This window comes from Bubalus kerabau, chromosome 3 (genome assembly GCF_029407905.1).
Source record: "Bubalus kerabau isolate K-KA32 ecotype Philippines breed swamp buffalo chromosome 3, PCC_UOA_SB_1v2, whole genome shotgun sequence".
Classification (NCBI taxonomy): Eukaryota; Metazoa; Chordata; class Mammalia; order Artiodactyla; family Bovidae; genus Bubalus; species Bubalus kerabau.
In genome coordinates, this window is record NC_073626.1 from 22,881,889 (window position 1) to 22,953,977 (window position 72,089).

At 38.0% G+C, this 72,089-nt stretch overlaps 5 protein-coding genes and 1 pseudogene across 5 annotated transcripts; 2 read left to right on the plus strand and 4 right to left on the minus strand.

Annotated features, from left to right (window-relative positions):
• The first annotated feature begins 18,189 nt into the window (after window positions 1-18,189).
• LOC129647486 (olfactory receptor 2H2-like) lies at window positions 18,190-19,134 on the plus strand. The gene has a single exon (XM_055574567.1). The coding sequence runs from the start codon at window positions 18,190-18,192 to the stop codon at window positions 19,132-19,134; it is 945 nt and encodes a 314-aa protein (XP_055430542.1).
• Window positions 19,135-25,258: 6,124 nt separating this feature from the next.
• Window positions 25,259-28,538, minus strand: LOC129647173 (olfactory receptor 2W1-like; annotated as a pseudogene).
• A 1,551-nt stretch (window positions 28,539-30,089) lies between these two features.
• On the minus strand, window positions 30,090-30,907 carry LOC129647487 (non-histone chromosomal protein HMG-14-like). Its single transcript, XM_055574569.1, has 2 exons — window positions 30,792-30,907; window positions 30,090-30,279 (listed from the first exon to the last, which is right to left on the minus strand). Exons 1-2 carry the CDS (start codon window positions 30,905-30,907, stop codon window positions 30,090-30,092), a joined length of 306 nt encoding a protein of 101 aa, XP_055430544.1.
• Window positions 30,908-38,822: 7,915 nt separating this feature from the next.
• On the minus strand, window positions 38,823-43,920 carry LOC129647174 (olfactory receptor 2W1-like). Its single transcript, XM_055574376.1, has 2 exons — window positions 43,828-43,920; window positions 38,823-39,788 (listed from the first exon to the last, which is right to left on the minus strand). Exons 1-2 carry the CDS (start codon window positions 43,918-43,920, stop codon window positions 38,823-38,825), a joined length of 1,059 nt encoding a protein of 352 aa, XP_055430351.1.
• Window positions 43,921-45,165: 1,245 nt separating this feature from the next.
• On the minus strand, window positions 45,166-46,107 carry LOC129647488 (putative olfactory receptor 2B3). The gene has a single exon (XM_055574570.1). It carries the CDS (start codon window positions 46,105-46,107, stop codon window positions 45,166-45,168), a length of 942 nt encoding a protein of 313 aa, XP_055430545.1.
• A 16,656-nt stretch (window positions 46,108-62,763) lies between these two features.
• LOC129647175 (olfactory receptor 2H2-like) lies at window positions 62,764-63,708 on the plus strand. The gene has a single exon (XM_055574377.1). It carries the CDS (start codon window positions 62,764-62,766, stop codon window positions 63,706-63,708), a length of 945 nt encoding a protein of 314 aa, XP_055430352.1.
• The last annotated feature ends 8,381 nt before the right edge of the window (window positions 63,709-72,089 follow it).

The window sequence follows — 72,089 nt, forward strand, 5'->3', positions numbered from 1 at the left end:
TTTCACTTTCATCAAGAGACTCTTTAGTTCCTCTTCACTTTCTGCCATAAGGGTGGTGTCATCTGCATGTATGAGGTTATTGATATTTCCTGGAAATCTTGATTCATGCTTGTGCTTCATCCTGTCTGCATTTCTGATGATGTACTCTGCATATAAGTTAAATAAGCAGGGTAACAATATACAGCCTTTATGTACTCCTTTCCCGATTTGAAACCAGCCTGTTGTTCCATGTCCAGTTCTAACTGTTGCTTCTTGACCTGCATACAAATTTCTCAGGAGGCAGGTCAGGTGGTCTGGTATTCTCATCTTTTCGAGCATTTTCCACAGTTTGTTATGATCCACAGTCAAAGTCTTTGGTATAGTCAATAAAACAGAAGCTTTTCTGGAACTCTCTTGCTTTTTCGATGATCCAGTGGATATTGGCAGCTTGACTCTGGTTCCTCTGCCTTTTCTAAATCCAGCTTGAACATCTGGAAGTTCATGGTTCACGTACTGTTGAAGCCTGGCTTGGAGAATTTTGAGCATTACTCTGCTAGCATGTGAGATGAGCACCATTGTGCGGTAGTTTGAACATTCTTTGGCATTGCCTTGGACTAGTTCATGGACCACAGCCTTGTATAACTCAATGAAACTATGAGCCATGTCGTGTAGGGCCACCCAAGATGTACAGGTCATGGTGGAGTGTTCTAACAACACAAGGTCTACTGGAGAGGGCAATGGCCAACCACTTCAGTATTCTTGCCTTGAGAACCCCATGAACAGTATGAAAGGGTAAAAAGATAGGACACTGAAAAATGAACTCCCTGAATTGGTAGGTCAGCTCAATATGCTACTGGAGAACAGTGGAGAGATAACTAAAGAAAGAATGAAGAGATGGAGCCAAAGCAAAAGCAACACCCAGTTGTGGATGTGACTGGTGATGAAAGTAAAGTCCGATGCTGTAAAGAACAATATTGCATAGGAACCTGGAATGTTAGGTCCATTAATCAAGGTAAATTAGAAGTGGTCAAACAGGAGATAGCAAGAGTGAACATCAACATTTTAGGAATCAGTGAACTCAAATGGACTGGAATGGGTGAATTTAACTCAGATGACCATCATATCTACTACTTTGGGCAAGAATGGCTTCCCTTGTGGCTCAACTGGTAAAGAATCCACCAGCAACGAGGGAGGGTTTGATCCCTGGGTTGGGAAGATCCCCTGGAGTAGGGAAAGGCTTACCCACTCCCGTATTCTGGAGTGGAGAATCCCATGAACTGTTTAGTCTGTGGGTTTGCAAAGAGTCAGACATGACTGAGCAACTTTCACTTCACTTGGACAAGAATCCCTTAGAAAAAATGGAGTAGCCCTGATAGTCAACAAGAGATCTGAAATGCAGTACTTGGGTGTAATCTCAAAAACAACAGAATGATCTCTGTTCACTTCCAAGGCAAACCATTCAATATCACAGTAATCCAAGTCTGTGCCCCAACCAGAAGTGCTGAAGAAGCTGAATTTGAATGATTCTACAAAGACCTACTAGACCTTCTAGAACTAACACCCCAGAAAGATGTACTTTTCATTATAGGGGACTGGAATGCAAAAGTAGGAAGTAAGTCAAGAGATTCCTGGAGTAACAGGCAAATTAGGCCTTAGTATAAAATGAAGCAGGGCAAAGGCTAATAGGGTTTTTCCAAGGGAATGCACTGGTCCATAGCAAACACCCTCTTCCAATAACACAAGAGAAGACTCTACACATGGACATCACCAGATGGTCAATACCAAAATCAGATTGATTATATTCTTTGCAGCCAAAGATGGAGAAGTTCTATACAGTCAGCAAAAACAAGACCAGGAGCTGACTGTGGCTCAGATCATGAACTCCTTATTGAAAAATTCAGACTTAAATTGAAGAAAGTAGAGAAAATCACTGGACTATTCAGGTATGTCCTAAATCAAGTCCCTTGCAATTATACAGTGGTAGTTACAAACAGATTCAAGGGATTAGATCTGAGAGACAGAGTTCCTGAAGATCTATGGATGGAGAAGTTCATGACATTGTACAGGAGGCAATGATCAAGACCATTCCCAAAAAAAGAAATGCAAAAAGGCAAAATGGTTGTCCGAGGAGGTGTTACAAATAGCTGAGAATAGAAGAAACACTAAAGGCAAAGGAAAAAAGGAAAGATAAACCCATTTGAATGCAGAGTTCCAAAGAAAAGCAAGGGGAGATAAGAAAGCTTTCCTAAGTGATCAATGCAAAGGAATAGAGGAAAACAGTAGAATGGGAAAGACTAGAGATCACTTATGTGGAGGGCCCTAAATCTTTGTAAGTTTTATCTTCCACCCTCTGACATGCATGCCATAGAATATTCAGACTTCTTGAAATTCTTGCTCTTTAGATATGATTTAGGGCTTCCCTGATAGCTCAGTTGGTAAAGAATCCACCTTCAATGCAGGAGACCCTGTTTCGATTCCTGGGTTGGGAAGATCGCTGGAAAAGGGATAGGCTACCCACCCCAGTATTCTGGTCTGAAGAATGTCCATGAGGTCGCAAAAAGTCAGACATGATTGATTGACATTCACTTTCACTTAGATCTGATTAGGATGCTGCCATCAGTATTGTGAAATAGTTATATTCTGTGAAATATCAAGACAGTCAAGATTTTTGCAGACAGACTATTTTGTCAGAAAAGGTACAGTTGATTTAGATCCAAGGTGGGACACTGAGTATGTCCTATTGTCCTCACATAAATGTGAATTGCTTTTAATTCTCTGTACTGATGGGAATTGAAAATGATACCCTTAATAGATCAACCATATGCTACAGTCTATATTAATCTTCTCTTGTTAAGATTCTACAACAGATACACAGCTGAAAATGGGGCAATAATTTGTTAGGTTTAAGGTTATGCACTTTCATGTGCTTTAGTAGCCCTGGTACTAAGAAGATGGGAGCCATTATCAACTTATTCTCCATCTTTTGGTGTAAAGTCTGAATTAATCCATACATTTTATTCAGGACACAGTATTGCTTCTGATCTTGGCTAATGAAGGGCTGGTCTATGGATTTTCCCTTGGCTATTAAAAAAATTAATTAATTTTTTTATTTTTATTTTTATTTTTAATTTTATTTTATTTTTAAACTTTACATAATTGTATTAGTTTTGCCAAACATCAAAATGAATCCGCCACAGGTATACATGTGTTCCCCATCCTGAACCCTCCTCCCTCCTCCCTCCCCACACCATCCCTCTGGGTCGTCCCAGTGCACCAGCCCCAAGCATCCAGTATCCTGCATCGAACCTAATTGAGGGCTAATTACTTTACTGTATTGTGGTGACTTTTGCCATGCATTGACATGAATCAGCATGGATGTACATGTGTCCCCCACCAGAAACCCACTCCCACCTCCCTCCCCATCCCATCCCTCTGAGTTGTCTCAGTGCACTGGCTTTGAGTGCTCTGTTTCATGCATCAAACTTGATCTGGTGATCTATTTCACATATGGTAATAAGCAAGAGAGTTCCAGAAAAACATCTATTTCTGCTTTATTGACTATGCCAAAGCCTTTGACTGTGTGAATCACAATAAACTGTGGAAAATTCTGAAAGAGATGGGAATACCAGACCACCTGACCTGCCTCTTGAGAAACCTATATGCAGGTTAGGAAGCAACAGTTAGAACTGGACATGGAACAACAGACTGGTTCCAAATAGGAAAAGGACTACGTCAAGGCTGTATATTGTCACCCTGCTTATTTAACTTATATGCAGAGTATCATGAGAAACGCTGTACTGGAAGAAGCACAAGCAGGAATCAAGACGGCCGGGAGAAATATCAATAACCTCAGATATGCAGATGACACCACCCTTATGGCAGAGAGTGAAGAGGAACTCAAAAGCCTCTTGATGAAAGTGAAAGTGGAGAGTGAAAAAGTTGGCTTAGGCTCAACATTCAGAAAATGAAGATCATGGCATCTGGTCCCATCACTTCATGGGAACTAGATGGGGAAACAGAGGAAACAGTGTCAGACTTTATTTTGGGGGGTTCCAAAATCACTGCAGATGGTGACTGCAGCCATGAAATTAAAAGACGCTTACTCCTTGGAAGGAAAGTTATGACCAACCTAGATAGAATATTGAAAAGCAGAGACATTACTTTGCCAACAAAGGTTCGTCTAGTCAAGGCTATGGTTTTTCCAGTGGTCATGTATGGATGTGAGAGTTGGACTGTGAAGAAAGCTGAGCACTGAAGAATTGATGCTTTTGAACTGTGGTGTTGGAGAAGACTCTTGAGAGTCCCTTGGACTGCAAGGAGATCCAACCAGTCCATTCTGAAGGAGATCAGCCCTGGGATTTCTTTGGAAGGAATGATGCTAAAGCTGAAACTCCAGTACTTTGGTCACCTCATGCAAAGCGTTGACTCATTGGAAAAAACTCTGATGCTGGGAGGGATTGGGGGCAGGAGGAGAAGGGGACGACAGAGGATGAGATGGCTGGATGGCATCACTGACTCGATGGACGTGAGTCTGAGTGAACTCCGGGAGTTGGTGATGGACAGGGAGGCCTGGCGTGCTGTGATTCATGGGGTCACAGAGTCTGACACGACTAAGTGACTGAACTGAACTGAACTGAATATACATGTTTCAATGGTATTCTCTGAAGTCATCCCACCCTCACCTTCTCCCACAGAGTTCAAATGTCTGTTCTTTATATCTGTGTCTCTTTTGCTGTCTCTCATATAAGGCCATCATTACCATTTTTCTAAATACCATATATATGCATTAATATACTGTATTGGTGTTTTTCTTTCTGACTTATTTCACTCTGTATAATAGGCTCCAGTTTCATCCATGTTATTATAACTGACTCAAATGCATTCTTTATAATAGCTTAGTAATATTCCATTGTGTATATATACCACAGTTTTCTTATCCATTCATCTGCCAATGGACATCTAGGTTGCTTCCAGGTCCTAGCTATTGTAAACAGTGCTGTGATGAACATTGGGGTACACGTGTCTCTTTCAATTCTGGTTTCCTTGGTGTGTATGCCCAGCAGTGGGATTGCTGGGTCGTATGACAGTTCTCTTTCCAGTTTTTTAAGGAATCTCCACACTGTTCTCCAGAGTGGCTATACTAGTTTGCATTTTCATCGACAGTGTAGGAGGGTTCCCTTTTCTCCACACCCTCTCCAGCATTCATTTTTTGTAGACTATTTGAGAGAAGCCATTCTGACTGGCATGAGATGGCAAATCAAAACTCATTGTGGTTTTGATTTGCATTTCTCTGATAATGAGGGATGTTGAGCATCTTTTCATGTGTTTGTTAGCCATCTATATGTCTTCTTTGGAGAAATGTCTGTTTAGTTCTTTGGCCCAGTTTTTGATTGGCTCATTTATTTTTCTGTTATTGAGTTGCATGAGCTGTTTGTATATTTTAGAGTAATTCTTTGTCAGTTGCTTTGGTTGCTATTATTTTCTCCCACTCTGAAGGCTGTCTTTTTACCCTGCTTATAGTTTCCTTCATTGTGCAAAAGCTATAATTTCCTTCACTGAGCAAAACTTTTAAGTTTAATTAGGTCCCATTTGTTTATTTTTGCTTTTATTTCCATTACTCTGGGAAGTGGGTCACAGAGGATCCTGCTGTGATTTATGTCAGAGAGTGTTTTGCCTATGTTTTCCTCTAGGAGTTTTATAGTTTCTGGTCTTACACTTAGATCTTTAATCCATTTTGAATTTATTTTTGTGTATGGCTTTGGAAAATATTCTAGTTTCATTCTTTTACAGGTGGTTGACTAGTTTCCCCAGCTCCACTTGTTAAAGAGATTATCTTCTCCATTGTATATTCTTGCCTCCTTTGTCAAAGATAAGGTATCCATAGGTGTGTGGATTTATCTCTGGGATTTCTATTTTGTTCCATTGTTCTATATTTTTGTCTTTGTGCTGGTACCATACTGTCTTGATGACTGTAGCTTGTAGTATAGTCTGAAGTCAGGCAGGTTGATTCCTCCAGTTCCATTCTTCTTTCTCAAGATTGCTTTGGCTATTCAAAGTTTTTTGTATTTCCATACAAATTGTGAAATTATTTGTTCTAGTTCTGTGAAAAATACCGTTGGTAGCTTGATTGGGATTGCATTGAATCTATAGATTGTTTTGGCTAGTATAACACTTTCACTATATTGATTCTTCCGATCCATGAACGTGGTATATTTCTCCATCTATTTGTGTTTTCTTTGATTTCTTTGATCATTGTTTTATAGTTTTCTATATATAGGTCTTTTGTTTCTTCAGGTAGATTTATTACTAAGTATTTTATTCTTTTCATTGCAGTGTTGAGTGGGATTGTTTCCTTAATTTCTCTTTGTTTTCTAATTGTTAGTGTATAGGAATGCAAGGGATTTCTGTGTATTAATTTTATATCCTGCAACTTTACTATATTCATTGATTAGCTCTAATAATTTTCTGGTGGTGTCTTTAGGGTTTTCTATGTAGAGACTCATGTCATCTGCAAACAGTGAGAGCTTTACTTCTTCTTTTCCAATCTGGATTCCTTTTATTTCCTTTTCTTCTCTGATTACTGTGGCTAAAATTTCCAAAACTATGTTGAATAGTAGTGGTGAGAGTGGGCACCCTTGTCTTGTTCCTGACTTTAGGGGAAACGCTTTCAATTTTTCACCATTGAGGATAATATTTGCTGTTGCTTTATCATATATGGCTTTTATTATGTTGATGTATGTTCCTTCTATTCCTGCTTTCTGGAGAGTTTTTATCATAGATGGATGTTGAATTTTGTCACAGGCTTTCTCTGCATCTATTGAGATAATCATATGGTTTTTATCCTTCAATTTGTTAATGTGGCATATTACATTGATTGATTTGTGAATACTGAAGAATCCTTGCATCCCTGGGATAAAGCCCACTTCGTCATGATGTATGATCTTTTTAATATGTTTTTGGATTCTGTTTGCTAGAATTTTGTTAAGGATTTTTGCATCTATGTTCATCAGTGATATTGGCCTGTAGTTTTCTTTTTTTGTGTCATCTTTGTCAGGTTTTGGTATTAGGGTGATGGTGGCCTCATAGAACGAGATTGGGAGTTTACCCTCCTCTGCAATTTTCTGGAAGAGTTGGAGTAGGATAGGTGTTAGCTCTTCTCTAAATTTTTGGTAGAATTCAGCTGTGAAGCCATCTGGTCCTGGGCTTTTGTTTGCTGGAAGATTTTTGATTACAGTTTCAATTTCCATGCTTGTGATGGGTGTGTTAAGATTTTCTATTTCTTCCTGGTTCAGTTTTGGAAGATTATACTTTTCTAAGAATTCATCCATTTCTTCCAAGTTGTCCATTTTACTGGCATATAGTTGCTGATAGTAGTCTCTTGTGATTCTTTGTATTTCTGTGTTTTCTGTTGTGATTTCTCCATTTTCATTTCTAATTTTATTGATTTGATTCTTCTCCCTTTTTTTCTTGATGAGTCTGGCTAATGGTTTGTCTATTTTATTTATCTTCTCAAAGAACCAGCTTTTAGTTTTGTTGATTTTTGCTATAGTCTCCTTTGGTTCTTTTTCATTTATTTCTGCCCTAATTTTTATGATTTCTTTCCTTCTACTAACCCAGGTGTTCTTCATTTCTTGTTTTTCTAGTTGCTTTAGGTGTAACGTTAGGTTATTTATTTTATTTTTCTCTAGTTTTTTGAGGTAAGCTTGTATTGCTATGAACCTTCCCCTTAGCACTGCTTTTACTTTTTTTAGGTTTTGGGTTGTTGTGTTTTGATTTTCATGTGTTTCTATGCATATTTTGATTTCCTTTTTTACTTCTTCCGTGATTTGTTGTTTTTTCAGAAGCTTTTTATTTAGCCTCCATATGTTTGCATTTTTGATAGTTTCTTTCCTGTAGTTGACATCTAGTCTTAATGCATTGTGATCAGAAAAGATGCTTGAAATAATTTCCGTTTTTAAAAATTTACTAAGGCTAGAGTTATGGCCTAGGATATGATCTATCCTGGAGAATGTTCCATGTGCTCTTGAGAAAAATGTGAAATTCATTATTTTGAGGTGAAACATGGAGTAAGTCCATAAGCCTTCTGGACTAATTGTGAATTCCCCAGGTCAGAATACTGGGCAGGGTAGCCTTTCCCTTCTCCAGTGTCTTCCCAACCCAGTGATTGAACCCACATCTCTCACATTGCAGGAGGATTCTTTACCATCTGAGCCACAAGGGAAGCCCTAGGGTGCATTGGGGAAATGCTAAGTAGAATATTTATTGTGTATTCTTGAAATGGCATATCAAAGTTCTTTCTTAAGGGACCTGCCATTCCCTTTAAGTGATAGAATCTAGGTTTGAGCACAGACTTAGATATGAGACCTGGGTGAAGGATCATTATTTTATTGCAGTTCCCATTTCCACTTCACCAACATAATATTTTTGGAAAATCAACACCACCAACTTTGTAATTGTCTCTATGTATGTCTCAAACCTAGGAAATTATAATCTAATAGCCATCACCATAGATATTTGTGGATTAAGACACTATTAGTGCTGAGCCAGCCCTGCTATCCATTATGTTAATTGTAGCTGGGTGCAGGTATTGAAGAGCTGCCATGTCACCTCTGCTCATTTGAAATTTTATCATTCACATTCTCAGTAGGGATCTCAGTTTCTTGAAAACATCTTCTATTGTTAGCCTTGGCCTGCAGAGGACATTAAGCTTCCCAAAGATACTTTGTCCCTTTACCGGTACATTCTCTACTCACTTAATACAGTGTGTCCTCTGGGACATCACAGAAAGTGTGGTTAGATGATTGATTCTCTGTTAGTACATCATAAATCCATTCTAACATTCCTAACTCTGAGCCCTGTTACACTTTATTATTCTTTACACTTTGTTATTTATTATTTATCACATTCACTGCACATATAAATCTATGAAAGTTTTATACTACATCCCTGTAGTACTAATATATTAGAACTGAATCCAGCATTCCTTTCAAGAAATTGAATTCCTAAGCACTGCAAAAGTGGTCCAATGTCTATAAACTTTTCCATACCCAGATTTGTATTCTGTTTCTCCTCTAAGAGAGGTTACTGATGGTATGTGTTAGCCAGGTACAACAGATTTTAGAATAATCTACTTTCTCTTATAGTAGGGATCATAGTTATTGCTCTGAAATTGTTGAGTAAGGACAATGAAACACTGTGAGAAGGTCTGAAGCATCTTGCAAGGAACATGTTTACATGATCTCTGGCAAGTAGAGTTTTCTTTCCTCTAACAAGAGGGAGAAGACTGCTTTTGTCAGTTTTAATGATTCAGAGAAATCTGAAAGGAAGTTCACATTTTTGAGGTGCAATCGTACATATAGTCACCATCTTAGGTGGCAAGGTCTGGCTTCATCCCTCTTAGAGTCCTGACTTTAATATAAACAGTCTGTTGAGATGTACATTTTTTCTTCTTTTCAGTCCTGTCAGTCTTATAACCAAGTCCTGGGTCTGATTTTCAACCCTTTTTCCTATGTAGGATATGAGAATCTCTTTAAGTGCTTCCATGGAAGTTTACTTGCTTTTGTAGCATTCCCTAGTTATTGGTTCTCAAAGTTGCTCCCTGGACTTGCTTAATTATCATCAACTAGGACTTTATTAGAAATGCCAATTCTTGGGCCTTACCCCAAACCTAGGGAATCATAAACTCTGGATGTGTGGCCCACAAATCTGCATTTTAACCAACAGTTTGAGAACCATACCCTTAGGCTAGTAATTGGCTGACTGACTGGAGCATACTACTCTCTTTTTTTCCCAAGGCTTCCAAGATAGTCAATGAAAGCCAGCAATGTTGACAATTATCTAAGTATCATTACCCTCATATCTTTCAAGGGCTAGATGTACTTCAATGCTTCTCCTTCTACCTGTATGGTATGCCAAACCACAACATGTAAGACTATTAGTAGTAGTGATGTTAGCACATGTTGAGTTACCGCTATTCCACTTATCCCTACCTGTGAAAGGTTTGCCACAATTTGACTGGTGAGTGAATTATTTCCTGAATACTCTTCTAAGAGTCTGCTTTCAAATCCTGCTTCCAGACTAATTACATTTAGGTCCTCTAGAAAGCAGAGCTTGAGAATAGAAATTAGATTCAAATAATTGGTTTCAAGAATAATGAGTGAAGGACAGGAAAAATGAGACAGGTAAGAAAAACAGAGAATATAAGGGCGTATTAGTCAGGTTGTGTGTAATGGGCGATCAGTTCTCCCGGGACTTCCTGGAAAACACATAAGATTTTTTCACATGAAGGAAAGTTTGCTGGAACACTTATCCACTTGCTACCATTCTCCCTTGTTTGAAAGTTTCCTCTAGGGTCATTAAATCTCTTGCGTTTTGGGGCAGCATTTGTCTTTGTGCCAGTTAAACTCCCACAGTGTTATACAAGGCCTTGGGGCCAACCAGGAAAGCATATGCAGCACGCTTGAGCTAAGACACTGTCAGGGTAGATGAGATGAATCTGAGTTCACACAAAACTGTCCCCTAAAGTTCTGCTGAAATCAGAGGTGGGCTGTGTATTGAGATATACTTCACCAAAGGTATCTGTTTTAGAAGGTGAGATGTAAATATTGTATTCCACATTTGTAACCACATTAATTGGGATGCATTGGCTCTCCACAGGATCTCCTGTAGATGCTATTTTGAGAAGAGAAAATGAGCTAAAGGAAAAGTACAGACAAAATTGATATTTGTGAGAAGAGGACAGTCTCAACAGAAGTAGAAAATTCTTGTAATATTTTGCATAGTGAATATGAGCTAAACCAAGACTCTCTCCTCTTATCCAAGAATAAGGATTGGTCAGGGGATATACCTCTTCCAATGATCTGTAATTAAACAGGAGCTTAGAGAAAAAAGGTTGATTCATGGAGATACCAATATGTAGATACAAATATAGGTAGATATATACATATAGTGAAACAATCTAGCTTTATACAAAGAACACAAACCGAAAGTTACTGGAAGTGGATAATAGTCACAGATTGGAATAAGAGGTATCTTGATTTTGGAGATGGGAAAACCTGTAAGACTCTGAGATTCTTTAAAACTTCAACTAATTTCTTCTACTAAGCATTGAGCTCAGAATCATAATCAAAGTGCTAACATTTCAACTCTAATTTGCAAAATTTTACATAAAATAAAGGAACAATGGCACAGAAAATAGAACAGAGGATCAGAGAGTATATGCGGATTTTCTAAAATACATGTCATTGTAAAAATAGAAAAAAAAAGAAGAAAATCTAAGAAAAATAAAAATATGAGACATGAGAGATCCTTTTGAATCTTAAGCCCCTTCAAAATAGTTGTGCTTATGAGTTTCTTGTAGATTAATATACTGTAAGCATGAGAACTACTGATTGTGAGAACTTTAAATAAAACTACTTTTAGTGTTTAGATAAAATATGATCATGATAGGTTGGTAAGAGTAGGGTGGATAGATAAAAATCAATAGGACTAAAATATTCAGGATATATCTTCCAGCAAGCTGTGTAAAAGCAAAAATATGTGCTGGTGGTTCATTTGCTAAGTCATGTCCGACTCTTGTGACCCCATGGGCTGTAGCCTGCCAGGTTCCTCTGTCCATGAGATTTTCCAGGCATGAATACTGGAGTGGGTTGCTATTTCCTTCTTCAGGGGATCTTCCTGACACAGGGATTGAGCCCAGGTCTTCTGCACTGCAGTCAAATTCTTTACTGACTGAGCTACCAGGTAATCCCTAAACATATACTGATGTAAAATGTTGCATGATATCATTACATTGTTGAAACTGCATTAGACTGAGATTAAGAATTCATCCCTGTGACTATATAATAGATTGTAGATATCAGATAATGTCATATTTTTTCTTAGAATTCTAGCTTGAGTGTTCCATGTCATGCAATGTATTATTTTTATATGAATTTAAATGTTTCAATGATATTCCCAAGCTTTTGATTTTCTCTAGTTCACATTATCATTTTTAGAATTATTTAAAATGATAAAAAACAAAACATGACTGCTGATAAAATATAGGAAGATAACCCAGGAATATTTAACCATCTGATAATTTTTTGGTGAGGATTAAATAAGCTAATTGATTTAGCAAATTGGTAGTTACCTGATAAGAACTCAGTCAAGCAGAGATATGCTGCTGCTCCTGATTTTCAATGTCAGTTTCATCTATGGATCTCTTATTAAAATTTATTTTAATCCATTGATTATATGTACATTTCCTTAAATTTGTATTTGTAGAATGACTTGGTAAATAAGGAATAAATTATGAATAAACTGATGGAAGCATCTGGAATTTCCCATCAGAGTTTTGATAATTTAGTTTAGTTCTCTGCTGCTGCTGCTGCTAAGTCGCTTCAGTTGTGTCCAACTCTGTGCGACCCCATAGATGGCAGCCCACTAGGCTCCCCTGTCCCTGGGATTCTCCAGGCAAGAATACTGGAGTGGGTTGCCATTTCCTTCTTCAATGCATGAAGGTGAAAAGTGAAAGTGAAGTCGCTCAGTCCTGTCCGACTCTAAGGGACCCCACGGACTGCAGCCTATCGGGCTCCTCCGTCCATGTGATTTTCCAGGCAGAGTACTGGAGTGGGGTGCCATCGCCTTCTCCGTGTTTAGTTCTCTAGTGTTTGGTAAACCGAAAACTGTTCTGGGAAAGGAATATTTTTATTTAAATGTTGGCATAAGTAAGGTTTTATGAAACATATTGATTTGGGTGAGAGAAGGAAGCCCAAGAGTTTACATTTCTTGGAAGGATAGCAGTTCAAGGAGTCACTGAAGGTCATAAATTTGTAAAATCCTTTTCAAATCATTAACATCGATTATTTTCCTTCAAGGAGTCTTGCTGGGAGACTCCCTTGGCAAAAACTTATTGTAAATAAAAATGCTTGGAATTGTAAAAAATGCTATATAAAAGTTGAAGAACTGACAGATTTTGTTATGATATATCAATAGGAAAATTGGTAGGAAACAGAGAAACAGGAAAGTGAAGGAAGAGAATACAGAAGTAAAAAATATTAACAACAGAAAAATGGAGAAGGAAGAAGGAAAAGGAACTATGGATGCCATCTTTCTTTTGGATGTTAAGAAAATACTGCCAGTGATTGAGTGGAAAGAATATTTCCTCAAATCATTTTAAATCTACTGGACAGATAAATAATAGTACATATTTTAAACTTGTTTTGTAATCTCAGGTTTTATAGGAAGAAAAGCATGTTAAAAATAGATATGTCTATACTGCAATATAAAGATTGATAATTTAAAGTGGTGAGAAGTGGGTACAATTACTTTTCAGTTCTTTGCAAGGAAGAAATGTAGATATATGACATTTCTTTTTTCTAAGTGATATAACTTATGTGTGTGTGTGCTGTGTGCAAAGTTGCTTCAGTCACGTCCAACTCTGTGAGACCCTATGGACTGTAGCCTACCAGGCTCCTCTGCCCGTGGTGTTCTCCAGGCAAGAATACTGGAGTGGATCGCCATGCCCTCCTCTAGGGGATTTTCCCAACTTAGGGGTCAAAACAGTGTCTCTTATGTCTCCTGCATTGGTAGGTTGATACTTTACCACTAGTGCCACCTGGGAAGTCTGATATAACTAATACTGTCTATAAAATTTGCTCCTATATTTTGATGTTTTGTCCCTGGAAAAATCAATTGAACAGTATCTTCATCAGGCTCATGATAAGTAACAAACATTGAGGAGTTACTATGGGCCAGGAACTTCTTTACATTTAGTTTCTCAACAAGCATAGATAGGTTCTATGATTTCCCCACCTCCCCTCATTTTTCAAACATATAATCTAAGAAAAAACTAAGATAAGAATGTAAGTTTAAACAACCTCCTTACGTCACCAACCATTAAGTATTCTTTTTAAAAAAATTTATTTATTTATTTATTTATTTTACTTTATAATATTGTATTGGTTTTCCCATACATTGACTTGAATATGCCATGGGTGTACATGTGTTCCCCATCCTGAACCCCCTTCCCATCTCCCTCCCCATCCCATCCCTCTGGGTCATCCCAGTGCACCAGCCCCGAGCATCCTGTATCATGCATTGAACCTGGACTGGTGATTCATTTCACATATGATAATTTACATGTTTCAATGTCATTCCCCCATATCATCCCACCCTCGCCCTCTCCCACAGAGTCCAAAAGACTGTTCAATACATCTGTCTCTTTTGCTGTCTCACATACAGAGCTATCATTACCATCTTTCTAAATTCCATATATATATGTTAGTACACTGTACTGGTAGTTTGAGCATTCTTTGGTATTGTCTTTCTTTGGGATTGGAATGAAAACTGATCATTTCCAGTCCTGTGGCCACTGCTGAGTTTCCAAATTTGCTGGCATATTGAGTGCAGCACTTTCACAGCATCATCTTACAGGATTTGAAATAGCTCAACTGGAATTCCATCACCTCCACTAGCTTTGTTCATAGTGATGCTTTCTAAGGCCCACTTGACTTCACATTCCAGGATGTCTGGCTCTAGGTCAGTGATCACACCACCATGATTATCTGGGTCATGAAGATCTTTTTTGTACAGTTCTTCTGTGTATTCTTGCCACCTCTTATTACTATCTTCTGCTTCTGTTAGGTCCATACCATTTCTGTCCTTTATCGAGCCCATCTTTGCATGAAATATTCCCTTGGTATGTTTAATTTTCTTGAAGAAATCGCTAGTCTTTCCAATTCTGTTGTTTTCCTCTATTTCTTTGCATTGATCACTGAAGAAGGCTTTCTTATCTCTCCTTGCTGTTGCACTCATCTCACACGCTAGTAAAGTAATGCTCAAAATTCTCCAAGCCAGGCTTCAGCAATACGTAAACCGTGAATTCCTGATGTTCAAGCTGGTTTTAGAAAAGGCAGAGGAACCAAAGACCAAATTGCCAACATCTGCTGGATCATGGAAAAAGCAAGAGAGTGACAGAAAAGCATCTATTTCTGCTTTATTGACTATGCCAAAGCCTTTGACTGTGTGGATCACAAGAGGCTGTGGAAAATTCTGAAAGAGATGGGAATACCAGACCACCTGATCTGCCTCTTGAGAAATCTGTATGCAGGTCAGGAAGCAACAGTTAGAACTGGACATGGGACAACAGACTGGTTCCAAATAGGAAAAGGAGTACGTCAAGGCTGTATCTTGTCACCCTGCTTATTTAACTTATATGCAGAGTACATCATGAGAAACGCTGGGCTGGAAGAAACACAAGCTGGAATCAAGATTGCCAGGAGAAATATCAATAACCTCAGATATGCAGATGACACCACCCTTATGGCAGAAAGTGAAGAGGAACTCAAAAGCCTCTTGATGAAAGTGAAAGAGGAGAGTGAAAAAGTTGACTTAAAGTTCAGCATTCAGAAAACGAAGATCATGGCATCTGGTCCCATCACTTCATGTGAAATAGATGGGGGAAACAGTGGAAACAGTGTCAGACTTTATTTTTCTGGGCTCCAAAATCACTACAGATGGTGACTGCAGCCATGAAATTAAAAGACGCTTACTCTTTGGAAGGAAAGTTATGACCAACCTAGATAGCATATTCAAAAGCAGAGGCAATACTTTGCCAACAAAGGTCTGTCTAGTCAAGGCTATGGTTTTTCCTGTGGTCATGTATGGATGTGAGAGTTGGACTGTGAAGAAAGCTGAGCGCCAAAGAATTGTTGGTTTTGAACTGTGGTTAGGAGAAGACTCTTGAGAGTCCCTTGGACTGCAAGGAGATCCAACCAGTCCATTTTAAAGAAAATCAGTCCTGGGTTTTCATTGGAAGGACTGATGCTAAAGCTGAAACTCCAATACTCTGGCCACCTCATGTGAAGAGTTGACTCATTGAAAAAGTCTCTGATGCTGGGAGGGATTGGGGGCAAGAAGATAAGGGGTCGACAGAGGATGAGATGGCTGGATGGCATCACCAACTTGATGGACACGAGTTTGAATGAACTCCAGGTGTTGATGATGGACAGGGAGGCCTGGCATGCTGCGATTCATGGGGTTGCAAAGAGTCGGACACGACTGAGCAACTGATCTGAACTGAACTGATACTGTATTGTTGTTTTTCTTTCTGGCTTATTTCACTCTGTATAATAGGCTCCAGTTTCATCCACCTCATTAGAACTGATTCAAATATTCCATTTAATGGCTGAGTAATACTCCATTGTGTATATTTACCACAGCTTTCTTACCATTCATCTGCTGATGGATATCTAGGTGCTTCCATGTCCTGGCTATTATAAACAGTGCTGCGATGAACACTGGGGTACACATGTCTCTTTCAATTCTTGTTTCCTCGGTGTGTATGCCCAGCAGTGGGATTGCTGGGTCATATGGCAGTTCTGTTTCCAGGTTTTTAAGGAATCTCCACACTGTTCTCCATAGTGGCTGTACTAGTTTGCATTCCCACCAACAGTGTAAGAGGGTTTCCTTTTCTTCACACCCTCTCCAGCATTTATTGCTTGTAGACTTTTGGATAGCAGCCATTTTGACTGGTGTGAAATCGTACCTCATAGTGGTTTTGATTTGCATTTCTCTGATAATGAGTGATGTTGATCATCTTTTCATGTGTTTGTTAGCCATCTGTATGTCTTCATTGGAGAAATGTCTGTTTAGTTCTTTGGCCCACTTTTTGTTTTGGTCTTTTATTTTTCTGGAATTGAGCTGCAGGAATTATTTGTATATTTTTGAGATTAATTCTTTGTCAGTTGCTTTATTTGTTATTATTTTCTCCCATTCTGAAGGCTGTCTTTTCACCTTGCTTATAATTTCCTTTGTTGTGCAGAAGCTTTTAATTTTAATTAGGTCCCATTTGTTTATTTTTGCTTTTATTTCTAATATTCTAGGAAGGATCCTCCTGTGGTCTATGTTGGAGAGTGTTTTGCCTATGTTTTCCTCTAGGAGTTTTATAGTTTCTGGTCATACACTTAGATCTTTAATCCATTTTGAGTTTGTTTTGTGTATGGTGTTAGAAAGTGTTCTAGTTTTATTCTTTTACAAGTGGTTGACCAGTTTTCCCAGCACCACTTGTTAAAGCGATTGTCTTTAATCCATTGTATATTCTTGCCTCTGTCAAAGATAAGGTGTCCATAGGTGTGTGGATTTATCTCTGGGATTTCTGTTTTGTTTCATTGATCTATGTTTCTGTCTTTGTGCCAGTACCATACTTTCTTAATGACTGTGGCTTTGTAATAGAGCCTGAAGTCAGGCAGGTTGATTCCTCCAGTTCCATTCTTCTCAAGATTGCTTTGGCTTTCGAGGTTCTTTGTAGTTTCATACAAATTGTGAAATTATTTGTTCTAGTTCTCTGAAAAATACCATTGGTAGCTTGATAGGGATTGCATTGAATCTATAGATTGCTTTGGGTAGTATACTCATTTTCACTATATTTATTCTTCTGATCATGAACACAGTATATTTCTCCATCTATTTGTGTCCTCTTTGATTTCTTTCACCAGTATTTTATAGTTTTCTACATATAGGTCTTTTGTTTCTTTAGGTAGATATATTCCTAAGTATTTTATTCTTTTCGTTGCAATGGTGAATGGGATTGTTTCCTTAATTTCTCTTTCTGTTTTCTCATTGTTAGTGTATAGGAATGCAAGGGATTTGAGGAAGAATTCAAGCTCAGAAATCAGGAGAGTGGTAGGAAGGCTGAATGAGGAAGAGAAAGGGAAAAGGAAGAATGAAGATTGAGGTATGGGAGCAAGGTATTTACACAAATTACAATACAAAGACACAGAAATAAGAGCACAAAGTGAATAAAGAAGTTGAAAGAGAATACGATTGAACTTTAAGGTGTATCAAAACTTTATGATAAATGTTATAAATGTATGATCTTTGAGAGCAAAGATGAAATGATATTATAATATGTAATAAAGTTAATTTTACTAATACATATGTTTAATATTTATTTTACATATTGTTTCTAATGCAGAGTTCTAAAAATGCAACATATGAAGAAGATGTAAAGGAGGAAGAAAAACATAGAGTGATGAGTATCAAAGATTAAAACAGATCACTAAATCTTGTATAGTTTTCCCAAAATAAGGATGCAAAAATCTCATTCTTGAGTAAAAAGGAATTAAATAATTCATACTGCCCCTCCTCCTGTTTCTGTACTGGAACCTCACAGAGCTTTAAGCAACTTCTTTTGAAACATTCCCTGAAGAGACGATTGCTCTAGAAGCTATGTTCACAATCTGCAATGACAGCCACAGTGATTTCATCCTTCTAGGCTTCTCTGACAAGCCATATTTGGAGAGGATGCTCTTTTCAGTAATTCTGATCTCTTATTGCTTAACTATTACAGGAAATGTGGTCATAATTCTTGTCTCCTTGAAGGATCGAAAACTCCACAGCCCGATGTATTACTTTCTTTCTAACCTATCTCTGCTAGATCTCTGTTTCACCAGCAGCTGTGTTCCACAAATGTTGGTTAATTTCTGGGGTCTGGAGAAGACCATCAGCTACACTGGCTGTGCCATTCAACTCTGTGTCTTCTTGTGGCTTGGGACCACTGAATGTGTCCTGCTTGTGGTCATGGCTGTGGACCGCTATGTGGCAGTGTGTTATCCACTGCAATATACCACTCTTATGCACCCAAAACTTTGTCTACATCTGGCCATCCTAGCATGGGGGACTGGCCTAATTCAGTCTCTAATTCAGTCTCCTGCTACCCTCCGGTTACCTTTCTGCTTCCACCAGAGGGTGGATGACATAGTGTGTGAAGTTCCAGCCCTCATTCAGGTCTCTAGTGCAGACACCACCGACATTGAAATCCAGATACTCATAGCTGGTATTATACTCCTGGTGGTGCCCTTGATTATTATCCTTTCCTCTTACATTGCTATTGCTAAAGCTGTGCTGAGAATAAAGTCAACTGCAGGGAAGAAGAAAGCATTTGGTACCTGCACTTCTCATCTTCTTGTAGTGTCCCTCTTCTATGGCACTGTCACAGCTGTTTATCTTCAACCTAAGAGTCGCTATGCTCATGAACAGGGAAAGTTTCTCACTGTTTTCTACACTGTTGTAACCCCGACTCTTAACCCACTCATCTATACTCTAAGGAACAAGGAGGTAAAGGGGGCACTAATAAGGCTGGGGAGGAGGACCTGGAATATTCAGAAGAACTAAAGATGTTGACATATGTTGGATGTTTGCTTAACCTGAGGAAGAAAATAACTTTATCATAAAAAGCTGAAGATATACCTCTCAACCTCAGAGTAGTAGAAAAGGAGCTGCAGTTTGCTCAAGCTGAGATTTCAGTCCTATTCATCAATCACTGATTAAGCCTTATTTGCTTCATGGTGCTGGTTTAGGCACAGTATATGGTAGAAATGAATATATTTATTAGTCATATTAAATAGCACATAATATAGTTGAATTGGGGCAACAAAAGAAACACAAACTTGCAAAATAAAAGACTAAGTATAACATTTCGTGCCTTTCCATGATTTCTCTTTCCTTTGTTCTATTTTCCTCCACTATAGTGTTTCTATTTCCCAACTATTACTTCCATCTAAACATCTAGTCCCAACAAGGCTCCTAACATTTTTAGAGAGTGTTCAAGAAGTACTTAGGTAATCTAATCAGAGGTTCTAGTTTTGAGTTACTTCTGCCTTCTCGCCTCAGTCTGTCCTTTGTTGATGTGTGATGCACCTAGAAATCCCCGGTGCACCAGTGTTTGCCAAGCAGAGGTCAGTACTTACTGCTGTCTGGTGCTGCTGCTCTACAAACCTGCATCCAAGTTTCTTAGTTTGAGCCCCAATATTCTGGGCCTCCAATTATAGGAATTGACTTCATTTTTCCTCATTCTGAGTCTCTGTCATAATGAAATGGCTTTCTTTTTATCAAATCCAATTCTTATTCATTCATTTTTTTTTTTTTACTAGTCATCTATTTTGCACTAGATTCTGGGTATATAATGGTAGATAAGTCCCTTGTGTCTCAGTTGGTAAAAAATCTGCCTACAATGTGGGAGACCTGGGTTTGATCCCTGGATTGGGAATACCCTTGGAGAAAGGAAAGGCTACCCACTCCAGTATTCTGGCCTGGAGAATTTCATGGACTGTATAGTCCATAGTCATTGGAAAAGACTCTGATGCTGGGAGGAATTGGGGGCAGGAGGAGAAGGGGACGACAGAGGATGAGATGGCTGGATGGCATCACTGACTCGATGGACGTGAGTCTGGGTGAACTCCGGGAGTTGGTGATGGACACGGAGGCCTGGTGTGCTGCAATTCATGGGGTCGCAAAGAGTTGGACACGACTGAGCAACTGAGCTGAACTGATAGTCCATAGGGTTGCAAAGAGTCAGACATGACTGAGCAACTTTCACTTTTCAAGATACAAAAAATCATTAACATCATGGAGTTTATTGTCCAAAGCTATATAGAGATACTAACCAAAATATTTTAAATTTATCATCTTAATGGGGAGAGACTTGCTCTTCAACTCTTGCTTTGGTCTGATTACCATGCCTCATGCCTTTTGACTTTTGCATATTATTCACCAAAATTTATTTATTGATTTTTTTATCTACCACTTGTAAGTGTTCACTACTCTAGTTTGTTTCACTGAAATCAAGGGTATAAACTTGATTCTCCTGTAAGATTGTCTAATCAACTATACCTCCCATCTGCTGATGCCTATTGCATGTGGAGATGGAATTAGTATGAGGCCCTATTCCATCCCATTTTCCTATAGTAATGAACTGTACCACTTGTTTCTGATCTGGAGATTTCATATCAAATTTTTAAAATGAATTCTAGTGCACTGGGATGACCCAGAGGGATGGTATGGGGAGGGAGGAGGGAGGAGGGTTCAGGATGGGGAACACATGTATACCTGTGGCGGATTCATTATGATATTTGGCAAAACTAATACAATTATGTAAAGTTTAAAAATAAAATAAAATTAAATATTAAAAAAAATAAAATGAATTATTATTTGTGATCTTTTTTAAATATAAATTTATTTATTTTAATTGGAAGATAATTACTTTACAATATTGTATTGGTTTTGCCATACATCAACATGAATCCGCCACGGGTGTACACGTGTTCCTCATCCTGAACACCTCTCCCACCTCCCTCCTTAAAAAAAATTAAGTTACTCAAACCGACACTAAACTTGTAAGAAATAGCAATACAATTCTCACTGTTGATAAGAGAACAATGGTTGTATAAGCATTTGTTATCTTTCCACTCTATTCTAAGATTAAAGGAAGTAAATGGGAAGGAATCTAAAAGGATGAGATCGTTTTGTGACATATTGCTTTAAGATAGTAAACCTGGAGTAGCTCTAGGGAATGTTGAGGTTTATGATGTGGACACAGTAATGAGTACCTGAAATAAAAAGTGGTATCTACCTTGGAAATGCAAACAGGGATGCCGGCATATTCAAAAGTTCATCTTACTTTTGACATAGGCTGCAATGATACCAGGTCTTTTAGTAAGTGAAAAGTTGTGCATCTGATGCCAAAATGTAAATGCATGTGGAGAGAGGTCATGATACCAGTAAATGACAGCAGTATGAAGGGAAGAAGGTACATGTTTCCTCAGGCTTTAGAATTTATAAGATTCACATGGTGTACTTGTTAAAAATTAAAGTACTTGTGTTTCATACTCAGAATTTCTGATTTAAAGCATTTGATTGTGCCCTGGGATGGGCATTTTAAATAACACCATGGGTGATTCTGATGCAGGCTGTTTAGGACCACACTGTGGAAAGTTCTAGTCTAGATAGTTGCTCAGCCAAAATGACATGAGGTTCAAATGAACCCATGTATTTAAAAAATAGGAGCAAAGGGAATGATCTAGAAATAGAATAAAGCCAATAGCTCAAATCCCACTTTCTGAAGTAGTGAGTGTGGGATTATTTTCTCATAAGGGAGTTGTGGTTGAAATACTGTCTTCAAGAGAGGGTCTCAATTCAATTAACACTAGGAGGTATCAGTTCAGTTCAGTTCAGTTCAGTTGCTCAGTCGTGTCTGACTCTTTGCGACCCCATGAGTTGCAGCACGCCAGGTCTCCCTGTCCATCACCAACTCCCGGAGTTCACTCAGACTCACGTCTATCGAGTCAGTGCCGCCATCTAGCCATCTCATCCTCTGTCGTCCCCTTCTCCTCCTGCTCCCAATCCCTCCCAGCATCAGAGTCTTTTCCAATGAGTCAACTCTTCGCATGAGGTGGCCAAAGTGCTGGAGTTTCAGCTTTAGCATCATTCTTTCCAATTAGTTGACATGATATTTTTTTCCACCCTAATCACAAATTTTTATGGAATGTATATTGAGAGCCAGGTATTGTTATAAAACCATAAATAAGTCATAAAATATTGACTCCTTCACAGACATTCTAGATGATAGTCAATGTTTCCTTGGATAAATGACTAATTCAGGAAAAGGCTGACTATATCATGCATTCAGGCATTCTATTACTTTTACATTTCTAGAATGGGGTGGGGCAACATTTTCTGGCACATGTGTTGTATATGGTGGCAGATTGAACCTTCTGATGGTTGCAAGGTAAGTTTTGTGTATATATTGGTCTGTAATCCACCCAAGTTCCTGAACATAAGACCTGCAAGAAGACAGGAATACACGTTCACCAGTATAAAACCCATGATCAGTGGTATGTGCATTTGTGTACCTATGTGTTTGCATGTCTGCCTTTTTTGTGTGTAGCCACAGAAAAGGAATCATATATGAAAAAAGTAGCACTTAAAATGTGGCTATTATAAAAGTTATAAAACTTATCCCTTTTCACGTGGACAGTGGGAGAATTCAGTAAGAGCAGTATTTGAAAGAGCAAATAAGAACAATAAAAGCAAAAGTCACTAGTCATCAGAGAAACATTTATGAGTGTAGAATCCACAGATTTTAAAAATTGGGCCTAAATTTACCTTTTGGATTCTTTTCTCTCTTACCAAGGTAATCTATACCTTAGCAGTGACGTTATTATTCTATAAAAACACTCAAATGCCTATTCCATCTGCCTTTGAATGTTATTGGATTTTTGTATATGTTAATATACTGTTCATACTTAAAACCAGATTCAACTGTTAAAATGTATTATGCCCTTCTCAATGCATTTTATTCTTTTATTAATGTACTGCCTAGATAATTCTGTAAAAATTCACATGTTTCTGTGATGCTAGCTTTAGGATAGAATCATCTTACTCATACTGTGTGGCCAGTGCTAAAATGCTTCAGCCTATTGATAAAGTTGTAGAATTGAATGATAAGGAAAATCCTTAAAGAATGGAACATGAGTTCATAGAATAGGAATGATGAATGAAGTTTTTTTTTTTTTAATTTTCATGCATTTTTAAAATTGAAGTCTAGTCAATTTACACCGTTGTGTTAGTTTCAGTTATACCGCCGCATGAGCAACTGAACTGAACTGAAATGAAATGAACCTATATATTAATAACCTAGAACACATATACCACAGCTTCTTTATCTATTTTTCTGTCAATGGACATTTACGTTGCTTCCATGTCTTCAGTTCAGTCACTCAGTCATGTCCGAGTCTTTGCGACCCCATGGACTGCAGCACGCCAGGCTTCCCTGTCCATCACCAACTCCGGGAGCTTACTCAAATTCAAGTCCCTTGAGTTGGTGATGCCATCCAACCATCTCATCCTCTGTCATTCCCTTCTCCTCCTGCCTTCAATCATTCCCAGCGTCAGGGTCTTTTCAAATGAGTCAGTTCTTTGCATCAGGTGGCTAAAGTATTGGAGTTTCAACTTCAGCACCAATTCTTCCAATGAATATTCAGGACTGATTTCCTTTAGGATGGCCTGGTTAGATCTCCTTGCAGTCCAAGGGACTCTCAGGAGTCTTCTCCAACACCACAGTTCAAAAGCATCAATTCTTTGGCTCTCAGCTTTCTTTACAGTCCAACTCTCACATCCATACATGACTACTGGAAAAATCAAAGCTTTGACCAGATGGACCTCTGTTTGCAAAGTAATGTCTCTGCTTTTGAATATGCTGTCTAGGTTGGTCATAACTTTTCTTCCAAGGAGCAAGTGTCTTTTAATTTCATGGCTGCAGTCACCATCTGCAGTAATTTTGGAGCCCCCCAAAATAAAATCTGCCACTGTTTCCACTGTTTCCCCATCTATTTGCCATGAAGTGATGGGACCAGATGCCATGATCTTCGTTTTCTGAATGTTGATCTTTAAGCCAACTTTTTCACTCTCCACTTTCACTTTCATCAAGAAGCTCTTTAGTTCTTCTTCACTTTCTGCCATGAGGGTGGTGTCATCTGCATATCTGAGGTTATTGATATTTCTCCCGGCAATCTTGATTCCAGCTTGTGATTAATCCAGCCCAGCATTTCTGATGATGTACTCTGTGTATAAGTTAAATAAGCAGGGTGACATCATACAGCCTTGATGTACTCCTTTCCCAATTTGGTACCAGTCTGTTGTTCCATGTCCCGTTCTAACTGTTGCTTCTTGACCTGCATACAGATTTCTCAGGAGGTAGGTCAGGTGGTCTGGTATTCCCACGTGTTTAAGAATTTTCCAGAGTTTGTTGTGATCCACACAGTCAAAGGCTTTGGCATAGTCAATAAAGCAGAAGTAGATATTTTTCTGGAACTCTCTAGCTTTTTCAATGATCCAACGGATGTTGACAATTTGATCTCTGGTTCCTCTGCCTTTTCTAAATCCAGCTTGAACATCTGGAAAGTACGTACAGTTCCATGTCTTGGCTATTGTAAGTTGTGCTGCTATGAGCATTGGGGTGCATATATCTTTTTTAATTAGAGTTTTCTCCCATGCCAAGGAATGGGGTTTCAAGATTGTGTAGTAACTCTATCTTTAGTTTTTAAAGCAACCTCCATACTGATTTCCATACTGGCTGCTCCAACTAACATTCCCACCAACAACGTAGGAGGGTTCCTTTTTCTCCACAGCCTTTCCAGCATTTATTATCTGTAGACTTTTAAATGACAGCCATTCTGACTGTTGTGAGGTGATACCTCACTGTAATTCTGATTTGGATTTCTCTAATGATTGATGATATTGAGCATCTTTTCTTGTGCCTGTTGGCCATTAGTTAGTGACTTTGAAAGGCACTTTTATTTGAGAATCAACTTGGCATTATAGGATACTGACATGAAAATATAAGCACATTTTCTAGCATTATTTTCACTTTTAGGTAAAGGCTGCTACTAAAATAATTTCACAATGAACTAAAGGTTACACGGGGCCAATTTCTTTATTGGAAATACCTTGTGAAAAGATGTTAGTGTCCTATTGTTTCTCCAGAAAGTTTTTCTTTTCTAATCAGCCTCTTCATGGCCCTCTTGAACTCCTTATTTCTCAGTGTATAGATCACACAGAGGATGAGATGGCTGGATGGCATCACTGACTCGATGGACATGAGTTTGAGTGAACTCCAGGAGTTGGTGAAGGACAGGGAGGCCTGTTGTGCTGTGATTCATGGGGTTGCAAAGAGTAGGACATGACTGAGCAACTGAACTGAACTGAACTGAACTGATAGAGCAGTGGGTTCAAGCTGTGAGTAACAATAGAGTAAAAGATACTGAGTAGTTTACCCTCATCCTGAGATGGACTGTTTCCTGGTTGTATGTACATGTAGATAACAGTCCCATAGAAGATGGATACCACAATGAGATGGGAGGAACAGGTCCCAAATGCTTTTTGTCTCCCTGCTGCACACTTGATCTTGAGCACAGCTACAGCAATGAAGCTGTATGAAACCAGAATGAGAAGAAGTGGTGGGAGGAAAATGAAAAAACACGATGCAAATAACATTTCTTCCATGACTTTGGTGTCCACACATGCAACTTTGACCATTGCAGATATCTCACAGAAATAGTGATCCAGGTGGTTTTCACATCGAGGAAGACTCATAGCATAGGGAGAGAGGATCATGCAATTAATGATAGCAATTATCCAGGTCATGGTCACTAGGCCTCGACAGAGTTAAGGGTTCATTATTGTCATATAATGTAGAGGCTTGCAGACAGCATTGAATCTGTCATAGGATATCACAGCCAGGAGCAAACATTCAACTGTGCATAATGTCACATCAGTGAAAAGATGAAAGGCACAACCACCGAAAGAGATTTTTTTGTCTTTACCCCAAACATTGACCAACATCTGTGAGACTATATTTGTGGTATAATAGAGATCCAAGATGACCAAATTTCTGAGGAAGAAGTACATAGGAATTTGGAGATGTTCATCTAGTAATGGCAGCAGGATGATGGCAATATTTCCTATCAAGGCAATAGTGTAGAAGAAAAAGACAACCCCATAGATAATCATCTCCAGTTGAGGCCACCCAGGAAACCAAAGTAGCTATCATTGATTATTTTTTCTTATTTTCTTGATATCAATTGTGAAAATAAAATATTAAGTATTAGAAGTCATAGTGAGTATGTTTTTAAACAGTATTGCAGATATATATTGCTAAGATAAACATCACACAATTAAAAAATTAGTATTTAAATCTCATAATTATTCTAAATTTCCTGTTTATCCAATTTGATATACAAGGGCAATTTGCCTCCAGCGTTTATACTCTCAATTACTTTGTCTCCTTCTGTGTCAAGGCAAAAAACTGCAGAAGTCTCAGAAGAAAATCCTGAGAAAAATGGTTGAATGAAGCCAGATGGACTTCCCTTTACAAATCAGGATGCTGGAAAGGGGGTTGGGAATCAGCAAGAAATTATTGTCTCCTTCATCCAAGGGTTCATAGAAAATGAAGGTTTTATAACTCTTATTCCTTTTCTTAGTTAAGCTGCAAAGGTTCAATCCTGCTATCCATTTTCACTCTGCTATATAAATCTTCTGATCTTATATTTTAAAATGCAAGTTTTTCTTTTAACTAAAAACTTGTATTCCAATCATTATTTTCCTTTTTCCACTCCTCCTCAGAAACAGCATTCTCCCTCTTTCATTGCAGATACCATATTTTTCATCTGTGTTTTTTATTCCAAATTCTATCATTTCCTATGGAGTGATGCTTTTAAATGGACCCATTTCTTAGTTTTATGTTCAATCATTAATATTCACAAATGACTATGTGACTATATGAATTGTCCATATCCTATCCCTCATCTTACAGAAGCTCCGGTTCTTATGCATTTAAAATGTTAAACCGCTTCAAGAGGGGGGAAATTGTGTTATTTTTATGTTCATATCCCTAGTGACTTTTCTCAGATTTAGCACAGAAAAAAAATCTGTAAACATTTGATGTTGGTCCAAAGAGACTTTGATGACCACATGTGGATGTTTGTTTTCCTATCTAACAAAATTAGTGTCTTTTTACAAATGCATTTCTACTAAGAAAATGTCTGTCGAGCACAATTATGGGTTCTTAGTTTCTAAACCAGTGGTCTTTTCTAAATTATTTGTCTACTTGAATTCTCTATGGCAGGTTAATGCCTTCTATATCAGACCTGCCCTTTGCCTTCAGAAATAATTCTCTTCAATTTTTCACTAGCATTTGCCCCAGTGCAATTTCCACTCTTTCCCTCCTTTCTTCCTGCATTTATAAACAACATTCTCTAATGGAATCCCCTTCCCCCATATTTCCTCTGCCTCTATGACTTAAGTTACTAATTCTGCACACATAACTAAGAATTCTATTTTTTATGGCCCCTTCATCTTTTGCAGCTTCAAATTTACAAATTTAGCTAATCTGTGGGGATTTCCACTGGATTTTACTCCCATATCAAGCAATATGCAAAATTGAATTCATTCTGTTTTAAATCTTAAAACAAAAGCTTTTTATCCATATAGCTGCCTCATAAGGTATCTCCTAGGTTCTTAACAAATGTTTGTTAAAATGAATTTATGAATTTGGGGGATAGAAATTAAAAACACAAATACCCATTTTCATGTGAAATCAATTAGGATTTAATATACATCTCAAACTTTGAAGAAAAGAAAATTGGTATAAAAGCCAGAAGCTTTTATGCAAATTCTTTAAATTGGAAATGTTATCAAAAGTTTTTAAAACAGCATAATTTTTCTCCCCATTTACCCTAATTAAGCTTAGTGAGATTTTCTGTGGTGGTGATTTAACCAAGGACTTTCTGGAGGAGAAAAATCCAACTCTTCTAAAGTAGGAAAAGTTTCTTTCTCTCTTTCTCTAAATAAGACTGAATATGTAATTCTTCATTACATGCTGCTGCTACTGCTGCTAAGTCGCTTCAGTTGTGTCCGACTCTATGCGACCACATAGACGGCAGCCCACTAGGCTCCTCTGTCCCTGGGATTCTCCAGGCAAGAACACTGGAGTCGGTTGCCATTTCCTTCTCCAGTGCATGAAAGTGAAAACTGAAAGTGAAGTCGCTCAGTCGTGTCCGACTCTTAGCGACCCCATGGACTGCAGCCCACCAGGCTCCTCCGTCCATGGGATTTTCCAGGCAAGAGTACTGGAGTGGGGTGCCATCACCTTCTCCATCTTCATTACATAGTTCATACAATTTCCTCCCACTTGCCATTGAGATCCTACGTGATAGCGGCAGGAGGCAGCCACTGCCTGTCATCTTTCGCAGTTCATGTACCCATTCAAGAAGAATCTTCCCATTATGCATTTCAGAGAAAAAAACATCTTCAGTGTGAAAGATAACAAGTAGCTTTCCCTAATCAGCCAAGATAAAATTTGTTGAGTCTGGAAAGACCTTGGGGACATTGGGTTACTCATTAGCAATTAAATGTGTATTGTATAATTATCCAAGGAAGAAGATCATTAAAAAAAAATCTCCCAGGAGAAGTTCCCCTAGTTAACCAATAATATTGATATATGATTAAATAAATAACTACAACAATTTTACAAGTCAGTATACATTTCTTATAAGTGGTTTGATCAATAAAATGCTTTTTTGATGGCTTTATTATCCTACTTTATATGGAAAAACATTGCTTGTCTAGAAGTTATAGATTATCACAAGGTAACAGACATAATGAACAATACAGATGAGACACACAAACCTACATTTGATAGTAACTGTACTTTTTATCTTTTCTATCACCTCTAGTTTGTATCACCTAAACTTTCAAATATATTTTCATAACAACGAAATACCTAGTTTTGGCAAAAAAGGACAACTTCAACAATACGTGAACCTCATAGAAGTGTACCAGACTCACTACCACAGACAGAAAGGGTGAGAGAATTATAGTGAAAATCATTGGATAGCTTTATGATTGAAAACCATAATTTATTATTTAAACGTTTGCCTGTTACTCCCATTGAGGGCACACTGATCAATTACATACTCCTTGGAAATTGCCTTTTTTTTATAACTGAGATTTTATTGGTTGTTTTGAGGATCACTATACAGACATTTCAGTTTGTACACAATTCTTCACATTTGCACCAAAAATCTAAAAAATCATGTAGTTGTGATTCTTAATAGTTATTCTGTGACTTTTCAGCTTAAAATTTGGAGCAAATTTTTCTTAACAGGATATTAAGTATAAATTATCTTCAAATATTGATATTCTGTTACATCATAAGTCCCACTAATTCACAATTTAATATCATATACACTACATACTTAAACTGTCAATCATTCACAGCACATTAACGAAATTACTAGAAAAACTGGACTACCAGGACCATAGATGTTATAGTGTGCACAAAATCCTGACCAGGACAACCAAGATCAAAGAGTGGTTTGCTGCAGGAAACAATTCTACCAAAACAATATGGGAAGAGAATTTAAAGTGTTCAAGGCATTAAAATCACAACTGACTCCAAATTGCCATTTAGTATGCTTTTGTATTATAGGATATAAAAGCTACCCCCCATCTATTGAATGCTAAGCTGACACCTAAGACAATCAAAGCCTCCCGTATTCAATATCCCACTATTTTCTGGTTGTACCAAAAAATAAACAACCAGCAAATGATTTCACTTCTTAAAAAAAAAAGAATTTACACTTAAAAAATGGGATGAGGTGGGATTCCCTCCTTTTAAAATTTTTTTCTAGAGCTACTAAAAAACTTGCATTTACAAAATAGTTGATAAAAATATTCCTCTGGATTGTACAAGAAGGGAAATAGGGCCCACTGACAAGACTGGGTGTGTGGTATTAATCAGACTTGGCTTCTTTCTTTTCTGCTTCATCAGAGGCTGGGCTCTCCTCATTTTTAGTCTCTCCATTTTCTGCAGGTAAGTCTTCTTTAGTCTCTTGGTTGGCCACTTCCACCTGTTTTCTCCTTGCTCCTCTTTTCCCTTTTGTTTGCACTTTTTTGTCTGAAGATTTATCCTTTCCTGCCGCCATTTTGACTTCAATTCAGTTCAGTTCAGTCGCTCAGTCATGTCCGACTCTTTGCAACCCCATGAACCGCAGCACGCCAGGCCTCCCTGTGTATCACCAACTCCCAGAGCCTACTGAAACTCATGTCCATCCAGTCGGTGATGCCATCCAACCATCTCATCTTCCGTCATCCCCTTCTTCTCCTGCCCTTAATCTTTCCCAGCATCAGGGTCTTTTCAAATGAGTCAGCTCTTCGCATCAGGTGGCCCAAGTATTGGAGTTTCAGCTTCAACATCAGTCCTTTCAAAGAACACCCAGGGCTGATCTCCTTTAGGATGGACTGGTTGGATATCCTTGCAGTCCAAGGGACTCTCAAGAGTCTTCTCCAACACCATAGTTCAAAAGCATCAATTCTTCGGTGCTCAGCTTTAATTATAGTCCAACTCTCACATTCATACATGACTACTGGAAAAAACCACAGCCTTGACTAGACGGACCTTTGTTGAAAAAGTAATGTCTCTGTTTTTTAATATGCTCTTTGGCTTAGTTTCCACTTTTGCAGGAGCCAGTTTAGCTGACAACCTCCCTGATCTCCTCTTGGGCTCCTCCTTTGCTAACCCCTCGGTGGAGCTGACCTTCCTCTTGGGCATCTTGGCATAGGGGCAGGCAAGAACCTGCCTGAGGGCCGCGGTGAGCCTAGAGCCTTCGTGAAGCTGAGTAGCCTGACCTCTGCTGCTCTTCCCACAGTCTGAGCTCGAAATTGCCATTTTATACGTATGTAATTCCAAATAATATTCAGCAGTTTTTGCTGTTGAATAGTTTTAGTAACTGCATCAGAAAATGTAAGCCTTGTCAGTGATCCTTAGATTATTTATAATGGCAGATTAAAATTCTATTACTAGTATGATGAAAAATCATTACTTCTCCTTGTCTGAGAAACTTCTTCAACAAGGAAAATAATAAAAGCATAAATGCAAACTTCATTTTAAAATCTGACCTCTGAAATATAGATAATAAAATAGAAAAAGACTCTGTAATCAGGGAAGGCCAGACAGGTGTGGAAAAATGCAGGAAAAGATGCCCACTACTGCAAAGCTGAAAGAGCCCCTATCTCTCTGTGAATATAGCCTGCGGTGAATTATCTGACTCATTAAAACAACAGTAACAGGAAATTAGGCATTATCAACGGGAGAGTTTCTAACCCTGAAATGACTTATAGAAAAAGCTAAGAAGAAACCACTGAGCTAAATGATATTTGAAAGATTAGGTCTATTGTTTGATCACTGGACTTGAGTGAGACTGCTCTTTGTAAAGACTTAATGTAGAAAATCTTAGTTGACAACATAAAATTATAGCCTAAAAAGCTCACTTTTACATACAACCCTGGGTCTGAAGAAACATTCATTTCTTAATTTAATTTTTATTTCATATTGGAGTATTGTTAATTTACAATATTGAATAGAATTCCCTGTGCTGTACAGTAGGCCTTTGTTGATTATTTATTTTATATATAGTAGTGTATATACGTTAATGCTGAACTCCTATTTATTCCTCCCCCTGCTTTTCTGTTTAGTGACCATAAGTTTGTTTTCTCTGTCTATGGGTCTGTTTCTGTTCTGTAAATAAATTCATTTGTATCACTTGTATGTAGAATCTTAAAAAAAAAAAAATGCATTCCTGCCAGGAGCCAGCGTGAGGAACTCTGCTCATGGCAAAGGTCATGAGGAAGGAGGCTCGGCATACGCAAAGGACAGATCGAGCCTCAGGAGTCCCCCTGGATATTCTCGAGCATCTACCCCCAAAACCACAGTCTGCCTACTTTACTGCTTTGTGCTCTCACATCTGACTTTACGGGGGCTGTCCCCAACACCATCTCACTCTCTCTGAAAAACAGTTAACGTACGGCTCCAGTTAATAAAGTTCCTGGGCATTCAGATCAGATCAGATCCAATCAGTCGCTCAGTTGTGTCCAACTCTCTGCGATCACATGAATCGCAGCACGCCAGGCCTCCCTGTCCATCACCAACTCCCGGAGTTCACCCAGACTCACGTCCATCGACTCAGTGATGGCCATCCAGCCATCTCATCCTCTGTCGTCCCCTTCTCCTCCTGCCCCCAATCCCTCCCAGCATCAGAGTCTTTTCCAATGAGTCAACTCTTTGCATGAAGTAGCCAAAGTACTGGAGTTTCAGCTTTAGCATCATTCCTTCCAAAGAAATCCCAGGGCTGATCTTCTTCAGAATGGACTGGTTGAATCTCCTTGCAGTCCAAGGGACTCTCAAGAGTCTTCTCCAACACCACAGTTCAAAAGCATCAATTCTTCGGCACTCAGCCTTCTTCACAGTCCAACTCTCACATCCATACATGACCACAGGAAAAACCATAGCCTTGACTAGATGAACCTTTGTTGGCAAAGTAATGACTCTGCTTTTGAATATGCTATCTGCTGCTGCTGCTGCTAAGTCGCTTCAGTCGTGTCCGACTCTGTGCGACCCCATAGATGGCAGCCCACCAGGCTCCCCTGTCCCTGGGATTCTCCAGGCAAGAACACTGGAGTTGGTTGCCATTTCCTTCTCCAATGCATGAAAGTGAAAAGTGAAAGTGAAGTCGCTCAGTCGTGTCCGACTCTTAGCGACCCCATGGACTGCAGCCCACCAGGCTCCTCTGTCCATGAAATTTTCCAGGCAAGAGTACTGGAGTGGGGTGCCATTGCCTTCTCCGTTGCTCATAACTTTGCTTACAAGGAGTAAGTGTCTTTTAATTTCATGGCTGTAGTCACCATCTGCAGTGATTTTGGAGCCCAGAAAAATAAAGTCTGACACTGTTTCCACAGTTTCCCCATCTATTTCACATGAAGTGATGGGACCAGATGCCATGATCTTCATTTTCTGAATGTTGAGCCTTAAGCCAACTTTTTCACTCTCCACTTTCACTTTCATCAAGAGGCTTTTTAGTTCCTCTTTGCTTTTTGCCATAAGGGTGGTGTCATCTGCATATCTGAGGTTATTGATATTTCTCCCGGCAATCTTGATTCCAGCTTGTGCTTCTTCCAGCCCAGCGTTTCTCATGATGTACTCTGCATATAAGTTAAATAAGCAGGGTGACAAGATACAGCCTTGACGTACTCCTTTTCCTATTTGGAACCAGTCTGTTTTTCCATATCCAGTTCTAACTGTTGCTTCCTGACCAGCATACAAATTTCTCAAGAGGCAGATCAGGTGGTCTGGTATTCCCATCTCTTTCAGAATTTTCCACAGTTTGTTGTGATCCACACAGTTAAAGCCTTTGGCATAGTCAATAAAGCAGAAATAGATGTTTTTCTGGAACTCTCTTGCTGTTTCCATGATCCAGCAGATGTTGGCAATTTGGTCTCTGGTTCCTCTGCCTTTTCTAAAGCCAGCTTGAACATCAGGAAGTTCACGGGTCATGTATTGCTGAAGCCTGGCTTGGAGAATTTTGAGCATTACTTTACTAGTGTGTGAGATGAGTGCAATTGTGTGGTAGTTTGAGCATTCTTTGGCATTGCCTTTCTTTGGGATTGGAATGAAAACTGCCCTTTTCCAGTCCTGTGGCCACTGCTGAGTTTTCCAAATTTGCTGGCATATTGAGTGCAGCACTTTCACAGCATCATCTTTCAGGATTTGGAATAGCTCAACTGGAATTCCATCACCTCCACTAGCTTTGTTCGTAGTGATGCTTTCTAAGGCCCACTTGACTTCACATTCCAGGATGTCTGGCTCTAGGTCAGTGATCACACCATCGTGATTATCTGGGTCGTGAAGATCTTTTTTGTATAGTTCTGTGTATTCTTGCCATCTCTTCTTAATATCTTCTGCTTCTGTTAGGTCCATACCATTTCTGTCCTTTATTGAGCCCATCTTTTCATGAAATGTTCCTTTGGTATCTCTGATTTTCTTGAAGAGATCTCTATTCTTTCCCATTCTGTTATTTTCCTCTATTTCTTTGCACTGATCGCTGAAGAAGGCTTTCTTATCTCTTGCTATTCTTTGGAAATCTGCATTCAGATGTTTATATCTTTCCTTTTCTCCTTTGCTTTTCACTTCTCTTCTTTTCACAGCTATTTGTAAGGCCTCCCCAGACAGCCATTTTGCTTTTTTGCATTTCTTTTCCATGGGGATGGTCTTGATCCCTGTCTCCTGTACAATGTCATGAACTTCATTCCATAGTTCATCAGGCACTCTATCTATCAGATCTAGGCCCTTAAATCTATTCTCACTTCCACTGTAGAATCATAAGAGATTTGATTTAGGTCAGACCTGAATGGTCTAGTGGTTTTCCCTACTTTCTTCAATTTAAGTCTGAATTTGACAATAAGGAGTTTATGGTCTGAACCACAGTCAGCTCCCGGTCTTGTTTTTGCTGACTGTATAGAGCTTCTCCATCTTTGGCTGCAAAGAATATATCAATCTGATTTCAGTGTTGACCATCTGGTGATGTCCATGTATAGAGTCTTCTCTTGTGTTGTTGGAAGAGGGTGTTTGTTATGACCAGTGCATTTTCTTGGCAAAACTCTCTCAGTCTTTGCCCTGCTTCATTCCATATTTCAAGGCCAAATTTGCCTGTTTATCCAGGTGTTTCTTGACTTCCTACTTTTGCATTCCAGTCCTCTCTAATGAAAAGGACATCTTTTTTGGGTGTTAGTTCTAAAAGGTCTTGTAGGTCTTCATAGAGCCATTCAACTTCAGCTTCTTCAGCATTACTGGTTGGGGCATAGACTTGGATTACTGTGATATTGAATGGCTTGCCTTGGAAACGAATAGAGATCATTCTGTCGTTTTTGAGATTGCATCCAAGTACTGCATTTCAGACTCTTTTGTTGACCATAATGGCTACTCCATTTCTTCTGAAGGATTCCTGCCCGAAGTAGTAGATATAATGGTCATCTGAGTTAAATTCACCCATTCCAGTCCATTTCAGTTTGCTGATTCCTAGAATGTCGACATTCACTCTTGCCATCTTTTGTTTGACCACTTCCAATTTGCCTTGATTCATGGACCTGACATTCCAGGTTCCTATGCAATATTGCTGTTTACAGCATTGGACCTTGCTTCTATCACCAGTCACACCCACAGCTGGGTATTCTTTTTGCTTTGGCTCCATCCCTTCATTCTTTCTGGAGTTATTTCTCCACTGATCTCCAGTAGCATATTGGGCTCCTACTGACCTGGGGAGTTTCTCTTTCAGTATCCTATCATTTTGCCTTTTCATACTGTTCATTGGGCAGTAGGAGTGTTTAAATCCAAACCCCTCAGATGGCTCTCTAACTGGCCTGACAAGTTTACCCAGACTCCTACAGCTATGCATACGATTGTTTACAGTCTCCCAGCCGCGAGAGGCACGGAAAGCTTAAGATATTCAAATAGCTTAGAGCCTCTCAGAGAGTTAGAAACTGTCAGAATAAAACTAGCAAAAGATTTCATTGATGAACCAATGCTTGCTGCCAAGTTTCCACATCCCCTGTTTTGTATCCTTGAATGTGAATTAATATAGTTGGTATGTAGAAAAAATAAGTAGTGGCCTTAGTGCTAGCAACTTTAGACCCTTAAGGTAATAAATTCTTTCCTTTGTTGTAAACCCACTGCACCTCTGCCCTATAGGAATCCAACTTTATCTAACACCTTCGGAGGATGGCACCAAACCTTAAAATAATTACTCTTAGAGAAAATAAGTCTTATGGATTGACAAACCTTTGTCAAGAGTCATAAAATGTTAACAGGCCTTCTGGCCGGAAGATGATGTAAATCACCTAAACCATTTGTATACGATACATTTGCAGGAAAGAAACCCTGGTTTCGATAAGGATCAAAGACTGCTGACTTTGCATGATTTCACACCCCCTATTATCCTCTACGTACAACTCTCATGTCATTCTTTCTCTCAACCTCTGGCTGAGTTTCCATCTGGAGCGCAGAGGTCCTCTGCGACCACTTATTTGCCTGGGCTTCTAAGACCCACTCGAGAAGGTGCCTAAGTTGGGACACCTTCTGCTATTCGAGAGGGTGCCTGCGGCCTCTGTGGTCAGAGCTAACCTGATGTCACAGGTTATATTGATTTTCTGCATAAACCAAACTGCTCAGACTCTTTTCTCTGCTGAATTTTCCTACTGAGCTATCCTCATTCTATTACTCTTTATATCTCAAATTAATATTTAATTAAAGCCAGTGAACTCGCCAAAGCCGTCTCCCCTTCAAATTCCCTGGGTCAGCCAGGGCTGGACCCCGGCACATTACTATTAAGTAGACTCTAGAGTTCATTTAGATTTCACCAGTTATTCCCTTAGTGTCCTCTTTCTGTCCCAGGATCCAATCTGGGATGCCACATTGCATTTGCTGTTATGTCTCACTATCCTCTGGTCTGTGACAGTTTCTGTCTCCTTTTTTCCATTTTTAAAATGATGTTGACAGTTTTGAGGCATACTGTGAGGTATTTTACAGAATGTCCCTCGGTTTGTGTCGATTTAGTATTTTTCTCATGATCAGAGTGGGGCTATGGGTTTTTGGAAAGAACACTGCAGAGTGCCACCTGCCTTGGTATTCTTGTCACATCATCTCAGGGGTACATGACGTAACAGCACACTCATGGAAGCGTGTAGAATAGTGAGGAACCAGAAACACATACTCAGTAAAGGGAATAAATTTAGTATCTTGTTGTATCTGTATACAGAGATATTTCATAGGCATTTTAAATTATGATGTAGATTAATATTTCTAAACACAAAATAGTAGATTGCAAAGCAGGAGACATAGTAGTATTTCATTTAGTAATTACAAAATATCTTTTGAATATGTGGTTTAAAAATTCAGCACACTGCCTCAAAACAACCCTACAGGAAAGACACTGTGGTTCCATAGCCTGTCTCCGAGGGCCCTGAGGCCCACGACTGTACTAGCTGTGTACCGTTCCCCAACAGGAGCCAGTGTCCACACCCACATGGAGGTTGACTCTAGGACCTGGGAAGCAGAAAAACATTCTCCACCAGGAGTATCTGTTTTTCAATGCGTAATCCAAGTGGTGGGGCTAATGATGTCTTCTAGACTTATTGAAAAGAGTTAACAAGATAACAGGTATGAAAGTAGTTGACAGAAAACGTAATTGTCATATGGGGAGGGCATTCTGCTGAGAAAAATCCTGTTCTTACTTTATATACCTGTTGTAGGCACATAGGCTCACTTTTTCAGATTTAACCCTCTGCCTGTTGGTTGCCTGAGCTCGTAGTCTAGAGGCCATCCTTTACACAAATGGGACCTAACTAAACATAAAAGCTTTGCACAGCAAAGGAAAGCCATAAACAAGATGAAAACACAGCCCTCAGTATGGCAGAAAATATTTGCAAATGAAGCAACTGACAAGGGATTAATCACCAAAATATACAAACACCTCATGCAACTCAATATTAAAGAAACAAACACCCAATCCAAAAATGGGTGGAAGGCTTAAATAGATACTTCTCCAAATAAAGAAAAGAGGACATTTTAGTGACCACTAAAATCACCTTTCTTTGTGCCAATTTTTCCATTTCCAGAGCAAGAATTTTAATTTTCTCAAAACAGGTGCAATGGTAATACCCCCATGCTGACCCCTAAAATAAGAAATTTGGAAAATCAGGGGGAAAAATAAAAACATTAGTCTTGATATCTTAAAGATGGTTACTGGTGTGTGACATAAAATATCTTTCATTTTGTGATCACAATTATTTTTTTGAGTAATTATACAGGTAGAGGAACATATCAGAGGAAAGAAATTTTTGGTGTGGTCAATTAACATTGCACCACTATGAAGATGATTGATAACTAGAACTCTTGGTCTTCTTGGTTAATAGTGGTTTTACTGCTGTCAGTAAAGAACTGCTTTTAACCCCTTAAAATTATGAGAATATCTAGTTAGCATAATGAAAGGAAAATATTACAATTAACTGAGGAATGTAAGTAAAATTTGGTCATGTATGATCTAAGTATATAGTATATACTGTAAATTATTTTTAGTGTTGCTTCAGTTCAGTTCAGTTCAGTCTCTCAGTCATGTCCGACTCTTTGTAACCCCATGGACCACAGCACGCCAGACCTCCCTGTCCCTCACAACCCCTGGAGTTTACTCACACTCATGTCCTTTGAGTAGGTGATGCTATCCAACCATCTCTTCCTCTGTCGTCTCCTTCTCCTCCCACCTTCAATCTTTCCAGCATCAGGGTCTTTTCAAATGAGTCAGTTCTTCACATCAGGTGGCCAAAGTATTGAATTTTCAGCTTCAACATCAGTCCTTCCAATGAACATTCAGGACTGCTGTCCTTTAAGACAGACTGGTTAGATCTCGTTGCTGTCCAGGGGACTCTGAAGAGTCTTCTCCAACGCCACAGTGTTGGTGCCTCAGTTTAAAACTTATTTCAAATTTGTTTTTTGTACATGTGTCATCATACATTAGTTATTCATTAATGCATTCGATTTGATAATAATTTTTGTGTATTTACACAACATAAATTGTCTACATATAAAGGTTGTAAAGGACACATTTCCATAATAGAAATTTCTGGGAGGAAGAATCAGCATCCTATTGTTTCCACAGAACTTTCTTTTTCCCAATCAGTCTCTTCATGGTCCCCCTGAACTCCTTATTCCTTAGAGTATAGATCAGTGGGTTCACGCTGGGAGTAACAATGGAATGAAAGGTACTGAGAAGTTTACCCTTATTTTGATTTGGACTGTTTCCTGGCTGGATGTACATATAGATAACAGTTCCATAGAAGATGGATACCACAATGAGATGGGAGGAACAGGTCCCAAATGCTTTTTGCCTTCCCGTTGCAGATTTGATCTCGAGCACAGCTACAGCAATGAAGCCATAAGAAACCAGAATGAGAAGAAGAGGAGTAAGAACTATAATCAGGCACATGGCAAATGTGGTTACCTCCATGGCTGTCGTGTCCACACATGCAATCTTGATCATTGCAGACATTTCACAAAAGAAGTGATGCAGGTGGTGATTTCCACATTGGGGAAGACTCATGGCATAGGGGGAAAGTATCATGCAATTAATAACACCAACTACCCAGGCAGTGCCTACAAGGCCCTGGCAAAGTTGGGAGTTCATTATGGTCATATACTGCAGAGGCTTGCAGACAGCACTGAACCTGTCATAAGACATCACAGCCAGAAGGATACATTCAACTGAGCAGAGAATCATACCAGTGAAATGTTGGAAAGCACAGCCACCAAAGGTAATTCTCTTGTCTTTGCCCCAGATATTGACCAACATCTTAGGGACTATGTTTGTGGTATAACAGAGATCCAAAGTGGCCAAACTTCTAAGGAAGTAGTACATGAGAGTTTGGAGATGGTCATCGAGAAAAGATAGCAGGATGATGGCCACATTTCCAATCAGGGCAATGATGTAGAAGAAAAATACAACCCAAGAAATAATCATCTCCATCTGAGGCTGCCCCGTGAATCCAAGGAGTGTAAATCCACCAAAGTAGCTGTCATTGATTATTCTTTTTCTTTTTTCTTGATAGCAATTCTGAAAGTAGAATAATCAATATAGTAGAAATCATATGGGTATATTGAAAAACTTCACTATCAGATTCAAATCAGGATTATATGAATGATATAGATAACAGTTTTATTATCAAACACATAAATATATTTTTTCAATGGTACAAGTAAAATAAAATTTAAGGTATGATAGTTAAGTGATAGATCATTATATACATTTTTGAATGTCAAATGAAATGTCCAAATGTATATTATAATGGAGAAATTGATAAAACCTAGAACTCTACATCAATGACTGGAGTGTATAAAAGAACTTTGCTCAGTTTAATGTCATTTAATGTGATTCTTCACTGGAAGAATTTTCTGTGTGCCCATAGTATAGCATAGCAGTGCATGCTAGAAGATGAAGAGTTTAAATCAGTAACTTTGTTTTATCTTTTAAAATATAGTTCTTTTTATATAGATTCCATTAAGAAACAAAGTCATTAATATTAAATAAAACAATAACTTCTGATTCTGTCTGATTTTAACATCTATATTCTAATTTTTGTCAGTTTTTTTGAGATATAATTGACATAGAGCATTGTATAAGTTTAACTTGTACAGGATAATGATATATCATGAAATGATGACCACAGTAAATTTAGTGTACATTCATTATCTCACAAAGATACAAATTAAAAGAAATTAAAAATATTTTTCCTTGTCCTGGGAACTCTGAGGATTTACTCTCTAAACTACTTTAATATATAACATACAGCAATATTGATTATATTAATCCTGTTGTGCATTACATCCTTATAACTTATTTATCTTATACTTGGAAATGTGTACACATTGAGAATTTTATTCAATTCTCTCCTACCCCATACCCTGCCCCTAATAACAACAAATCTGATCTCTTTCTATGAGTTAGTTGTTGAAGTATAATTGAACTACAACACTGAATGAATTCCTGGTGCACAGCATATTTTTATACATTTCAAAATGATCACCACAGTAAATCTAGTTACCATCTATCATCATATGAAGCTATTACATAGCTATTGACTATAGGCTTCACACTGTACGTTTTATACCCATGATGCATTTATTTTATAACTGTAAATTTGTGCCTTAATTTCCCTCAGCTACTTTTTCCTCCCTCCCACCCCCTCCCATCTGGCAACTACCTATTTGTTCTCTGTATCTAGGACTTTGTTTCTGTTCAGTCATGTCTGTACATTTGTACTATTTTTAGATTTCACATGTCAGTGAAATCACAGTGTCTTTCTCTACCTGACTGGTTTCACTTCTCATAATACCCTCTAGACCCATCTGTGTTGTCACAAATGGCAAGATTTCATTCTTTGTCTAAGTGATAGTCCATTGTATATATATTCCACATCTTGTTTATCTATCCATCTACTGATGGGCATGTAGGTTGATTCCATTTCTGGGCTAATGTAAATTAATCTGCAAATGAACATAAGGGTAGATATATCTTTTTTGGGGGGTGGAGTTGTTGGAGGTACTTCTTTAGTTTTTAATTTTTAAATTAACTTTTATTGGATTTCCAATGTTGTGTTAGTTTCTACTGTACAGCAAAGTGAATCAGTTTTACATATATCTTTTTGAATTAGTGATTTTTTTTCCTTTGGATAAATACCCAGGAGTGGAATTTCTGGATTATATGGTAGTTCTATTTGTTTTCTGAGACAATGTTTTGCTGTAGAATTTTTTATTTTAATTTAAGTTTCTGAAGAACTTCCATATGTTTTCCACTGTGGCTAAGCCAATATACATTTCCACCAAGAGTGCATGAGGGTTCCCTTTTTTCCACATCCTCACTAACATTTATTATTTGTTGTCCATTTGATAATAGCCATTCTGATAGGTGTGAGGAGATATCTCATTGTGGTTTGATTTGCCTCTATCTGATGACTAGTGGTTCTAAGTGGGCGTAAGTCATCTGTATGGAGTTTTTTGGAAAATGTCTATTAAGTTCTCTGCCCATTTTTTTAATCAGATTTTTTGAGTTATGCTTTCTTTGTATATTTTGAATATTAACTTCTTGTCACATATGTTGTTTGCAAATATTTGCTCCCATTCAGTAGGCAGTCTTTTTGTTTTGTTGATAGTTTCCTTTGTTGTGGAAAGGATTTTTTTCTTTGATGTTGTTCCCTCTTAAAAATTTTGCCTTCGTTTTCCTTGCTTGAGGAGATATAGCAAAAAGAATTAAAATTTGCCATCTCTAGCAATATGGATGGACTTGGAGGGCATTATTCAATATGAAATAGGTCAGATAACGAAAGGCAAATATTGTATGATATCACTTATGTGAGGGACCTAAAAAACACGAAAACTAGTGACTGTAGCAAAAAAGAAGCAGACTCACAGATACAGAGAGCAAACTAGTAGTTATCAGTGAGGAGAGGAAAGTGGAAAGTGCAACATAGGCATAGGGATAAAAAGGGTTTTTATGGGATTTGATGGAATGATGTATTTGTGAAACTTTTGAAAACTGTAAAGTACTACAAAATTTAAAGAAACTTTCTTTTAATAAAAAGAATCTAGGTATACTAGTAAGATATAATGCATGTAAAAAGAAACCATAACCATTATTCCTAGAGGATAAACTAATATGCCAACAATGATGAAGTTAAATATCGTAAATTTAAGGATGAATTCTCTTCCATAAAACTGTTTGTTTTTCCCAAAATAGAGGTAATGCATTTATGTAATTTTTAAAAGAGAAAAGAGCACTAATAACTATATGTGACAATCACTAGGTTTTCATTTTCTACAGAGAAATTCAATTTCTTTAGCCTTTGAGAATTTAAGTTTATATCCCACTGTTGAATTTCATAGGACCACTTTCCTCACCTCAGAGAGTTTTATATCTCTGAAATTTGTTTTAAAAGAATAAATGAAAATTTGGATATTAGCTAAAGTTATCCATAGATTTGACAACTGATATTTTAATTTTTGTCTCTAAAATTAAGTTTTGTGAGGGTCTTGGTGAGGAAAACCAAACTATGCTCTTTGTTACAGTCTAGTAGTAGGTAAAAGTAATTATCAAATGATCACTTAGAAGGATAAATGCCACAAATGAGAGGTACATGGTGAGCAAGTAAATTTGTGGGTATTTGACTAAAATAAGGAGACCACAAAAAGATCATCTGATAAATGATGAGGTCTGAGCAATTAGTAATTAGATACAGATGGGTGGGAAGAGTATTTTAGGGGGAAGGATTTGTTGTAGTTCAGTTGCTCAGTTGTGTCCAACTCTTTGCCACCCCATGGTCTGCAGCATGCCAGGCATGGCAGGATAAGAATGCTCAAATATTCTGTGCTTTAAGGAAAAAAACTCAGTGCAAGACAGAAGGCTCTATGGCTGGAAAATAAACATTTATGTTTAACTCATGAGCAATGTAAACCCACGGAATATCTCTAGTGCAAGTAGGAAGAGTGGAATGATCATATGTGCTTTGAAAGGATTACCCTGGCTGTATTTCCTAAAATGTGTTGCAGAGTTGGCAGGAGTGCATAAAGATAGACTGGGTAATAAGGTAGGTCTAGATAAAAGAGGATGTAACCAGGACTGTGAAGATGGAAAGGAATGGAGGGGTGGGAGGTACAAAGGAGGAATGACTGATTTATCTTGGTAATGGTTTTGATATGGAAAATTATGCAGGGGATGTCTTAAGATATGGCAAATGATTTCTGATTTGCAAATTCACAACAAGTGAATCCATTTACTAAAATAGTGAGCTTTAGAAGAAGGCTTTGTGGTGGAGAGAGCAGGTGTTGAGCTTTTGATTGTGTTGAGTTGGAAATGTCTATCATATATTCAAAAAGAGATGGCAGTGGTACAAAATGGTTGGGAAATTTTTTAAGAGGCACCTATACCGAGATATAATTGTATTCATTCATTTACAGTGTCTTGAAATGCTTATTGCTTTCTTTTTGTGCTAAATAAATATTTTAAACTCCATATATTTAAACTTTTCCCCTTTCCCATTTATTTGAAATGTCACATTTAGTAAACACATGCTTATTATATATTCTGCCGTAGTCTGTACTTGTGTTTTTAGATAGTTTGTGCTGCTGCTACCTTCGTGCTCTAAGTATTCTGCTTTCATAACTGGATAAAGTCCAATCTTTTCAGTTATCATCTCCAGCCTCTTTTTGTATGTGTTTTGTAACCTATTCTCTGTTGCCTAAAATGTTGTCCCATCTATGCCCTTACATTACTAACTGCAAGTAATCATTTAAGCATCTGAGTTTCAGAGTCATTTCCTCTACAAAATAGAATATTTTTAGTAGAAGAACTCTGATTGTTTTCTCTCTGGTCTAGTGCTACCTAGTGATCAATAAATACTTATTGAGTGACTACCCAAATAAAGAATGAATTAATTCAGATCAATATTAGAAAAAATTCCTGTTAACATTTTTATAAATAGCATCGTAATTTAGGGGAGATCTGTGTGCTTGGTGCAGAGCTTGGGACAAATAAGAATTTGGGGAATGAAGGAAGAAAGGAAAAAAATGCAATTCATTAGAAATAAAGGAATGAATTAAAAAGAGGGTTGGAAATAAAATTCAACTGAGGGCTTCCTTGATGGCTCAGTGCCCACCTCACAATGCAAGGGACACTGGTTTGATCCCTGACCCGGGAAGATCCCATATGCCACAGAGCAACTAAGCCTGTGTGCCACAACTACTGAAGCCCATGTGCCCAAAACTTGTGCTCCACAACAGAGAAGCCACTGCAGTGAGAAGCCCTCTCATCGCAACGGCAGTGTAGGCACTGCTCGCTGCAACTAGAGAACGCCTGTGTGTAGCAACGAAGACCCAGCACAGTGAAAAAGAAATATTTAAAAGTTCAACCGATGTGTCTAGTTTCTAGGATGAGACGCACACACTTAGCTGGTTTAAAGCCAGCTATTACTAGATTTGAGACAGACTACATGCTTGGAACATTTCTGAAGAGTGCATATGAGAACTTGTGCGCAATGGGAAAATTTCTTGCTTATGACTGCTGGTTATTTAGTCAGAAAGACGTGGAAATCCCTAACCAAGGTGATAGACAAGATAGTTCTCTAACATATAGTATATAAGTGGGAAGGTAAACCATCCAAGTGTTCTGAATAGTCAGGCATTGACAGGAGGGGATTAGCATGACTTGGCCTCGAAAACAAAGTACACTGAGGAACCTTATAGAAAGCAAAGGAATTTTTAATTTAGAAAAATATATTTATGGTCCAAGCATTACTTCCTGAAGCAAGGAAGACTTTTCTAACTGTTGGCCTAATTCCATAAACTAGTAAGATCCTGAAAAATAGAAAATCAGTTTAAACATTATTACTATTTTCAAGAGAAAATGAGACTTGAAGATTCTCATCATGATGGAACACTTCTTACTTCTTATAGTAAAATGTTAATAGCATCAGCCTCTTAAAGGCCTCCTTCATATCTTTATTTCTAAGGCTATAGATGAGGGGGTTCAACATGGGTGTGAATATCCCATAGAAGAGGGAAACGATTTTCCCCCAGTCCTTAGAGGTGGAAGAAGGCGGTTGTAGATACATGTATATGCTTGTTCCAAAAAAGAGAGAGACTACAACCATGTGAGACCCACACGTCCCAAAAGCTTTCCGTCGTCCTTCTGCTGATTTGATTCTCAATACTGCTTGAGCTATGAAGCCATAGGAGATGAGGATCAACGTCACTGGAATTAGCAGAATTAACACACTGAAGAAAAAAAGCTCAGCAACAATAGGCTTTGTGTCAGCACAGGACAACTTGAGAAGGGCAGGAACCTCACAGAAAAAGTGGTCCACTTCTTGATGACCACACCGTGGCATGTTAAGGGTCAAGGAGGACTGCAGCACTGAGTTGCTGAAGCCAGTGAACCAGGAGAAAGCTATCATCCTCAAGCAGAACCAAGGGTTCATGATGACAACATAGTGGAGGGGTCTGCAAATTGCCACATACCTGTCAAAGGACATAACAGCAAGGAGGAGACACTCAGTAGCACCCAGGGCCAGGAAGGTGATGAGCTGGGCCACACAGCCAGCATAGCTGATGGTTTTCTTGTTGTGAGAAATATTCGTCAATATATGAGGGACTGTGCTTGTGGTGTAACAGAGATCTAAGATGGACAGATTAGTAAGAAAGAAATACATGGGGGTGTGAAGCTTGAGATCCAGAATGCACACCATCATGATGGACACATTGCCAAAGATGGTGGTTGTGTATGATATTAATAGTAACACAAAAAGGGGCTTTTGCAGCCAGGGCTTGTCTGAAAAGCCAAGTAGTACAAATTCTTTCAGGGAGCTCTCATTTGCCCAATTCATGATGATGCACTTATTTTTCATTCCTAAAAAATATAAAATAGGAAAGTGGTCAATAGATCATTATTGACTACTCTTATTGTAACAGGACTGAATTTAGGATAATTATAGTGAATCATTCAATGCCAAATATATAGTCAATTAAATAGTATCCTGTGAAATATAATATGTGTATCATATGGTTAGAAAACAAGTCTTCTATTTTTATATTTATGTTTGACTTTATGAAGCAAATCATCACATTTAAATGCCAACAATATGAACTTGTATTGTAAAACATGGACAGTTACATGTGCTCATGAATATTCATTCAATTCTTCTTCCTTTTCTTAACTTCTAACTTACCTTAATAAGTATTTTAAGAATAAAAGCTGTTTTAATTGAATAATTTTTAATTCAAGCTCAAAATGCTGAGTAATATAGAGGTTATAAGAGTATCATGTAAATCTGAACTTGATCTAAAGAAATTATACTTGTTTTAGTAGTAATTTCTTGGTATATTTTGAGCTGCCTCTCTTAAATGACATATATCAACATCTATTCCCACAAAGAGCTATCATGAGTATGAGATGCTTTGATTCATGGTAAAAAAAAAAAATTATGGTTAACTTGTGATTTATAATGATATTCAGAGTTGACATCTCCCGGCATCTTCAAATACCTTGATGAAAATTGTAAAATGCATAAGCTAATTGTTGACTTGCTACCATGTGATAGGCATTGGTTAGAGACCGAAAGAATTCTAATTCTCACCCAAACCCTAATAATAGATATGACCTACCTTTTACTGCTACTGTGACTCATTGAGAATAAATAATTTGCACACTCTGTAATCTTGAAGCCAAGACTCAAAACCAGGATTTAAAGGCCATTCTCTTTTTTATATATACCTTAATTCCACCTAAATATAGAGAAAGCACAAAAGGAAGCCACAACAGTGGTAGTCAATGGAATCAAGGAATGAAAACTCAAAGAAAGTTGATTTTCTTCAGTCTGTGGAAGTTATCAGTTATTTAGTTATATAACCCAAGGGCACCTAAAGTCCTTCAGCCTACTTTGTGAGTTTAAATTGTCATTGGTTAGACCTATCCCATTTGAATTTACAAGCATAAAAATAGATAGTGCTGCTAGATTGACTTAAGGTAACAATAACCCTGTATATGAGACAGCAAAAGAGACACTGATGTATAGAACAGTCTTTTGGACTCTGTGGGAGAGGGAGAGGGTGGGATGATTTGGGAGAATGGCATTGAAACATATATAATATCATATATGAAACGAGTTGCCAGTCCAGGTTCAATGCACTATACTGGATGCTTAGGGCTGGTGCACTGGGACGACCCAGAGGGATAGTATGGAGAGGGAGGAGGGAGGAGGGTTCAGGATGGGGAACACATGTATACCTGTGGCAGATTCATTTTGATATATGGCAAAACCAATACATTATTGTTAAGTTAAAAAATAAAATAAAAAAAGAATATATATGTATATATATAATTAAATCTCTTTGCTGTACCACATAAATTAACACGTTAAAAATTAATCATACTTCAATAAAATAATTAAAAAAAGAAGATAAAATAAGAAGAATTGACATATTTTATACCAGAATGGAATACTTCCCCCCCAAGTTAGTAACACTGATATATAAACGATAACTTTAGCATGGGATGCCTACATAAGAATGAATAGAAATGGTGCTAAGATCTGTAGTTCTTTCCATTAGATGTAGTTTTAATTTTGGCTTTTTAGCTGCAGATACATTGTTACTTAGTAAATACCAATAATACACTTTCAGTTGAAAAATAGAAAAGGATGTAAGACTTGACTTATTTGTATGTACATTTAAATTTTCACATGAATAAGTTCATGCAGTGATAAAGGATAAATGCAAGATGAAAAATGTGCAGTGTTTACGGCAAAAATGGTACCTAATAATTATGAGAAAAGACTAAAACTCTAGTAAAAAAGAGCAATGGATATAAATAAACATGTTGGAGAAGAAAAAATATGACGCAAAGGTGAAATTAGAAAAGATGTGCAACTTTTTCACCAATAAATAAAAATCAAACAGGGAAATACTACGTCTACTCACTAGGTAATGTTTTAAAAAAAATCACCTTAAAAGTTAGCTTTTCAGAACATTGCCTCTGTAGCTAGAATCTCCCAACATTTTATATCTGATCTGTGTAAGCGAAAGTGAAAGTGTTAGTTGTTCAGTTGAGTCCCACTCTTTGTGACCCCATGGACTGTAGCCTACCAGGCTCCTCTGTCCATGGGATTCTCCAGGCAAGAATACTGGAGTGGGTAGCCATTCCCTTCTCCAGGGCATCTTCCCAACTCAGGGATCAAACCCAGGTCTCTGGCATTGCAGGCAGATTCTTTACTGTCTGAATATGGTTCTGGGCAAATTGGTGCATATCCTTGTGGTCAAAATTCAAAGATTCTATATTGATAATGAGGGTTATTGTATATCTAACACAGCAATGCCTACACATCTGAACTTAGGACAGCTCTGGAACATAGTAAGCATTTAGTGAATGTGAACTATTATCACTAATAGCATCAAGAGCATTAATCATTATCAGTAAGTTTTAATAGAAATAATATATCATTATCTCCACTTTTCATGTGTATGAAAAAACAGACAACCAAATTACTATTGGTGGAACCAAAACTTATTATAATTTTATAGTATTACAGTATGAAATGATTAAATGTACAAGTCATTTTTTCTCTGTTTCTAGTGTAATAATGAGAACATCGTTTCCATTTAAATGATAGTCAAGTCAACGTTTAGTAGGAGGCATTGAGTTGCCTTTGGGCATGAGAGATAAAAATGCTTTACTCATCAGCTGCTTTTTTTCCTATTTCTCTTTTTCACATCTTGTACTCGGTACTCTTCCCCACATTTTGTATGACACTAATGTCAGCTCCTTCTTTAGTTCCCTTTTTACATTATCAGAAAGATGAACTTGCCCTTTGAAAAGGATATTTTCATCCCACTGTTATCATAACACTTCTCCCATTTCTATATACTCTACTAATTAAAAGAATCCTGAAATACTCCTAATTTTATTTATTTTTTTGGCTTAAAAATCCTGCTGACTCTTTTTTTTTTTTGTATGACCATATAATGGGCAAACATTCATTCAAAGGAGTGAAATGATAGCAAGTATTTTTGAAGCCACTGAAAATATTTAACCTTTATTTCAAGATTCCCAGGAAGCAAATTGAACTCTGGTCATTTAATGTGAAGCAACCTAAAGGCAGGGAAGTATATGAAATGATCTTGAGAGATCTTTCCCACTCAATGGCAGTAACATAATTCTCTTCAGTAGACATCACTCACCTTTTCTTTTTTTCTTGTGTTGAAAAGATGTCTACCCCATTCTTTGTTCCATGTTTTGAAGGAAGTTTAGTCTAAAGACAAGATGAAAAATGCAGTGACTTTCTGACATTTCACCTCTTGTGAATTTCTTATTCAGCTATATTTTGCCCACAGACTGAGAATGTAATTAACACATAATTGGACTGCTTCAAAAACATATGAGAAAAGTTCACATGTTGAGGTAAAATTATATTAGATATAGAGTCTTCAGTCATTTAGGTGTTTTTGATTGAGCCTGGCTCTTCTCACCAAATTCCTAATAAAATGAGAAGCTGATTTTATAAATACCAGCAACACTGACAGAGTCATGGAGAGAGAGTTTAGCCTTTAACTGAAGGGCTTACCATTCATACTAAGCTCTGTGCTCTTTTAGCCCTAGGGATTCCAGAGTCCCTCAGGTTTAATTGGTCATTGTGTCCAGAGTGAAACTATGTGAACTCTATTCTCACCTGTACGGGTAGCATAATACTGGCCCATAGGTGGTTCACACATATTAAAAACTAGATTGAAAATACCAATCATGAAGCATAATAGTACTCATGAAAAATAAGCTTGGGATTGTTTAATCAGAAAAATACAAGACTACATGAACTTTTAATCCATTCTTTTAAATAGTCTCAGGGTCAAATACTGAGACCACAGATGGTGTACATGGGATAATAGTATTTCTATTGTTATTGGTTTTGTGATGAATGTGTTTGGTTGAAACCTGCTAGAGAGCTCCACGTTAAAAAAACTATATCATACAAAGTTCCAACATAAAAATTAACACATAAATTTAGGATTAGCATGAATTCACTGGAGCAGAATTACAGCTGACTCTCCAACAACATGGGCATGAGCTGCAAAATCCACTTTTACACATATTTTTTCTTTTTTTTTAAATTTTATTTTATTTTTAAACTTTATATAATTGTATTAGTTTTGCCAAATATCAAAATGAATCCGCCATAGGTATACATGTGTTCCCCATCCTGAATCCTCCACCCTCCTCCCTCCCCACACCATCCCTCTGGGTCGTCCCAGTGCACCAGCCCCAAGCATCCAGTATCGTGCATCGAACCTGGACTGGCAACTTGTTTCATACATGATATTTTACATGTTTCAATGCCATTCTCCCAAATCTTCCCACCCTCTCCCTCTCCCACAGAGTCCATAAGACTGTTCTATACATCAGTGTCTCTTTTGCTGTCTCCTATACAGGGTTATTGTTACCATCTTTCTAAATTCCATATATATGCGTTAGTATACTGTATTGGTGTTTTTCTTTCTGGCTTACTTCACTCTGTATAATAGGCTCCAGTTTCATCCACCTCCTTAGAACTGATTCAAATGTATTCTTTTTAATGGCTGAGTAATACTCCATTGTGTATATGTACCACTGCTTTCTTATCCATTCATCTGCTGATGGACATCTAGGTTGCTTCCATGTCCTGGCTATTATAAACAGTGCTGCGATGAACATTGGGGTACACGTGTCTCTTTCCCTTCTGGTTTCCTCAGTGTGTATGCCCAGCAGTGGGATTGCTGGATCATAAGGCAGTTCTATTTCCAGTTTTTTAAGGAATCTCCACACTGTTCTCCATAGTGGCTGTACTAGTTTGCATTCCCACCAACAGTGTAAGAGGGTTCCCTTTTCTCCACACCCTCTCCAGCATTTATTACTTGTAGACTTTTGGATCGCAGCCATTCTGACTGGTGTGAAATGGTACCTCATAGTGGTTTTGATTTGCATTTCTCTGATAATGAGTGATGTGGAGCATCTTTTCATGTGTTTGTTAGCCATCTGTATGTCTTCTTTGGAGAAATGTCTATTTAGTTCTTTGACCCATTTTTTGATTGGGTCATTTATTTTCCTGGAGTTGAGCTGTAGGAGTTGCTTGTATATTTTTGAGATTAGTTGTTTGTCAGTTGCTTCATTTGCTATTATTTTCTCCCATTCTGAAGGCTGTCTTTTCACCTTGCTAATAGTTTCCTTTGATGTGCAGAAGCTTTTAAGGTTAATTAGGTCCCATTTGTTTATTTTTGCTTTTATTTCCAATATTCTGGGAGGTGGGTCATAGAGGATCCTGCTGTGATGTATGTCGGAGAGTGTTTTGCCTGTGTTCTCCTCTAGGAGTTTTATAGTTTCTGGTCTTACGTTGAGATCTTTAATCCATTTTGAGTTTATTTTTGTGTATGGTGTTAGAAAGTGTTCTAGTTTCATTCTTTTACAAATGGTTGACCAGATTTCCCAGAACCACTTGTTAAAGAGATTGTCTTTAATTCATTGTATGTTCTTGCCTCCTTTGTCAAAGATAAGGTGTCCATATGTGCGTGGATTTATCTCTGGGCTTTCTATTTTGTTCCATTCATCTATATTTCTGTCTTTGTGCCAGTACCATACTGTCTTGATAACTGTGGCTTTGTAGTAGAGCCTGAAGTCAGGCAGGTTGATTCCTCCAGTTCCATTCTTCTTTCTCAAGATCGCTTTGGCTATTCGAGGTTTTTTGTATTTCCATACAAATTGTGAAATTATTTGTTCTAGCTCTGTGAAGAACATGGGCATGAGCTGCAAAATCCACTTTTACACATATTTTTTTCAATAAATATATAAAAATATATGTATAGAGCATCATGTGTAAGATTTGTGTGGAAGAGGATAGCATATCCTCATATAGGCATGAGTGATACTTAATAAAAAATTAATAATTTAGTTTTTTTATTGCTTGTAACTTTGCTTTCAAAGAATTACATTATCATACAGTATACTTTTTTCTCTCTTTCACAGTTAAAGAAACTATGTTTCAGCTTATCATCACAGGTAAGTAGTTTTTTAAAAAAAACAACAGTATTCTCAATGCTGTATTATGACTATGACTGTATAACATATACCATAAACATTTTATAATGATTCACTTATTAGTGTATAAGGTAGGCTACTGTGAAGCAATTATATGTTATTTATTTATTTATAAAACATAAAGTAATTATCTAGCTCCTTTTTTATCAATTTATAAATCATACCTTTAAATAAATATGAATTTATTTTTTGAATTGTTTTTTTATTTTTTGATTTCTAGTAATACATGTATACAGTGTTTTGTATCATATAAGGCAATATTAATGCAGGTGCTGATAGATGATTCATCTTGTAAACAGAGGATGTAAACTTATGGTATCGATAGATACAGTACATACTGTAAATGTATTTTCTCTTCCTTATGCTTTTTCTTTTATCATTTTCTTTTCTCTAGCTTCCTCTGTCATAAAGAATACATTATAGAATACATATAACAGGTGTTAATAAACTGTTTGTATTATCAATAAGTCAACAATAGGCTAGTAGCACTTAAGTTAGGCAAGTTAAAAGTCATGGATTTTTGACTGAGTGTGGAGTCAGCACTCCTAACTCTTGCATTGTTCAAGGGTCAACTGTAGTAGAAATGTATGGAATTGGAACAGCAACAGTTTTTGAAAATAAGTTGATTTATAACTTGATATGTGCTCACCTAAGATGGTATGATGAAAATGAACTGAGAATAAGCATAGATATAATATTAAAGAACATCTTATGCTAGTAGTTTGATGTATTTGTTTTCAATTGTTTCTCTTTTGTATAAGGCATTTTTTATAAATTATAAAATCATCTGTGTAGAATATAATCATTTTCTAAATTATTACACTTCTTAACACTTGTCCCTATTGTTCAGTTCAGTCTCTCAGTTGTGTCTGACTCTTTGTGACCCCATGGACTGCAGCACGCCAGGCTTCACTGTACTTCACCAACTCCCAGAGCTTGGTCAAACTCATGTCCAGTGAATCAATGATGCCATCCAACCATCTCATCCTCTATCGTCCCCTTCTCCTCCTGCCCTTTCCCATCATCAGGGTCTTTACCAAAGAGTCAGTTCTTCGCATCAGGTGGCCAAAATATTGGAGTTTCAGCTTCAGCATCAGTCCTTCCAATGAATATTCCAATGAATTTCCTTTAGGATTGACTGCTTTGATATTCTTGCAGTCCCAGGGACTCTCAAGAGTCTTCTCCAACACCACAGTTCAAAAGCACCAATTCTGTGCTCAGCTTTCTTTACAGTCCAACTCTCACATCCATACAAGACTACTGGAAAAACCAATGCTTTGATTAGACAGACCTCTGTTGGCAAAGTAATGTCTCTGCTTCTTAATATGTTGTCTAGCTCTGTCATAGATTTTCTTTCAAGGAGCAAGCGTCTTTTAATTTCATGGCTGCAGTCACCATCTGCAGTGATTTTGGAGCCCAAGAAAATAAGTCTCTCACTGTTTCCATTGTTTCCCCATCTATTTGCCATGAAGTAATGGGACTGGATGTCACAGTCTTTGTTTTCTCAATGTTGAGTTTTAAACCAGCTTTTTCACGCTTCTCTTTCATTTTCAACAAGAGGCTCTTTAGTTCCTCTTCACTTTCTGCCATAAGGGTGGTATCATCTTCATATCTGTGATTATTACTATTTGTCCCAGCAGTTATGATTCTGGCTTGTGATTTATCCAGCCCAGCAGTTTGCATGATGTATTCTGCATATAAATTAAATAAATAGGGTGACAATATACAGTCTGTTATACTCCTTTCCCAATTTGGAACCAGCCCATTGTTCTATGTCTGGTTCTAACTGTTGCTTCTTGACCTGCATACAGTATTCTCAGGAGGCAGGTCAGGTGGTCTGGTATTCCCATCTCTTTAAGAATTTTCCATGGTTTGTTGTGATCGACACATTCAAAGGCTTTGGCATAGTCAATAAAGCAGAAAAAATATTATTCTGGAACTCTCTTGCTTTTTTGATGATCCAATGGATGTTGGCAATTTGTTGTCCTAAATCAAACTTTTCTAAATCCAGCATGAACATCTGGAAGTTCATGGTTCATATACTGTTGAAAGTTGGCTTGGAGAATTTTGAGCATTACTTTGCCAGAGTGTGAGATGAATGCAATTGTGCCATAAGTCCTGAATTTTTTTTTTGCTCCAATATCTGGTCATTTGGGGATCCTCATGAGGCCATAAGTATAGTTTAAGAGTGCAGCACTGATAACAGAGGTAGGTGATAAGTATCTGTGCTATTAGTTCATGTAATTTATGTCCTCTGGACATGCTCTGGTCAGATCCAAATGTTTGATTTCCAGTTGTATGTTGAACTTTTACTGCATGAATCCAACCTTATGCAATGGTGGATCTGACAATATCAAACTTAATAGGAAGCCCCAGTTGCATAATCACTTGATGTCTATACTACATCAGAATAGGAGCTTTGAAAGTATCCAGTACAGTTCAGTTCAGTTCAGTTCATTTCAGTCGTGAAGTCGTGTCTGACTCTTTGCGACCCAATGAATCGCAGCACGCCAGGCCTCCCCGTCCAACACCAATTCCCGGAGTTTACTCAAACTCACGTCCATCGAGTCTGTGGTGCCATCCAGCCATCTCATCCTCTGTTGTCCCCTTTTCCCTCTGCCCCCAATCCCTCCCAGCATCAGAGTCTTTTCCAATGAGTCAACTCTTCGCATTAGGTGGCCAGAGTACTGGAGTTTGAAAGTATTAGGTTAGTGCAAAAGCAATTACGGTTTCGGAATGTAAATATTTTTAAAGCATTATAACCAGGCTTAAACATATCTTCATTAATCAAAATAGGAGCCATTACAATCAACGCATTCTTGCCAACGAGAAATAAGTCTGTTTAGTGAAAGTGAAAGTAGCTCAGTCGTGTTCGACTCTTTGCGACCCAGTCCCTGGAATTCTCCAGGCCAGAATACTGGAGTGAGTAGCCTTTCCCTTCTCCAGGGGATCTTTCCAACCGAGGGATTGAACCCAGGTCTCCTGCATTGCAGGCGGATTCTTTACCAGCTGAACCCAAGGGAAGCCCAACAATACTGGAATGGGTAGCCTATCCTGTCTCCAGTGGATTTTCCCAACCCAAGAATCAAACAGGTGTCCTGCATTGCAGGCAGATTCTTTACCAACTGAGCTATCAGGAAGTCCAAGTCTGTTTATTTCTGTAGCATAAAAATCTGTGTTTCAGGTTTCAGTGTACTCTTGGAAATCATTTTCTGTCTCCTGATGGTTGTGACAGTGGTTTCCTTGCAAAAGGTTGTCAAAATCTTGAGGAAGTGTTAGTCGATTGGCGAGAGGTCAGGTGGTTATGGCAAATGAGGCAAAACTTTGTAGCCCAATTCCTTCAACTTTTTTTTTTTTTTTTTTTAAATTTTATTTTATTTTTAAACTTTACATAACTGTATTAGATTTGCCAAATATCAAAATGAATCTTGGTTGTGTGACATGCAATCAGACATTGTCTTGGAGAAGAATTGGGCCTCTTTTGTTGATCAATGCTGGCTGCAGGCATTACAGTTTTTGGTGCCTCTCATCAATTTGCTGAGCATGTTTCTCAGATGTAATAGTTTCACTGGGATTCAGAAAGCTATAGCAGTGGATTAGACCAGCAGCAGACCACCAAACAGTGATCATGGCCTTTGTGTGTGTGTGTGTGTGTGATGCAAATTTGGCTTTGGGAAGTGCTTTGGAGCTTCTTCTCAGTACAACCAACAGCTGGTCATCGTCCATTGTCATATAAAATCCATTTTTTGTTGCATATCACAATCTGATTGAGAAACAGTATGTTGTTGTGTAGAATAAGAGAAGATGACACTTCAAAACGATGTTTTTTTTTTTTTTTTGATTTGCAGTCAGCTCATGACGCACCCACTTATCGAGCTTTTTCACATTTCCAATTTTCTTCAAATGCCAAATGACCACAGAATGGTCGACATTGAGTTCTTGAGCAGCTTTTCATGTAGTTGTAAGAGGATCAGCTTTGATGATTGCTCTTAATTGGTTGCTGTCAACTTCTGATGGCCAGTCACTTTGCTCCTCATCCCCAAAGCTCTCGTCTCCTTTGCAAAACTTCTTGAACCAGCACTGCACTGTACGTTTTTTAGAAGTTCCTGGGCCAAATGGGTTGGTGTTGTGAGTTGTCTCCGCCACTTACAACCCATTTTGAACTTGAATAAAATGAATTGCTCAAATTTGCTTTTTGTCTAACATCATTTCTACAGTGTAAAATAAATATAAAGTAAATAGCAAGAAATGTCATTAGCAAAAATCATAAAGTGAGAAATGCCAATTAAAATGATGTATAACATAACCACATTTATTTAAGAATGTATTTCAATATCAAACAACAGAGTTCAACAATGCAAAACAGCAATTACTTTTACACCAACCTAATACATCTAATTTTCTCTTGTGTGAGGCATTTCCCTGGTCCAAGACTCTAAAAGTCTGTATGCCACTCATTTTTTTTTTGGCTTTCAGAGATGCCATATGAAAAGTGCTTACCTATTACAGATACTACTAGCACCACAAATATATTTTGTTACATGTTTCAAGCAACATGATAGCTTTCACCACTGCTTCTACCTGCTAGAAATTTCTCTCTTGCTCTTAGCTCCATTTATAACTTATAGCCTTCTCAGTCACCTGATAGCTTATAGCAGAATATCCCGTGTGGCATGTGCTGCCTCCAAATCCACTGGATTCCATCAAATACTGAGCCTTTTTGTATTAAGTAGCAAAAATGAAATACGTTTTTCTTAATATTAGAGAGAATGTACAAGCACACCTAAGATGATTGAACTTCTGAAACTTCACTTAATGTGGAGGGCCCTAAATCTTTGTAAGGTTTATCTTCCACCCTTTGACATGCATGCCATAGTATATCAGACTTCTTGCAATTTCTTGCTCTTTAGATCTGATATAAGGCTTCCCTGACAGTTCAGTTGATGAGAATCCACCTGCAATAGAAGAGACCCCAGTTTGATCCCTGAATTGGAAAGATCCGCTGGGCAAGGGATAAGCTACCCACTCCAGTGTTCTGGCCAGAAGAATTCCATGGACTGTGTAAACAAAGAGTTGGACACGACTGAGCAGCTTTCACTTTCACGTGGATCTGATTAGGATGCTGCCATCAATCTTGTGGAATAATTATGTTCTGTGACATATCAGGACAGTCAAGATTTTTGCAGACTGTATTTTGTCAGAAAAGGGAGAGTTGATTTAGATCCAAGGTGGGGCAGTGAATATGTCCTATTGTCCTCACATAAGTGTGAATTGCTTTTAATTCTCTGTACTGATGGGGATTGAAAATGATACACTTAATAGATCAACCATATGCTAGAGCCTATATTAATCTTTTCTTGTTAAGATTCTACAACAGACACACAGCTGCAAATGGGGCAACCATTTGTTAGGTTTAAGGTTATGCACTTTCATGTGCCTTAGTACCTCTGGTACTAAGTAGATGGGAGCCATTATCAATTTATTCTCCATCTTCTGGTTCAAAGTCTGAACTAATCCACGCATTTTATTCAGGACACAGTATTGCTTGTGATCTTGGCTAATGAAAGGCAGGTCTATGGATTTTCCCTTGGCTTTTATCCCTTTAGGGCATCAATAAGAGAATTCTTCCATTGGCTAAATATATCTGTCCTCATTATGCATTCAGAGACCATTAAATACCATGGAACAAGTCCACAAGCCTTCTGGACTAATTGTAAACTGAATTTAGGCCAAGACTCCAATTATCTCCTATGCCTCTAAGCCTTTGCTATCATTGGGGGTCATTATGACATTTTGAGTGTCCTGCATCAAATAAGACTCGATATTGGATGGCCCTCACACTTTGGTCTCAGTACTTGTCTTTCCCCTTGTTCAGTTAATTTGGTAAATGGCCATAGGTTGCATTAGAAAAGTGAAAGTGAAAGTCGCTCAGTTGTGTCTGACTCTTTGAGACCCCATGAACTATACAGTCCATGGAATTCTCCAGGCCAGTGTACTGGAGTGGGTATCCTTTCCCCTCTCCAGGGGATCTTCTCAACCCAGGGATCAAACCCACGTCTCCTGCATTGCAGGTGGATTCTTTACCAGCTGAGCAACAAGGGAAGCCTTAGAGTGCATTGGAGAAATGTTAAGTAGAATATTTATTGTATATTTTTGAAGTGGCATTTCAAGGGACCTTTAATTAATGGAATCTAGGTCTGAGAACAGACTAGATATGACCTGGGTGAAGGATCACTATTTTTATTGCCATTCCCATTTCCATTTCACCAACTCAATGTTTTTGACGTATCTACTCCAGCAACTTTGTAATTGTCTCTACATATGTCTCAACCATAGGAAAATTATAATCTATTAGCCATCACCATAAATATTTGTGTATTAAGTTTCTCTCACTGCTGAGCCAGCCCACTGTCCATTCTGTTAATTGTAGCTGGATTCAGGTATTGAAGAGCTGCCATTTTGCCTCTGCTTATTTGAAATTTTATCATTCACATTCTTAGCAAGGATCTCAGTTTCTTGAAAACATCTCCTATTGTTAACCTTGGTCTACAAAGGACATTTGCTTCCCAAAAATACTTTGCCCCTTTACGAGTACATTCTCTAGTCACTTAATAGAGTGTGTCCTCTGCTACATAACAGGAGTGTGGTTAGATGATAGATTCTCTGTTGGTACATCATAAATTCACTCTAACATTCCTAACTCTGATCTGTGTTACATTTTATTATTCTGTCAAGGCAACTGCAGTAATGCTATCATATTCACTGTACATCGGTTCAGTTCAGTCACTCAATCGTGTCTGACTCTTTGCAACCCCATGACCTGCAGCACACCAGGCCTCCCTGTCCATCACCAACTCCTGGAGTCCACCCAAACCCATGTCCATTGAATAGGGGATGCCACCAACCATCTCATCGTCTGTCATCCCCTTCTCCTCCTGACCTCAATCTTTCCAAACGTCAGGGTCTTTTCAAATGAGTCAGCTCTTCTCATAAGGTGAGAAGAAGTGGCCAAAGTATTGGAGTTTCAGCTTCAACATCAGTCCTACCAATGAACATATAAATCTGTAAAAGTTTTATACTATATCCCTGAAGTATTAATATGTTCAGACTGAATCTAGCATTCCTTTCAAGAAGTTGAATTCCTAAGTACTACAAAAGTGTTCTAATGTCTATAAACTTTTCCATACCCAGATTTGTATTCTGTTTCTCCTCTAAGAGAGGTTACTGATAGTACATGTTAGCCAGGTACAACAGATTTTAGAATACTCTATTTTCTCTTATAGTTAGGATCATAGTTATTGCTCTGGAGTTGTTGAGTAAGGACAATGAGAGATTGTGAAAAGGTCTGAAGCATCTTGCAAGGAACAAGTTTACATGATCTCTGGCAAGTGGAGTTTTCTCTCCTCTAACAAGAGGGAAAAGACTGCTTTTGTCAGTTTTAGAGGTTCAGAGAAATCTGAAAGGAAGTTCATGTTTTTGAGGTGCAATTGTACACATATCCACCATCTTAGGTGTAAAAGTATGGTTTCATCCCTTTCAGGGTCCTGACTTTAATATAAACAGTCTGTTGAGATATGCATTTTTTCTTCTTTGCAGTCCTGTCAGTCTTATAACCAAGTCCTGGGTCTGATTTTCAACAGTCTTTCCTATGTAAGGTATGAAAATCTCTTTAAGAGCTTCCATGGAAGTTTACTTGCTTTTATAGCTTTCCCTAGTTATTGGTTCTCAAAGTTGCTCCCTGGGCCTGCCTCATTATCATCAACTAGGACTTTATTAGAAATGCCAATTCTTGTGCCTTGCCCCAAACTTAAAGAATCATAATCTCTGGATGTGGGGCCCAGAAATCTGCATTTTAAGAGTTTGAGAACCATAGCCTTAGGCTGGTAATTGGCTGACTGACTGGAGCATACTACTCTGTTTTTTTTTTTTTTTTTTTAAGGCTTCCAAGATAGTGAATGAAAGCCAGCAATGTTGATGATTATCTAAGTATCATTACTCTCATATCTTTCAAAGGCTAGATGTACTCCAATGCTCCCTTCTATCTGTATGCCAAACCACAACATGTAAGACTATTAGTAATAGCAATCATCGAAAAAGCAAGAGAGTTCCAGAAGAACATCTACTTCTGTTTTATTGACTATGCCAAAGCCTTTGGCTGCATGGATCACAATAAACTGTGAAAAATTCTGAAAGAGATGGGAATACCAGACCACCTGATCTGCCTCTTGAGAAATCTATATGCAGGTCAGGAAGCAACAGTTAGAACTGGATATGGAACAACAGACTGGTTCCAAATAGGAAAAGGAGGACGTCAAGGCTGTATATTGTCACCCTACTTATTTAACTTATATGTAGAGTACATCACGAGAAACGCTGGGCTGAAAGAAGCACAAGCTGAAATCAAGATTGCAGGGAGAAATATCAGTAACCTCAGATATGCAGATGACACCACCCTTATGGCAGAAAGTGAAGAGGAACTAAAAAGCTTCTTGATGAAAGTGAAAGAGGAGAGTGAAAAAGTTGGCTTAAAGCTCAACATTCAGAAAACAAAGATCATGGCATCTGGTCCCATCACTTCATGGCAAAAATGCCTGGATGCTCTGTTCATGTGGACTCTCTAGGCAAAAATACTGAAGTGGGTTGTTATGCCCTCTTCCAGGGCATCTTCCCAACACAGGGATCAAACCCAAGTCTCCTGCATTACAGGCAGATTCTGTACCGTTTAAGCCACCAGGGAAGGAACTGTTTTGGGAAAGGAATACATTTATTTAAATGTTGGCATAAGTAATACTTTATCAAACATTGATTTGGATAACAGAATGGAGTCCAAGATTTTACATTTCTTGAAAGACTGGCAGCTAAAGGGAGTCACTGAAAGACATAGACTTGTAAAATCTTTTTCAAATCTTTAACTTTGATTATTTTCCTTCTGTAAGTCTTGTTGGGAGACTCCCTTGGCAAAAGCTTATTGTAAATGAAAATACTTAGAAATGTAAAAAGTGTATCAAGCTTTAAGTGTATTAAAGTTGAAGAGCTGACAGATTTTGTTATGCTACACATATAGGAAAACTGGTAGGGAACAGAAAAGCATGAAGGTGAAGGAAGAGAGTACAGAATCTTTAAAAATTAACAACAGAAAAAGGGAGAAAGAAGGAAAAGGCACAAAGGCCATCATCTTTCTTTAGCATGTGAAGAAAATACCACCGGTGATTGAGTGGAAAGAATATTTCCCCAAATCTTTTCTTAATCTGCTGGAAAGATAAATAATAGATAGTACATAGTTCAAATTTATTTTGTAATCTCAGGTTTTATGGGAAGAAAAGCATATTAAAAACTAATATGTCTGTACTGCAATATAAAGATAGATTATTTAAAGTGATGAGAAGTGGGTCCAATTACTTTTCAAGGGAGAAAATGTAGATATATGACATTTCTTTTTTCTAAATGATATAACTTATACTCTGTAAAACTTTGCTTCTATATTTTGATGTTTTGCTGCTGCAACGATCAACTGAAAAGTATCATCATCAGGATTATGATACGTAATAAACACTGAGCAGTTACTATGGGCCAGGAACTGTCTTCACATTAGTTTATTTTTTTGGCCACATCCCACACATGGCATGTGGGATCTTAGTTCCCTGACCAGGCATGGAACCCACACCCTGCCTTGGGAGGGCAGAGTCTTAACCACTGGATGACCAGGAAAGTCTGCATATTCAGTTTTTCCAACAGGCATCAGTAGGTTCTATGATTCCTCCACCTCCCCTCCGTTTTTCAAAAGATAATCTAAAGAAATAAATAAGAACAGTAAGTTTAAATAATTTCCTTAGATCACATATCATAAAGTGTCTGAGGAATAATTCAAGCTCAAAAATCAAGACAGATAGTGGAAAGGTGGAATGAAGAAGAGAAAGGGAGGATGAAGAGAGAGGAATGAAGACTAAGGTATGGGAGAAAGGTATTCAGACAAATTGAGATACAAAAACATAGAAATGAGAACAAAAGGAAAAAAGAGAAAGAAAATGTTATTGAACAGTAATTTATATAAAAATCTATGTAGTAAATATAATAAATGTGTAGTCTTTGAGAACAAGGATAAAAATAATTTCTTAATACTTAGCAAAGATATTTTGACTAAAAGGTGTTCAGTATTTATGTAATATTATAATATAAAGTTCTAATCAGATACAAAATATGAACAAAGTGGGAAACAAAAATAAAGAAAATGAATTATCGGTATGAATGATTAAAACAGATTACTAAATTTTGTATTTTTTTAAATATAGTAGGGAAAAATCTCACCTTTGAGCCCTTGAGTAGAAAGTAATCAAATAATTCATACTACCTTTCTCACTGTCTCTGTGCAGGCCTTTGAGCAACTACTTTTGAACCATTGCCTAAAAAGACAATTGCTCCAGAAGCTATGTTCACCATTTGTAATGACAGCCATAGTGATTTCATCCTCCTGGGCTTCTCTGACAAGCCATATTTGGAGAAGACACTTTTCTGGGTGATTCTGATCTTTTATTGCTTGACTATTACAGGAAATTTGGTCATAATTCTTATCTCCTTGAAGGATCCCAAACTCCACAGCCCGATGTATTACTTTCTTTCCAACCTATCTCTGCTAGATCTCTGTTTCACCAGCAGCTGTGTTCCACAAATGTTGGTTAATTTCTGGGGTCCAGAGAAGACCATCAGCTACACTGGCTGTGCCATTCAACTCTATGTCTTCCTGTGGCTTGGGGCCACTGAATGTATCCTTCTTGTCATCATGGCTGTGGACCGCTGTGTGGCAGTGTGTCATCCACTGCAATATACCACTCTCATGCACCCAAAACTTTGTCTGCAGCTGGCCATCCTAGCATGGGGGACTGGCCTGATTCAGTCTCTGATTCAGTCTCCTGCTACCCTCCAGTTACCCTTCTGCTCCCACCAGAGGGTGGACGACATTGTGTGTGAAGTTCCAGCCCTCATTCAAGTCTCTAGTGCAGATACCATCTCTAATGAAATCCAGATGTCCATAGCCAGTATTATTCTCCTGGTGGTGCCCTTGATTATTATCCTTTCCTCTTACGTTGCTATTGCTAAAGCTGTGCTGAGAATAAAATTAACTTCAGGCAAGAAGAAAGCATTTGGCACCTGCACTTCTCATCTTCTTGTAGTGTCCCTCTTCTATGGCATTGTCACAGCTGTCTATCTTCAACCCAAGAGTCGCTATGCTCATGAACAGGGCAAGTTTCTCACCCTTTTCTACACTGTTGTAACCCTGACTCTTAACCTGCTCATCTACACTCTAAGGAACAAGGAGGTAAAGGGGGCACTAATAAGACTAGGGAGGAGGACCTGGAGTATTTGGAATAACTAAAAATGTTGGACTTTTGCTTAACCTGAGAAGAGAGAATGACCTTGTTCTCTCTGGGTCTTTTGAAAATCTGAAGATATACCTCCCAACCTTAAAGTAGTAAAGAGCTGCATTTTGTTCAAGCTGAGATCCTTATTTGCTTCATGGTGCTAATCTAGGCACAGTGTGTGGTAGAAATGAATATATTTATTAGTCATATTAAAGAGCACATAATATAGTTGAATTGGGGCAACAGAAGAAACACAAGGTTGCAAAATAAAAGACCAAGTAAAATGTCTCATGCCTTTACATTTATTTCTTTTTGCTTTGGTCCTTTTTCCTCCAGACCTAATCACTACTTTTATCTAACCATCTAGTCCCAACAAGGCTCCTTACATTTTCAGAGATTGTTTAATAAACATTCAGGAAATCTAATCAGTGGTTCTTGGTTCTGAGTTACTTCCGCCTCCTTGCCTCAGTCTGTCCTTTGTCTATGTGTAATGTACCTAGAATGTATCCCAAAGAAAGGCAATGCCAAAGAATGCTCAAACTACCTCACAATTGCACTAATCTCACACGCTAGTAAAGTAATGCTCAAAATTCTCCAAGTTAGGCTTCAGCAATATGTGAACCGTGAACTTCCTGATGTTCAAGCTGGTTTTAGAAAAGGCAGAGGAACCAGAGATCAAATTGCCAACATCCGCTGGATCATGGAAGAAGCAAGAGTTCCAGAAAAACATCTATTTCTGCTTCACTGACTATGCTAAAGCCTTTGACTGTGTGGATCACAAGAAACTGTGGAAAATTCTGAAAGAGATGGGAATACCAGACCACCTGATCTGCCTCTTGAGAAATTTGTATGCAGGTCAGGAAGCAACAGTTAGAACTGGACATGGAACAACAGACTGGTTCCAAATAGGAAAAGGAGTACGTCAAGGCTGCATATTGTCACCCTGCTTATTTAACTTATATGCAGAGTACATCATGAAATGCTGGACTGGAAGAAGCACAAGCTGGAATCAAGATTGCCGGGAGAAATATCAATAACCTCAGATATGCAGATGACACCACCCTTATGGCAGAAAGTGAAGAGGAACTAAAAAGCCTCTTGATGAAAGTGAAAGAGGAGAGTGAAAAAGTTGGCTTAAAGCTCAACATTCAGAAAACGAAGATCATGGCATCTGGCCCCATCACTTCATGGCAAATAGATGGGGAAACAGTGGAAACAGTGTCAGACTTTATTTTTGGGGGCTCGAAAATCACTGCAGATGGTGACTGTAGCCATGAAATTAAAAGATGCTTACTCCTTGGAAGGAAAGTTATGACCAAACTAGATAGCATATTCAAAAACAGAGACATTACCTTGCCAACAAAGGTTCGTCTAGTCAAGGCTATGGTTTTTCCTTTGGTCATGTATGGATGTGAGAGTTGGACTGTAAAGAAGGCTGAGCGCCGAAGAATTGATGCTTTTGAAGTGTGGTGTTGGAGAAGACTCTTGAGAATCGCTTGGACTGCAAGGAGATCCAACCAGTCCATTCTGAAGGAGATCAGCCCTGGGATTTCTTTGGAAGGAATGATGCTAAAGCTGAAATTCCAGTACTTTGGCCACCTCATGCGAAGAGTTGACTCATTGGAAAAGACTCTGATGCTGGGAGGGATTGGGAGCAGGAGGAGAAGGGGACGACAGAGGATGAGATGGCTGGATGGCATCACTGACTCGATGGAGGTGAGTCTGGGTGAACTCTGGGATTTGGTGATGGACAGGGAGGCCTGGCGTGCTGCAATTCATAGGGTCGCAAAGAGTCGGACACGACTGAGCAACTGAACTGAACTGAACTGAATGTACGTTGAAATCCAGTGCAAAAGTATTTGCCAAGCAGAGGTCAGTACTTATTGTTCGTGGTACTGCTGCTGCTCTACAACACGGTGTGTCCAAGTTTCTCAGTATGGGCCATCAGTTATGGGAACAGACTTCTTTTTTCTTCATTCTGAGTCTCTGTCATAATTTTTATCAGATCCAATTCTTATTCATTCATCTCAGAGATATTTATTTATATTTTTTAATTTTTTATTTATATTATTATTTTTACTTTACAGTAATGTATTGGTTCTGCCATACATCAACATGCATCCACCACGGGTATACACGTGTTCCCCATCCTGAACCCCCCTCCCTCCTCCCTCCCCATACCATCCCTCTGGGTCATCCCAGTGCACCAGCCCCAAGCTTCCTGTATCCTGCATCGAACCTGGACTGGCAATTCATTTCTTATATGATATACATGTTTTAATTCCATTCTCCCAAATCATCCCTCCCCACCCCCCCCAGAGTCCAAAAGACTGTTCTATACATCTGTGTCTCTTTTGCTGTCTCACATACAGGGTTGTCGTTACCATCTTCCTAAATTCCATATATATGGGTTAGTATACTGTATTGGTGTTTTTCTTTCTGGCTTACTTCACTCTGTATAATAGGCTCCAGTTTCATCCACCTCCTTAGAACTGATTCAAACATTCTTTTTCATGGCTGCGTAATACTCCATTGTGTATATATACCACTGCTTTCTTTTTCATTCATCTGCTGATGGACATCTAGGTTGCTTCCACGTCCTGGCTATTATAAATAGTGCTGCGATGAACATTGGAGTACACGTGTCTCATTCAATTCTGGTTTCCTTGGTGTGTATGCCCAGCAGTGGGATTGCTGGGTCGTATGGCAGTTCTATTTCCAGTTTTTTAAGGAATCTCCACACTGTTCTCCATAGTGGCTGTACTAGATTGCATTCCCACCAACAGTGTAAGAGGGTTCCCTTTTCTCCACATCCTCTGCAGCATTTATTGCTTGTAGACTTTTGGATTGCAGCCATTCTGACTGGCATGAAAGGGTACTTCATTGTGGTTTTGATTTGCATTTCTCTGATAATGAGTGTTGTTGAGCATCTTTTCATGTGTTTGCTGGCCATCTGTATGTCTTCTTTGGAGAAATGTCTATTTAGTTCTTTAGCCCATTTTTTGATTAGGTCGTTTATTTTTCTGGAATTGAGCTGCAGGAGTTGCTTATATATTTTTGAGATTAGTTGTTTGTCAGTTGCTTCATTTGCTATTATTTTCTCCCATTCTGAAGGCTGTCTTTTCACCTTGCTTATAGTTTCCTTTGTTGTGCAGAAGCTTTTAATTTTAATTAGGTCCCATTTGTTTATTTTTGCTTTTATTTCCAATATTCTGGGAGGTGGGTCATAGAGGATCCTGCTGTGATATATGTTGGAGTGTGTTTTGCCTATGTTTTCCTCTAAGAGTTTTATAGTTTCTGGTCTTATGTTTATATCTTTAATTCATTTCAAGTTTATTTTTGTATATGGTGTTAGAAAGTGTTCTAGTTTCATTCTTTTACAAGTGGTTGACCAGTTTTCCAACCACCACTTGTTAAAGAGATTGTCTTTTCTCCATTATATATTCTTGTCTCCTTTGTCAAAGATAAGGTGTCCATAAGTGCGTGGATTTATCTCTGGGCTTTCTATTTTGTTCCATTCATCTATATTTCTGTCTTTGTGCCAGTACCATACTGTCTTGATGACTGTGGCTTTTTAGTAGAGCCTGAAATCAGGCACGTTGATTCCTCCAGTTCCATTCTTCTTTCTCAAGATTTCTTTGGCTATTCGAGGTTTTTTGTATTTCCATACAAATTGTGAAATTATTTGTTCTAGCTCTGTGAAAAATACCGTTGGTAGCTTGATAGGGATTGCATTGAATCTATAGATTGTTTTGGCTAGTATACTCATTTTCACTATATTGATTCTTCCAATCCATGAACATGGTATATTTGTCCATCTATTAGTGTCCTCTTTGATTTCTTTCATCAGTGTTTTATCGTTTTCTATATATAGGTCTTTAGTTTCTTTAGGTAGATATATTCCTAAGTATTTTTTTCTTTTCGTTGCAATGGTGAATGGAATTGTTTCCTTAATTTCTCTTTCTATTTTCTCATTATTAGTGTATAGGAATGCAAGGGATTTCTGTGTGTTGATTTTATACCTTGCAACTTTACTATATTCATTGATTAGCTCTAGTAATTTTCTGGTGGAGTCTTTAGGGTTTTCTATGTAGGGGCTCATGTCATCTGCAAACAGTGAGAGTTTTACTTCTTCTTTTCCAATTTGGATTCCTTTTATTTCTTTTTCTGCTCTGATTGCTGTGGCCAAAACTTCCAGAACTATGTTGAATAGTAGTGGTGAGAGTGGGCACCCTTGTCTTGTTCCTGACTTTAGGGAAAATGCTTTCAATTTTTCACCATTGAGGATAATGTTTGCTGTGGGTTTGTCATATATAGCTTTTATTATGTTGAGGTATGTTCCTTCTATTCCTGCTTTCTGGAGAGTTTTGATCATAAATGGAGGTTGAATTTTGTCAAAGGCTTTCTCTGCATCTATTGAGATAATCATATGGTTTTTATTTTTCAATTTGTTAATGTGGTGTATTACATTGATTTGCAGATATTGAAGAATCCTTGTATCCCTGGGATAAAGCCCACTTGGTCATGGTGTATGATCTTTTTAATGTGTTGTTGGATTCTGATTGCTGGAATTTTATTAAGGATTTTTGCATCTCTGTTCATCAGTGATATTGGCCTGTAGTTTTCTTTTTTTGTGGGATCTTTGTCAGGTTTTGGTATTAGGGTGATGGTGGCCTCATAGAATGAGTTTGGAAGTTTACCTTCCTCTGCAATTTTCTGGAAGAGTTTGAGTAGGATTGGTGTCAGCTCTTCTCTAAATTTTTGGTAGAATTCAGCTGTGAAGCCATCTGGACCTGGGCTTTTATTTCCTGGAAGATTTCTGATTACAGTTTCAATTTCCATGCTTGTGATGGGTCTGTTAAGATTTTCTATTTCTTCCTGGTTCAGTTTTGGCAAGTTGTACTTTTCTAAGAATTTGTCCATTTCTTCCACGTTGTCCATTTTACTGGCATATAATTGCTGATAGTAGTCTCTTATGATCCTTTGTATTTCTGTGTTGTCTGTTGTGATCTCTCCATTTTCATTTCTAATTTTACGGATTTGATTTTTCTCCCTTTGTTTCTTGATGAGTCTGGCTAATGGTTTGTCAATTTTATTTATCCTTTCAAAGAACCAGCTTTTGGCTTTGTTGATTTTTGCTATGGTCTCCTTTGTTTCTTTTGCATTTATTTCTGCCCTAATTTTTAAGATTTCTTTCCTTCTACTAACCCTGGGGTTCTTCATTTCTTCCTTTTCCAGTTGCTTTAGGTGTAGAGTTAGGTTATTTATTTGACTTTTTTCTTGTTTCTTGAGGTATGCCTGTATTGCTATGAAATTTCCCCTTAGCACTGGTTTTACAGTGTCCCATAGGTTTTGGTTGTTGTGTTTTCATTTTCATTCATGTCTATGCATATTTTGATTTCTTTTTTGATTTCTTCTGTGATTTGTTGGTTATTCAGCATCCTGTTGTTCAGCCTCCATATTTTGGAATTTTAAATATTTTTTTCTCCTATAATTGAGATCTAATCTTACTGCATTGTGGTCAGAAAAGATGCTTGGACTGATTTCAGTCTTTTTGAATTTACCAAGGCTAGATTTATAGCCCAGGATGTGGTCTATCCTGGAGGAGGTTCTATGTGCGCTTGAGAAAAATGTGAAATTCATTGTTTTGGGATGAAATTTCCTATAGATATCAATTAGTTCTAACTGGACTGTTGTATCATTTAATGTTTGTGTTTCTTTGTTAATTTTCTGTTTATTTGATCTATCCATAGGTGCGAGTGGGGTATTAAAGTCTCCCACTATTATTGTGCTATTGTTAATTTCCCCTTTCATACTTGTTAGTATTTGTCTTACATATTGCAGTGCTCCTATGTTGGGTGCATATATATTTATAATTGTTATATCTTCTTCTTGGATTGATCCTTTGATTATTATGTAGTGTCCTTCTTTGTCTCTTTTTATAGCCTTTGTTTTAAAGTCTATTTTATCTGATATGAGTATTGCTACTCCTGCTTTCTTTTGGTCCCTATTTGCATGGAATATTTTTTCCAGCCCTTCACTTTCAGTCTGTATGTGTCCCCTGTTTTGAGGTGGGTCTCTTGTAGACAACTAATATAGGGGTCTTGTTTTTGTATCCATTCAACCAGTCTTTGTCTTTTGGTTGGGGCTTTCAACCCGTTTATGTTTAAGGTAATTATTGATAAGTATGATCCCGTTGCCATTTACTTTATTGTTTTGGGTTCGAGTTTATACACCGTTTTTGTGTCTCCTGTCTAGAGAATATCCTTTAGCATTTGCTGAAGAGCTGGTTTGGTGGTGCTGAATTCTCTCAGCTTTTGCTTGTGTGTAAAGCTTTTGATTTCTCCTTCATATTTGAATGAGATCCTTGCTGGGTACAGTAATCTGGGCTGTAGGTTATTTTCTTTCATCACTTTAAGTATGTCTTGCCATTCCCTCATGGACTGAAGAGTTTCTATTGAAAGATCAGCTGTATCCTTATGGGAATATCCTTGTGTGTTATTTGTTGTTTTTCCCTTGCTGCTTTTAATATTTGTTCTTTGTGTTTGATCTTTGTTAATTTGATTAATATGTGTCTTGAGGTGTTTCCCCTTGGGTTTATCCTGTTTGGGACTCTCTGGGTTTCTTGGACTTGAGTGATTATTTACTTCCCCATTTTAGGGAATTTTCAACTATTATCTCCTCCAGTATTTTCTCATGGTCTTTATTTTTGTCTTCCTCTTCTGGGACTGCTATGATTCGAATGTTGGAGCGTTTAATAATGTCCTGGAGATCTCTGAGATTGTCCTCATTTCTTTTAATTCGTTTTTCTTTTTTCCTCTCTGATTCATTTGTTTCTACCATTCTATCTTCTATTTCACTAATCCTATCTTCTGCCTCTGTTATTCTACTTGTTGCCCCCAGAGTGTTTTTGATCTCTTTTATTGCATTATTCATTATATATTGACTCTTTTTTATTTCTTCTAGGTCTTTGTTAAACCTTTCTTGCATATTCTCAATCCTTGCCTCCAGGCTATTTATCTGTGATTCCATTTTTATTTCAAGATTTTGGATCATTTTCACCATCATTATTCAGAATTCTTTATCAGGTAGATTCCCTATCTCTTCCTCTTTTGTTTGGTTTGGTGGGCATTTATCCTGTTCCTTTACCTACTGGGTATTCCTCTGTCTCTTCATCTTGTTTATTTTGCTGAGTTTGGGGTGGCCTTTCTGTATTCTGGCAGTTTGTGCAGTTCTCTTTATTATGGAGTTTCCTCACTGTGGGTGCGGTTGTATTGGTGGCTTTTCAAGGTTTCTTGGTTAGGGAAGCTTGTGTCGGTGTTCTGGTGGGTGGAACTGGATTTCTTCTCTCTGGAGTGCAATGAAGTATCTAGTAATGAGTTACGAGATGTCAATGGATTCGGAGTAACTTTGGGAAGCCTGTATATTGAAGCTCAGGGCTGTGTTCCTGTGTTGCTGGAAAATTTGTGTGGTTTGTCTTGCTCTGGAACTTGTTGGCCCTTGGGTGGTGCTTGGTTTCAGTGTAGGTATGGAGGTGTTTGATGAGCTCCTATTGCTTAATGTTCCCTGTAGTCAGGTGTTCTATGATGTTCTCAGAATTTGGACTTAAGCCTCCTGCTTCTGGTTTTCAGTCTTATTTTTACAGTAGTCTCAAGACTTCTCCTTCTATACAGCACTGTTGAGAAAACATCTAGGGTAAAGATGAAAAGTTTCTCCACAGTGAGGGAGACCCAGAGAGGTTCACAGAGTTACATGGAGAAGAGAAGAGGGAGGAGGGAATTAGAGGTGACCCAAATGAGATGAGGTGGAATCAAAAGAGGAGAGAGCAAGCTAGCCAGTAATCACTTCCTTATGTGCACTCCACAGTCTGGACCGCTCAGAGATGTTCATGGAGTTAGAGAAGAGAAGAGGGAGGAAGGAGACAGAGGTGGCCAGGAGGATAAAAGGGGGGAATGAAAAGGAGAGAGACAGATCCAGCCAGTAATCAGTTCCCTAAGTGTCCTCCACTGTCTGGAATACACAGAGATTCAGAGAGTTGGGTAGAGAAGAGAAGGGGGAGGGAGGAGATAGAGGCAACCTAGTGGAGAGAAAGGAGAGTCCAAAGGGGGAGAGAGCAGTCAAGCCAGTAATCTTGCTCCCAAGTAAAAATAGGTACTGAAGATTTGGTTCTTAAAGGTACAAAATTGATAACAAATACCAAAAAGCCAAGATTAAGTATCTAGAGTAGAGGTTGGATTTTCAAAAATACAATATTAAAGAAAAGAAGAAGAAGAAGAAAAAAACAAAGTCACAAAAGTTATTAAAAAAATATATATATGAAGTTTGCTTTAAAAATAGTCCTTTTTTTGGAAATCAATAGTAGGTTATAAAAATGAAAATTAAAGGAGTAATAGAG

Bases quoted from the DNA above. Each gene is read 5' to 3' on its own strand.
- LOC129647486 (XM_055574567.1), top strand. From the start codon at position 18,190: ATGTTCACAATCTGCAATGACAGCCACAGTGATTTCATCCTTCTAGGC.
- LOC129647487 (XM_055574569.1), bottom strand. From the start codon at position 30,907: ATGCCCAAGAGGAAGGTCAGCTCCACCGAGGGGTTAGCAAAGGAGGAG. The intron at 30,280-30,791 runs CATATTAAAAAA...TGAAGTCAAAAT, and splicing joins GTGGAAACTAAGCCAAAGAG to GGCGGCAGGAAAGGATAAAT.
- LOC129647174 (XM_055574376.1), bottom strand. From the start codon at position 43,920: ATGATAACTGAAAAGATTGGACTTTATCCAGTTATGAAAGCAGAATAC. The intron at 39,789-43,827 runs GTACAGACTACG...TTCTACTTTCAG, and splicing joins CAAACTATCTAAAAACACAA to AATTGCTATCAAGAAAAAAG.
- LOC129647488 (XM_055574570.1), bottom strand. From the start codon at position 46,107: ATGAATTGGGCAAATGAGAGCTCCCTGAAAGAATTTGTACTACTTGGC.
- LOC129647175 (XM_055574377.1), top strand. From the start codon at position 62,764: ATGTTCACCATTTGTAATGACAGCCATAGTGATTTCATCCTCCTGGGC.